Genomic DNA, 55,951 nt, shown 5'->3' with positions numbered 1-55,951 from the left:
ACAACCCATAAACTGGTCTCCTGTTTTTATATCTCTAGCACATTGACTAGCTTTAAGTTTTCTTTTTCATAACTTATAAGGCTGACTAATTTAGCAGGTTGGTCTGCTATTGAAAAAGTTTTGATTAGAAGGGTAGAAGGTCCTTACATACTGTACTTAAGAGGGACCCAACATTTCCCTTTTATAGTAGCTTGTCTCTTGTCTTTGCCAATTTGTTTTCCTTCTTTCTCTAGACAAAAGCTAGGATTGTCAAATGCTAACACTAAAGAATCTTAACAGCAAGATCCAGTTACTCCGTTCACTTTTACTTTGTCATTATCTGAGTGAATGTTGACTGAAAATATTGCAAATATGCCAAAGTGAGGATAGCTAATCTAGTGGGCAACACCGTAGAAATATTCTCCTATCTTGCAGGCATTCAAATACAATGAACGCTGCCATCTTTCTAAATCTGAAAAACTCTTTTCATAAAGCTTCACTGCTAAGAATGAGATCACTGCATTAGCAAATAACTTTGTCAGATCCAGTAATAACATTTCCAGAGGTAGCACTTCAGTTTGTCTTGGCGCCATTGGTCAGAATTTTATTGGCTTCCTTAAAGTAATTACAACATTAATACAAAAGGAGTATTTTTCAAAAGTATACACAAGAGAGAAGGGAAGAAGTGAAAGGGTGGGCCTTTCCTTTTACTTGAATCTCACCTCTGTAGATTCATTTTATCTGGAGGTCAGCATGACAAGTAAAAGAAAAATTAGCATTATACAGTCGTTGTATTCTTTTTACAATATTAATTTATTTGATTGGGCAGAATAACTTACTGACCAGATATCCTGTTTTTTCTCTTGCCTCCAGCTTTCCCACCAGCCTCCATGTCTGCAGATCCTCTCAGGCACTCAATTCCTATTAAGGCTGTGAACAGCCTTGGTTGCCAATTTGATTCAGAGGAAATTCAACGGCCAAATCTCTGAATGTGAATCAAACCAGGAGACCCATTAATCTTTCTGAATCAATTTCATGATTCAACCACAGACACCACTTTATATGTTTTTTTCTACATACCTCAAGGCGTGTGCACTCATGAATGCTGAGATGGTGGGTCGGATGAAGCGTCCCACAGGAGCGTGGGGGGGGGGGGGTCCCTAGTGTGCTCGGTGGTGGACCCAGAAGTGGACCAGAGTACTCCCGGTTCAATTCTGGGTCCACCATGGAGCTCGTGGGGAGCACAACCCCCCAGCTCAGTTTGTGGCACCTCCTGAGTGTGGGAAGGAGCACCTGGGGTCCCCCCATGACTTATCACTGAGGTGGGGAGTTACGGGGGGGTCCCCCTGCATGCTCAGTGGTGGACCCAGAAGTGGACTAGAAGTACTTCCCCGCACTCCTGTGGGATGCTCCATCTGCCCCACCATTTCAGCATTCACGAGTCATGCCTGGTACCTCGAGGTATATAGAAAAAACATATAAAGATGTGTCTTAGGCCAAATATCCGAATGAGAATCAAATCTTCAGATTCAGATTTGGTTGAATTGAATTGGGACAGGGAATCAGCAAATTGAATCGCTGTCTCCTGAACTGGGTTGAAGCTGAATCAAATACGGCTTGCTTCGCAAACCCTAATTCCTATCCAATTTGGTGAAAGGAATGGAAGAATAGCTTCTGGATACAACAAAAGAAGTGGCAGTATGTGGCAGCAAGGATCATGCTGTCAGCTCAGAGAAGAGTAAAAACTGCTGGGGCAGGTGTCCCAAGCACGAGTAGTCACCAGGAAACCCAATGGACCCAAAAGAACCAGATGCACAGAAGACGGGAATAACCTGTGGCAGGGCACTGTTGATGCCTGCCACTTGAAGGGCTAAGTCAAGCAGCCAACAGGTGACTGATTGCGGCAGCCATTTTAGTTCCCTGGCTGCCTATATAAACTGGGCAGTTCACTGCTGGCAGGCCAGGCAGTAATATCATTTGGCTGCAAGGCTGCATGCAATGTTCTGGAGGTAAGGGCAGGAGCTACACGGGACAGTTTGGAGTCTCCTGGTCCTGGGCATGACCTAAAACTGCACTCTTCCAGGGCTGGGTGGCTTGGTGGGGCTCTCAGTGGTGTGGGAGTCTCCAGAAAATGCCAGGCCAGTTATCACCTCGGTGAAAGGCGGGTAAGGGCACCCTAAGTCCAGCCCTCACCTTCAGGTGGGTCATTTACCATCAGAGCAGGGTAGGCTAGGTGCACTTCACAAAGCACCTGAGTCTGCTGGGGGAGTGACCCCGCAGGGCCAGGCATACTTCCAGAAGAACCTGAGCTGGGAATGGGGGACCTCAATCCCTAAGTGCAGGCAGGAGGTAGAAACCCAACTGAGGGACTCGACTGGTCAGTTCTGGGGCCAGGACCGGAAGGGTCAAAAGGGCCAGGGACCCGTAATGAGCAAAGAAGCTTGGGGTCCCAACTGGCCTGAGATAGGGCCAGGGCTTATACAGAAGCTGAAAGTCCCATGGTCCCTTCCTAGAAGGGAGGAATAGGTTGCAATCAAACCTAGACAGGTTACAGGGGTGGGCGGATGAGAACAGGATGGGATTCAACACTGAGAAGTGCAAGGTGATGCACCTGGGGAGGAAGAACCAGCAGCATATCTACAGGCTGGGGAACTCCCTTCTTGTCAGTGTAGAGGCAGAAAAAGATCTTGGAGTTACTACTGATGCCAAAATGAACATGGGCAGTGTGGGGATGCAGTCAGGAAGGCCAACCGCACCTTGTCATGCATCCACAGATGTATCTCGAGCAGGTCCAAGGAAGTGATCCTCCCCCTCTATGCGACACTGGTCAGGCTGCAGTTGGAGTACTGTATCCAGTTCTGGGCGCTGCACTTCAGGAGGGATGTGGACTTCATGGAGAGGGTCCAGAGGAGGGCCACTTGCATGATCGGGGGAAGCAGGGCAGGCCCTACGAGGAGAGGCTACGGGACCTGAACCCGTTCAGCCTCCACAAGAGAAGGCTCAGGGGGGATCTAGTGGCCTGTTACAAAATAGTCAGGGGGGATCAGCAGGCATTGGGGGAGTCCCTGTTCCCCTGAGCACTACCAGGAGTGACCAGGAATAATAGTTACAAGCTGGCAGAGGGTAGATTTAGGCTAGACATCAGGAGGCGCTACTTCACTGTCAGGGCAGCTAGGATCTGCAGCCAACTTCTAAGAGAAGTGGTGCTGGCTCCTACCCTGGGGGTCTTTAAGAGGAGGCTAGACGAACACCTTGCTGGGGTCATTTGACCCCAGTACTTTTTCCTGCCCATGGCAGGGGGTTAGACTAGGTGATCTGCTCAGGTCCCTTCTGACCCTACCAACTATGAAACTATGATTGGGGTCACACCTAATGGGTGAAGGGGTCAGTTGAGCCAACTGCCTGAGATGCCATCTGCGAGCTCTGTGTAGGAGTGGAATGGAGCTGCGGATAAACCCCCAATATTGGGGTGTAAAATGGGCAGCGTCCCACCTTAATTAACAATTTATTTGGTTACAACAAGGCATGGCAGGCCAGACAGGTGGGTGGTGTGTCCAGAGGCAGGTAGGCAAGTAGCTCTATGGCTAGTCACAGATCCCTCACTTTGCCACATGACCCAATTTATTAGCTTCTGCTGGTTTTGGTTGGCTGGGTGCGGGATGGGGAGAGCTCAAGAACCTTGTCCCAGAGAGAGAGAGAGAAAAGCTGGATGCAGAGGGAACTCTGCAAGAAAAAAACTTTTAAAGAGGAGGATCTAACCTCATTCTGGGAGGGATGAAAGCATGACACTCTATCCCTTTGAAACTCGGAGGAGTCTCCATACTCACCTGAGGAAGGGAAGCCAGGAAGGATGACTGCCAGGATCTGGATCCACGATCTTTCACTAATCAATCAGAGTGCTCCAAGAGAGTTATGGACAGAACTAAGCCCTCTATTATATAAGGATGTTAATATAATAATTGTAACTCCTAAATAAACAATATGTGTACCTCACTTTAATGTCTCTGTACAGTTGTTTGCCCCCCACAGGAATGTGAGAACTTAATTTAGAGAAAAGGTGAATCTACAGAGCTGAGATTCAAGTTTAAAGAAGTATATGCAGTGAGTACTGCAGATTTAGAAGCTGCCGGGAATATATAAGCACCACTATAAGCTGTAGTCAAATTCTTACTTATTACAGGAGCCTCATGGTTGTACATACATAACTAACTTCATAAAAAAGAAAATGTCCAAGTTGGCTTTTTACAGGTTTAAGCCTGTACACCATTTTCCCATCTTACTATGCCTGGAATATTTATTAAGGATTATTCCATTAGACTTCTCTCAAGAATGCTTGGAGCTCACTTTGTGCCTCTCTCACTATCCAGTATTTACTGCCACTTCATTAATAAAGACAAAATACCACAACATTTGGTTCTGTTGTTTGAAAATGAAGATGCTCCAAGGTAATACAAACTTCTTTTATATGGCCAGGAACAGCAATTTCTCTGTAGGAAAATTTTATACTGTAGCATATGGGAAATATACATCTAAGAGGATTTCCTTAATTTATGATCCACCCTTTCACATATGGGATATACAAGTCTAAGAAGACTTCCTCAATTTATGATCCACACTGTATAAATAATGATTTAGCAAAAGCAGATGACTCAAGGTGTATCACCTATTGGAGTATATATTTATTACCATGACCATGTGAAATGCAAATTGCAAGAATAGGAATAGAAAAGAACAAGACTGAGAAAACAAAAGGAAATTAGGACAGTAAAGCAAAATGAGATGGAATACTATTAGAGAGTCCAGTTACTTTAGATAAATATTAGCAGTGAAGCATTATCAAAAGAACTTATGTGGTCTGCAATCTTTCCTGGTACTGGGAAAGCAAGGTGAGGCTGTCACATGAAGTGGGTTACTTATTTGACAATTTCTGCACAGATTAAAAGGAAATCACCCTGTTTATTCCAATCCAAAATTAGTAAATGTCAAGTCTGTAAATGTAAGAATTCCAACAACGCAAAAACAATCTCAGAAGAAACCCATGGAACCCATGCCAGGATTTTAGAGCCCATCTTACAAACTTGTAAACTAAAATTAAACATAGCATTTGAATCATCAGATCACACAATGATAGCCATATTGCATTTAAGCACGGTGTATTTTTTACTTTTGATTTTGATGCAATAAAAAGGCAGTCTAATATATAGGGCACAAGGGGATGAAATAACAAGGAAATAGTTGAGATTATGTCAATACAGCCAGTCCTTGGACTTGCGACACAATTGGTTCCTGAAAACCGCATCTTAAGTCAAAATATTGTAACTAGGAACCAATTTTCCCATAGGAAATAATGTTATAAATGGGGAAATGGTTTCTGAACCAAGGCTTGATATCCTATTTTCACCAACAATAACCCAGAATTTTGTACTTAATCAATTATAGATGAGTAACATAGCTACATTGATGTCTTTATATTGTAAAAAGCAATTATATTGATTTGGAAGGACTTCTTTGAGGTGACTTTGCTGGACTTTTTGAAGGGCTCTTGGTTGGACTTTTTGAAGGGTTCTTGGCTGGAGTCTTCTCAGGAGTCTTGGCAGCAGGTTTTTCTGGAGTCTCATCTGCTTTCTCAAAGAAAGTGTACAAAGAAGTTTGGACACATGTTTGCCTGTGAGATGGGCAATGCAGCGAGCATGTTCGCTGGTATGGCGTTGCATTGGATCAAGTGTTGTAAAGTCAAAACTGACGTCAGAAAGTTGAAACAGGGTGTCAATTTATAAATGCTGTAAATGTGAAATGTGTTAACTCAAAATGTTGCTAAGTCAAGGACTGCCTGTACTGGATGGCATCCTGATCCATAGCAGTTTTTTCCTTTTTAAGGATGTTTGATTTGCATTAAAAATGTTTTTATAAAATCCCATTATTAATAGAAATGAGTAAATTATTTCTTAAAACATTTTAATGGAAACAGTTGGCTGTGTAGTTTAAAGCATTTTTCTGCAACAGTTGATATATAGCAAATACAGAACTAAGCGGAAAGAAAAGTAAAACTATTTATGATGTTTTCCTTGGCCAAGCTAAGTTAAATAAAATAAAAGTGAAATGTATTACATTCTATCAGGACCAGTAAAATGAATTATTGCCAACAATAAAACTATTTTTTTCAATTGTTGATTTGTAAAGAGGTAGCATGTCCTCACAATCATAATTCCATTCCATTCTTTCTTAAATCATCTAGGACAATCCACTATGAGCTAGTCTGACAAAAAAGACTTTTTTCTTAAAAAAAACCAAACAGACTATATTATTGCTTAAATTTGAAAACTGATATCAATAATCTAAGCCACAAAATCCTACTTTCTAGTTTATCTTCACTTACATACTACCAATCAAAATTGCTCAAATCACAGCCTAAATTTTCAAATCTTGGTGTTGATTTTAAGCTTTTAAAATCATATTTAAGTCCCAATTCTCAAATCACTTTCTTCTGTGAAGCATCACATGCACGTCATGCTCACACACTTAGTTATTCATTTGTCTAACTGTGGGCATGTGTTGGGCTTTCAGCTGCTAAATGTTCTTGTTCAGAGGTACTGAACAAGAACAAGGCTCCAATTTTCAATTTCTGTAATTACATGAAGTTCTTCTACCAGTCAAGAGCCACTTGTTTAATGATTAAAAATGACAGTACAGCTACATGCAATTTTGGGATTGCCCTAGAGTTAATGAGAACCAAATCCTACTGAAGTCCTTTGGTTGTCTAAGAATAACAGTTCTGAGCACAATTTGGAATAGTACATGAGCTCCACTTGAGTGAGGTGTTAGAAGGAGAACATGCCTACATTAACTCTTATCCTCTGACTGTGGTTTTATTATCCAGCCACAGCCAAGGTTATATTCCAAAAGAGAAATCTACTTTGCTTTCTCTTCAGCCCTTTGTGAATGAAGATCTAATAGCTGTGGCTAGTGCTCTCCAAAGTCAGATACTCTAAACAGCTTCTGGATGCGTGCTTTTTATAGCATCTCTGCTGTCTTTGCCCTGGACCTCTCTTCAGCACAGACTTCCAATTATTTTCAAATTTAATAGTGCTTTCATGATGGTAACCAGTGGGAACATCTACATGTGGGTCCCACTGTGCTGTTGGTACTATTCAGTCATCTAGTACTTGCTTTAGCACAGTACTACACAGTCCCGGAAGCACACAGGACGTTTCCAACCCTACTGCGCATTAGCAACAAGCTACTAAACAATAGCTCATTGCTAATGTGCAGTAGCAGCGGCGTCATGATTAGTGCTCACTGACACTATCACAATGAGCTACAGCAATGTAACATCTCATGTACATGCACTCACTATCCAGTATAGTTTAAGTGAAACCCTATATATGAATTCCGTTTCCTTGATTGAAGAATCTCTCTTTATTTTATGCATTAGCTCATTAGAATTATTTATACCTACATGGCTCAGAACTGCTGGTAGCTACTTTGTCTTATTGAGAGAGTCAGTATCAAAAGGCCTTGATGCTGTTATGAGAGGCTTACATGCAATGGAAGTCATGCCATTATATGTAGAAACTTTCATGAGGCATGCATTAAGAAGCTAGTAACATGATTTTTTTACCAATGACCTTAACGCCCAACAGATTATAAAGCTTTCTACTAAACTGATGCTTATATTATGTAATTGCTTATATTCATCATTAAATCACCTGCATTTTTAGACCCTACCTGCAAAAGCTGCAGCCAGTATAATAAAGAATTAAGATCTTTGGAAAAGGGTCTTCCACAGATCCTTTCCATTAATGGGGAAATAGTGGGAAATAATACATCTCAAATATACAAAAAAGCTATTTCCTTTGCAGATGAATGATGTAACAGTTCAATAGTGCAATAGTGATGTTATGGCTGTGATGGTCCAAAAATTATGTGAAAGGAAAGTATTTCTTAGGGTGATATCTTTTATTGGATAACTGTAGTTGGGATAAAGTTATACAGGTGTTTAAATGCAAGACATTCTTTATCAAGTCTCTTAAAAATACCTTGCATTCAAAAGCTTCTCTAACTTTATCCCAGCTACACAGTTGGTCCAATAAAACATACTGCCCTAAGAAATCCCTGTCTCTTGTGACAGCGTGGGGCATATGTCTGTTCAACAATGAATTCCATTTCATTTTATGAACACTAAGTGTGTTTGCAGGAGCTATTGGGGATTACCTACATTTAGTGGCAGGAACCTTGTGTGTATGGAGATTCTGTATCTGGAAAGGTGTGACAAAGCAACCAACAGGTATCAACACAGAATGGCTTTCACCTTCTTGAACACCGGGGCGCCAACCGACGTGCAAGTCCCTGGTTTAACTCATCGTGCTTTGATGGTGGGTCCATGCAGCCCCACCCCTGCTCCCAGCTCCAGTGCTGTCCAGTGCTGTCCACAGAAAGGAGGGAGGAGGGGGAGCTGCAGGCTGGGGTTTGCTTGGCCTGAACTGAAGGAGGAGGGGTAGGGGTAGGGGCGGGGGTGGGCCATGAGCACCTGTGTGGCACTTCCAGTCTTGGGTTGCCAGGCTTCCTGGACTCTCCAGTCTAACGGAGCTTGGGGGGCACAGACCAAAGTGCTGTGTTTTCAGGGGAAGCTTAAAACATCTGACAGCATGTTACAATTTCCTAAAAGTATTTAAATTACTTCCCAATCCTAAATATTTACTAATAAAAGTCAATCTGTTCTTCTGTCATTCTCATTTGGAAGCAGATTTAGATTTTGATAACAGGTTTGGAACAGAGAATGTAGGAAAACTCCCTGAAGTTATGGTTATAGACCTTACTCTCTTCCCTGCTGTGGGGATTTCCCCACTCGGCCGGGGGCTGTCCCAGAAGCAGGACAGCTCTGGGGCAGCCCCTGGCTGCTCTGGCTTCTCCACTCAGCCAGGAGGTAGAACAGCTCCCAGCCAGCCCCCAGCTGGGTGGGGAAGCAGAGCACTTAGCTCAGCTCCTGGGGAGAGGGTAGCTGGTGTGGGGGAGGCAAAGAGCTACCCTGTCCTGGTGCTGCTCAGCTCCTGGCTCCTAGGGGAAGCCAGAAGCTAAGCAGTGCCAGGACCAGGGGAGTTCTCATTCCTTGTGACCCACCTTGTATTGGGGCTGACTGGGAGCAAATTTGCTCCCAGTCAGCATCTACACATGCATTACTTACTGAACAGTATCTACTGCACAGTTAGTTTACTACCTGTATTTACAGGTAGTAGCTAACTGCACAGTAGACTAATTTACTATGTAGTAAATGGTGCGCACATGTAGACAGTGATGCTTTACTGCAGATTAGTTTACAGCACAGTAAGGTGTTTCGTATAGACACACCAAATAAGTACAAAGTAGCTACTTCTATGAACAGTGGCAGTAAAGTACTGTCTAAAACTCATGGAGGTTGTAGCATAAATGTGCTTGAGAAGTATTCAACACAGATTATTTAAAATAATGGTCCTGATTAGATTTATACTGTTTGCTTGTTTTAAAGAAGACCATGTGAACACTTCACAGGAAATTTTTCATTAATAGACTGTACACAATGTTTCAGCTATTTCATTCTTTGAAAAGTATTAAAGATGTACCTCTTTTAGGGGGACAAAATTTCTCTGTGGTAGGGACTAATTTTCTGAAAGTTTAAATGCACAGTGTCTAGCTACAAGACCCTACCAAGGGTGCCATGGTGCTGGCACCAGAGTTGCTGTCACAGCTAGATGAAACAAAATATAATATACAAGGGTAGCTTGGAAAAAACATTTCCTATTATATTTTCCAAACTTCTTTACCAGTTTGTCCTACTAGAAATCTTTATGTGCATCAAGGTGCAGAACACAGAGAAATATTTTAAGATGTGTTTACTTTTCAAACATTTTCTCCCTACATTTATTCTTCCCGGTTCTTCATCTTGCCAACTAATTATCATTAGTGTTGGCACTGGATTTATGACCCGAGGTCCAGCAGCTAAGAATGACAAATGTGCATTCCTATTTATGGCTGCTGTCTTGTAAGTAGCACTTCCTCCCCCCCCACAGAAGTGAAAATATGAATGAAATAATATCACATAAGCTTTATTTTATTTTTGACAGCCAGTTTCATAGATTTAGGTGCAACTATCACTGTAAAGAATACCTAGCAGCTACTTCATTTCTATTCTAAAATAATACCTTTTCTTTTCTTAATGAAAATTTGTCCCAATGATAGTGAAAATCGAATAGTGGTCATTTCACTAAATGAAACATTGCTAAGAAAGAAATAACAAGCCCTTTAAACTGTTTATTTAACTGAACATTGCTAGTTGGTTGATAATGCAGCAGAACCTGCTTTATTGATGTAGCAGTGAACAATGATAAACACTAGTAAAGCTGTCACTTCAGTAATCATCAGTACACAAACTCATTGCATTTGTACATATTTAACTAACCCATAGGCCAGTTATTCCCAGGCATGCCAGGGCACACTAGGGTACCACAAAAGTGATGCTACACTGTAACATGTTGCCATCCCTAGCAGGTTTCTAGCAGCCTGCGAGAGGCACCCTTGAAGTCCTTTAATTCTTCACTCCTGTGTTTTGTCTTGTATCCCACCTTAACTCACTTGCCACATCTTGAAGTAGCTCTCACTGCTGCACGCACCTGGGGCGGGCATGGGGGCATGTGCCCTGGATATGCACATGGGGTGAGGGCAGGCTGCTGCTGTAGGCTGGGTTTGGGGGGGCTGCACTGGACTCTTCCCTGAGGGGGACTGCACTGTGCTGCACTCAGGGCAGGTGGTGGCAGTGTTGAGAGGGGAGAAGGGGGGGCTACGGTGAATTTTGGGGTAGCTGCAGCCTCCCCGGTAGCCCCGCTTTCTTGAATTAACCAAGACAAAGAGCAAGGCCATACAGCAAGCCAGAGCTAGGCAGGATTAGATTCATGACTGCCTGATTCCCAAACTTTCACAAATTACTCTGAAGGATATTACCTTTCCAATTTCAGCATTTCACAAAGCCTCAGTAACAGTTAATTAAAAGCCTTACCAGCTATACACCTGCTCCTAAGCAAAAGGTTTAGTATTTGAACAGGTCCAATTGAAGGCACTGGGATTATTCATTGCAGAGAAAACTGTGGCAATTATTAAATTGTCTGGAGTACAGCTATCATTGTGCCTTTTTAAAAAACTCCAATTTTTTATCGTAACTAAACTAAAAAGAGCATGTAGTAGCTTTAACATATCATATTTGCACCTTCATTTGCAACACTCACTAAACCAGTTTTCCATCCATTAGAGTATTTCTATTCTAATTTGGTCTATCAGATCATTGGATGGAATGAAAACTTAAACTGCAAGAATGAACCATAAGCAGCCTGTTCCTGCTTCTAGTACATTTAGAACTGCAGCCTGGAGTCAAGGACACATGTGGGTCCCGGGAACAGCACGAAGAACAAATACAAAAGTATTGTAAGGCTTTGATTATATTGCATGTGTAAAGAACAGACAAGAACTTCTGGTCAGCGTCAAAGTCAGTGAAGCCCTTTGACCACGCCAAAAGGCTCTAGCACAGTTGACATTTGCAAGAAATGATCACTCGCTGCACTTTTCATTCTGATTTCATTGAGCTCTGAAGACTTGGTATCATATTACTTATTATGATTTATTCCCCCCGCCCCCCGCTTGCCTTTTCCTGCTGTGCACTTTCCTTTGCAAACTAAGCAGGCAAATGATCCCATGAGCAACACGTTTCTCCCTACAGTGCCGACAACTCATCCAGGGTCTCCGTTCAGGGAGAAGGGAGTTGTTGACGCCTTGACATCTTCTCAGTCCTATCCAAAGTCCTTGTGGGATCCAGTAAGAACCTCTCCTATCTCTTCATCTAGGAAAAAATATCTGTAGTTTGCCGAAGAGCTCAGTGGCTGCGAGGAGTGAGGCTGGCGGGGCAGCGACCCTGACAGGGGGAGCAGGAGGTGCTTTACCGCGGAGCTGTGCGCGGCTCGCGAGCCGGACCAGGCGGGGCCCGTCCCCTGCCCGCGGCCAGGCTTTCTGCTCCTCCGCCCTCCGCGCCCGGCGGAGCAGGTGGCGCCTGGGAAAGCTCCCGCGGCCTCCCACGTGCGGCCCTCGCGACGCGAGTGGGGGCCGCCCCGCGAGGGGAAGCCGGAGCGCAGCTGGCTCCGCGGGCCGCCCGGCCCCAGCCAGCCCAGAAGGGCCGGGCGTCGGGCGCCGGGCGGGGCGGCCCCGCGGCCCCCTGGAAGCGCGCCGGGCTCCACACCCGCGCCTCTGACATCATCCCCGCCCGCGGCGGGAGGCGGCCGGAGCCCGAGCTTCAAAACAAGCCGAGCGCGGCCTCGTCCCCCGGCTCCGCTCCGCTCCGCTCCGCTCCCCGGGCCCTGCACCCCCGTGAGTAGCCGCGGCGCGGGGCGGGCGCGGGTTATGTGCCCACGAGGGGGTGTCGGGTGCCAGACGGGAAGGCAGCTGGGGAAAGCGCCGGGCTCTGCGGAGTATGGCAAACGCACGGCTTGGGTTTGCTGAGGGGGCAGCCCGGCCCCGGGGGCTTCTCCTCGGGCTCCCGCTCCTGCGCCGCTCGGGGGGGCGGCGGCTTTGGCGCTCGCGCGCCCCGGCCGGGGGGGGGCAGGGCCCGGGAAGCGCTTCCCCGCTCCCTCCCGGCCGGCCGGGATCCGACGGACTACCGCCAGGAGAGCTGCCCACGCCCCAAGACGCGGCTGAATCCCTGCCAAGCCCCGAGAGATGTTGAGGGAAGGAAGGGGTCAAGGCGAAGCGTCAGACCCACCTCATGTCAAGCGTGGACGAAGCGATCAACGCTTGTTTGGTTTTTTTTAAAGTCCTGATTTTGAAATAATCTTTCTGTGTGTGATTTGTTCTGAAGTTGTTCGGACTGGAGTAGGACTTCAGGCCGGTTTTTAACTCCTGTAACCCCCCCTGGTGGAAGGACACCTGTATAATGTAGCACAGATTTTTGGTTTACAACATCTGGGGGCATTCAACTTTCCTCCTCTTGAACTGTTCAGCAGTTTTAAACTTCTGCCGAGAGCCGCCTGCTGCTGCCTTTTTCGGATATGCTGCAGGACTTGCAAGGGTTTACTCGAGAGATTCAGACACAACACTTTCACTAACGCTACCTGTATTGTAGAGGCCTTCTCCGTGTTTGGAGATACCCAGTAAGACTACTGCACAGCCCTCTCTAATTCGGATGGCTGCCCCATACTAAAGACATTTTTCTCTTAGCACAGTCAGTAATAGATGATCGACAGAAACGGTTTAGTCACTGGGTTTCTTAAGAGCTCTTCCTCAAAACTTATTCAATGTGCATTGCTTTAAAAACAGATGCATATGAGTCTAAGTTCGAAGGAAGCTCCTACTGCATTTTGTAAGTCCTCAGTTATCCTGATTGCAGCCTAGGATCCCTGCATTGTCTTAGGTCGTCGGTTTAGATACTGTTTAAGGATATAGTGGAATGGTCACAATCTTTTACTTACAAGCTCCACAAAAATGGAAAGCAGCAGATTTTATTCACTTTCATGCACATCAAACCCCATTAGTCTGTTACGTACCAAGCAGGCCTGATCATCTTCCTAATGAAGCACCTTTTAGTTTGCCATATGAAGTATTTATAATGCATCTTCAAGTCCAGTCTGATCTCAGTTTCTAGGTTCAGAGGTTTTCTGTCAGTTATGCTAGACCAGTGCTGAAGTTGAAAAAAGGACGCTGTGAACTTGTATCTCTCGTAACAGCCCCTCATCAGGGACATCTTCACAGACAGAATGTGGCATTAATCCGTGCAGTGTGGGAGTGGCTTTGACTTTATTCGGAAAGAAAAATGGGTTTAGTGGACCATATAGTCCTATCCCTAGGTTGGCTGTACGACTGCCTTTCAAAATACACTTGCATGGCAGCGTAAATGCCAAAATAAGGAGTGTAGCGTGTATTTGGATATTCCTTATCTATATCAAAAGAAACAAAGTGTATACAAGATACATGTTAAAACCTCCAAAGCATTCACTATGATACAGTTTATGCAAAGACTTGAGCTGTCACTAGGGTGGCACTTTGACTGGCGAACTGCTGATATGGTTGTATCAACATTTTCACTTGAATTTTTTAAGTTGGAGTGTAAATGCTATTGTGGATACCAAATTGCTGAAGGGGGAGGGTTCACTACTCACTGTGATCAGTGGCATTTTTACAGATTTCTCTGTCAGCTGTGTGCTAAGTTGAGGTTGTTTCAGAAGAACCATGAACCAGCATGCTAACTAGATAACCACAAAAAAGCCCAGGGTGAAACACAGGAGTGCAATGGATATACGTAGAGGATGATTAATTTTGAGAAAGAACACTGACTGATGATAGTATTTTTTTTATTGGAAATGGCAAACTGTTCCTGACCTGCAGCCCCATAAAGCACTTGTTATTGGCAACTAAACAATTATACGTAGTGACTTAGGTCACTGTTGAAAGCAGTTGCACAGTGTTGGGAAACCAGAATTCTGCAGCTAAACTCTCAGTATACTTCACTCATTTTTTCCTTCAGTATTACTTACCGCAATGACTGAAAATTCTGTCTATGGCTATATCAGCTTTTACTAAGTCCCCTTTTTAGTCCCCTTTCTCTGTCACTGTAGTACCATACTTAAAAGTATGACAATGCAGAGAATGTGGAGCTTTGCTATAGAATCATATGGCTCTCAGAGAAAAAAGGGGAAAACTTAGATCACTGCATAAGGGAACTCCCACCCATGGATAACTTCTAATCTGCATGGTTTTGTTGGTGTTTTACTAAATTATGTGGTTTCAATAGTATGGTCTCAATCCTACTATATTACTTTTGTTGAAAGCTTGAATGTCTGGAGGGGAGAGAGAGAGATGATTCATGAGAAAATAAGTGTCTGCATTCTGAGAAAATAGATCTTGTTGGCTGGGATTCAAGGGACAGCCTGATAGCACTCCTTCTAATGAATGAATTCAAGCTACTTCAGTGACTGGGAAAAACATGTCATTATGCCTCACAAATCTGCCTGTTGAGTTTCATGGTCAGGTGAGACCCCACATTCTGGGTCTGACATTAAAATACAATCCTCTGGCAGAGTAGAGGTAGTGCTCGCAGAAATCTTCAGGGGAGGCTAATAGAACACCGACTAAATATTAAGCAGATGAGTCATATATAATATAAACATGTATATAACTTTTAGGTGCATTTAACATACTGGGTTTTTTGCACAGTAAAAGGTCACAGATGGTAAGCGTCAACAGTCTTAAACTTTACTAGCTTCTCATACAAATACTCCCAGTCTACTTTAAGAAAATTGAAGGACATGAAAACGTGGGACCTTGGCCCCATACAAAAAGTAATCTTCCAGATGAAGACAGCTCCAATATACATAATTTTGGACTCATGTGCCTCTGCTGTTCTCAGTATTCGAACAAAAGAATGAGACAGTGGGTGCATCTACACATTCATTAATGCGCTGTAGTTAACCAAGTACTAAATCAATGTGCAGTAACTTGCACTACCGCTCAGTAGCACCAGTGCATGCTTTTTAGTGATGCTTACTGTGCAGTAGCCTAATATTACTGCACAGTAGTGTATTAGCCCAGTTTTTGCCTGGCACGCTACTGCACAGTGTTATTAGGTTGCTGAGCAGTTAGCATCTCATGTAGATGCACACCCAGTCTCTCTGTACATCCGTAAGGAGATTGTTAAAGAGGGATAGGCACAATTTGGATTGAACATAAAATACAAGCGAAAGCCACAGCAACTTCTGGAACAAAAGAGCCTAGAATGAGCCTAACTGAAGATTGCCAGGTGGGCCCGTCCACTGCTTGTGACAACTCCCTTAGCATACATCCGAAGTGGATTTATGCCAGTCCAGGGAAGTTTATGCCCTAATACAGTATTGGCCTTCATTTCACCAACACAATTAAAAAGTTGTCTTGGGATGAGAGAATGTCATAAATTACTTTTAAAGTGTGTGTGTGAGTGTCTAACATACTGCATATATAGCTATATTTGTTTAGGAAAACATGAGAATAGGGAAACATGGGACTAGGAAAAAACATGGCTCTTTATTTAGGGTATGCAACCTTTTAACTAGGTACTTCCAAGACTGAAAATGCAATATTGAGCATATTCTCAATATGAGAAGGACTGCAAAAAAATCTTTGTGGGGAAGCTTGCAGGGTGCCTGGCAGCTGTAACAAGTAGGATTTATTTGAACTAGGAATTAAGTTAAGAGAGTCCTCTTTCAACACACTTCTCATATGGAAAAGTCCATTGGAATTCAGAGATTTTGAGATTCTGTTGTGTTTTTCAGTTAACCTATAAACTCTTTTGTTCTATTAAAAAAAATTATAACTTGTACCATCATGCCAGCATCAAAACAGCTTTACTGTAACAGATGTGGTAGAAAAAGCTGGAGCTGTTACAAATTGGAGAAAAAAAGCTGGACACTTGCATCTTTTATGTGGTGTCAGAATCTTTCCTTAAGGGCTCGAAATCAAGATTCTCATGAATATTGAGTACCTACTCAGTATGACAGCAGGTGTAGGAAAACCACTAGGAGGCAAGTGGGAAACAGAAATACTGAATACCATCAAATGCAGAAAAGAGCTAATACCGATAAGGCAACTAACCCACATGACATTGAGGCTAAGTCTGTACTGCCTCACTGCTGAGCATGGACCCATTGCTGAGACACAAGCTGCACTGTGTATGTGTCTACCATAGCTTAGAGGGGGCCTGAGCATGCATCCCAGTTTCTCTAAGACAGAGAACCTGAGAGCAGCACTGGAGCATGCTAGTGACTGTTCTTGAACTGATAACGGGAGGGTCAGGTGTGGAACAGAGAAGAGCAGAAAGCAATTTTATAACTATAGTTCAAAAGAAATTTAGAAGAAGGGATGCTAAGTTAACAGGCCTTGTGTGTCCATCATACGGTAATGGAAAATTCAGTAATTGCAAATTGACATCTGGACTAAAGACTACCAGCAGATGGCTTCTGTCAACATAAGATATTTACGCTTTAAAAACCAAACCAAACCAAAAAAGCTTACAGGCTTGGCTGCAAGTTTAATGGTCTTGCTCTACCCTGTTACAAACAAGGCATGGGGTAAATTCAGCACTGGAGTGTGTAGGATGGAACAAAGTAGCCACAGTTAGTAATAGGAAAAGCAAAGTGCTGTCTGGACTATTCAATTTCCCATCTGGAGTCATGTGTGAAGCACAAGTGCCCCTTCTTCGGTGAAGTCACTGTGGCCTCTTGTTCAGACAGGAGATAGTAAAAGGAAATGAGAGTCCATCTGATATAAACCTAATTTAATAAATTCCTCGTGTCAGTTGTACCAGTTCAGAATCAAGATGTGACAGAACAGATCATCCACAATAGGCTACTTGTCCTCGGTTAAGTTTTAGGTCCAGTCATATGCTACAAGTAATTCCCAGCCCTGAAAGAATTATGGAATAAAATATTTGTAGTGGAAAAATTTGGTCCTTTTAATTCATGGCTGGCTATTTTGCAGTTAGAGATTTTTTTTACTCGTGTTCTTGACAGTTGATATGTAAACTTTAGCCAAATTGAAGCTATCAGTTTGAAAATTTTAAAGCTGTGAACATAATGTATTAGATTCCTTACAATCTACAAGAGCATGTGCCAAAATTAGAACAATATCAGCTTTCATTTTTACTGCATTAAATGCATTTCTTTCAATAGAGACTTTTTCTACTGTTGTTTGCTGGCTGCTTAGGTGGAACAACAAAAGTCATGCTAGCTGTTCCAGCACATTTGGAATAATAGTTTGAATAGACTGTAGTCTGTGTTGCATTGAGATCATTTGTTGACTTAAGCTGGGAGAATTGTATGACTGTGTCTAAAAGCAGTGCAACAAATGTCTTTTGCTTAGACTTTTCAGTAATATTGTACACAGGATTAATTGGATGAGATTCACTTCGGTTTTCTGTCACCAGAGACCCTGTTAGAGCAGTTTAGGCATTCAAAATCTGGTTCCCGTCTTACACTGGGAAAGGAAACACCACTCCATCAAAATGCGGCAGAATACAACTGAGAAAGGGGGTGTCAAGGACATGCAAGAATTCAGTTGCTGGTTTCATGTGAACACCCAAAAGCCTCCTTTGAAGATTTTTTTGAATTACATTTATCCCCTGCAATTTCCCTGCCCCACCTGCATGAAACTGGCATTAATCTGTTCCTCAATGTTACTGTACCTATGCTAGTGGGCTCTAAATTCAGTCCCATATAATTCTTAACTGGCACTAAAGACCAATGTACAAAATGTTGTGGGCAAAAGGGATCCAGATTGCTTATGAAAATGCTGTTCCCAGAAGAACTGTTCCCCCTTAAGAAACTTTAGTTCCTCTTAACCATTTGTTTTGTCAGTGATCAGTAGGGGTGCATCAATAGAAATTTTGGGGGCTGATACCGATAGCCGAATTTAAGGAAGCATATCGGCCAATAATGATCCAATTTTTGATACAGCTGCGTGCAGCTGGTAAGTCTGGTGTGGTAGAAGGGGGGAGGGGAGGGAAGGGGCATGGGGGTGCAGATCAAGGCCACGTGGTGAAGGACGGTGTGAGGCTGGGGCAGGTGCTGCCCAGCTGAGGTGGGGCAGAGTGTGGGACGGAGCTGCAGTTTGTCTGGAGGGTTGTGGGGGGAGGTGCAGCTCTTGCTGCTGCACGCAACCTAGGAGAGCACGGGAGGGGGGGTGTGCTCTTGATCTGCACAGCACAGGGTGGGCTGCAGCTGTGGGCTGGGGCTGGTGCCAGGAAGAGGCTATAGGTAAAGGCTGCAGCCATCCCCCCCCCCCAAAAAAAGTCGTTGTAGCCACCCCATAGCCCTCCTCCATAGCCCCACACTGTCTTCTGCCCCATGCAGATCCAGGGGCACATGCCCCCCCATGCCCTCCCAGACAAGCGGTGGGAGCAGCGGCCAGAATCACTGGATGAGTGGACAAGCCGCTGAACAAGCTGCGTGCAGTGGCAGGAGCTGCCCACCCTCCCTTCCCATGCCCCCAGACAAGGCGCAGCTCCATCACACACCCTGCCATGCCCCAGCTGGGCAGTACCTACCCCAGCCCTGCTCCCTCCCTCACTGTGCGGGCCTTGATCTGCCCCCCCATGCTCCTCCCCTTCCACCACACAAGACTTACCAGCTGCTTGAAGCTTTTCACACTGTACTCCTCACTGCCTATATGTTGCACTGCATGTACAGGCCATTTATCAGCCAAATTATTGGCCACTTCAGGCTGATTTCTGATATAGACAATTTTCTTAATAGTGGTGCTGATCCAATATTGGACCAATGCATTGGTGCACCTCTAATGATCAGTCTAGAGATTACTGCCTGTGTTGTTACTCTCCTGTACAAACCAGAAATGTGAGGAGCAGAAATAACTTGATTTCTTTCAAAGACAGGAAGGAATTTGAAAGAGTCCTGAGGATCACTTGAATACCAGAAAAGAATGTTACAACACGTAGGGGTACTACTTAGAGCAAATTGTTAGTATAACCTGACTGACCTGCCATGGAACTCAAATGCCTAGTAGAACTTGTTCTGTTCTTGCAAACATTTTATTCAATGCACACAGTCTGTTAAGGAAAAGTAAGCAAATCAGTATTTTAACAAGTAAATGACTACCTTAATCGCTGCATATACTGAAATAGTAGAAGGTATCTGGACTGGTATCCACTTAAAACGGTAATATGAATTTGACCAGAAAACTACATATTGAAAGAATACAGAATATACACTAAGGATATAATTTAACTCTCTCATATAGCATTTAAAAGTGCATGTGACAAATGTTTTGCCGGAGATGAAAAATTACTGAGAAAATTACTAGGCTACAATAATAGCTTGTGAAAAAAAATCAAACCCAACGGAACAGCTCATTAATTCTTTCATATCACTTTACTTCTAGATGTTCTTGAACAACATTTGTCTTTTAAATTTAAGCATTCTATTTGACCTTTTTCTATGTGGTATCCTTTGTTCCTGTTAGTAATTTTGTAAAGGCATGTGGTTCCTTTTCTGAATATAAATTTAAGAGGCATGTGCTGGTGGTGTCATGGCTGAGTTGTGATATGTGGAAATTCTAGGATTGATTTAAAGACAGAATTCTTAAGTTTCATGAGGGTGCAGGTACTCCATCTTTATTGTTGACTGAAGTTGAAGGTAAACAACATCTTATGGGAATAAGCCTAAAATAATTACCTTTTCCCTACCTAGTTTTTATTCCTTTCAGTGCACATACAAAATAAAGCAACTCCAGTAGAGTTCCAGTAGAGTGCTACAATCCTTGCACTAGCTCTGCATTCTGGATGGCCCTCATAGAAACCATGTTAGATGTTACTAAAGATGGATAATCCATTTGGAGCTACATCCTGGCTGATTGTACTTGTGCAAATCATGTGTAGCCAGCTGGTTCTTTAAATGATATTTTTGCATGTTACATTTGACACTATATTTGGTATGAGAAACTATAATGAACTCCTCCCCCCCACTTTTTAAAAATCAAGATCCTCTCAGAGGTCTTGGAATACTATATTTTTTTGCATACAACACCCTCCTCGCCCTCTGCAAATAAGTCATGCACCTTGTTTTGGGGAAGGCAGAATGAAGCAGAGAAGATTTTTCCAGAGTTAGGTTGCATAGACAGACCCTGATGTTCAGCTGACTCACCCTTCCTTTCCTACTTAACTGAAAGCTGAAAACCTAGATGCTGCTGAAGACTAGTTGCCATGGGTAGATCTCTGATTTTGAAAAGAAGTAAAGAGTCTGCAGAGCTGTGAAACAGGAGGAGAGAGACCAAAAGCATCTAAGCAGACAGCAACATTTCCCTAAGTTTAGTGAAACATCAAGACTGTTAGGAAGGAAATATGATCTTTACTTGTGGAATGAAGAACAATGAGCCATTAAGTCAGTTGACTCTCTCAGTTGCCTGAATAATGATGCCACTGCTGCTCCGTTGTGGAGCCAGAATCAAGCAGGGTGATTCTGTTTTGGGCAGGCAAGTAGCTTCCTGGTTTAAGATAGGCATCCCAGTGTTGGGTGTCTTATTTTTGGGGAAAAAGGTATGTGTGGTGTATGAGTAAATACAGTATTAGAAATCAAAGGTATACATTTTTTTTAAATTGGAAAAATGTTTGAGGTAATGTATACAGAATTACTCACAATTTTTTATATAATGATATGAAGCACCTGCCTTTACCTTCTGATAGCTAAATTGTTATCTTTGCCCCCAAATTTTGGTTGGGTACTTAATTGCATTTTAAATCCTAGCAGCAAAGGAATATCATTTAGTGTTCATTAGGCTCACTTTAGCTTTTATATTTTAGCTTCATTCATTAAGTATATGCCTGACAATAAAGGAACTCCAGTAGAGATCCTCCAGAAGAGTAGAACTGACATCTACTTCCCTCCCTGACAGGGTACTAGCTTATGATTTTCTAATAGTGTGCACTGGTATTTTTTCTAATGACTTGATCCTTAATAACTGTTACAGAGGCACATGAGGGGAGGTATGGAGCAGGTTTAAGCTCAATTCTAAATTTATTCATACAGTAACAACTTACAGAGAAATCCTCAAAGTGGAGGGTAAAACAAACAATTAACTACAGGGATTTCAGTGTTCTGCATTATTTTATTTTGCAAAATTGCTCCCCAGGAATAACTGGGACCTTGCTTTGACCCTGCCTTCCTGAACTCAGGTTCCTGCAAATGCAAAACCTGTTTCTATTCAAGGGAGCAAAATGCAAAACCTATTTCTATTCTGTATTTTTTGTTAAGGGTGTTAGAAAGCGGTAAGACTGTATAATTCCTGAGTTTACCTGTCTGTAGTCAGCCTCCTGTTTTCATTTGTTCAACCTGCAAATCTGGATCAGCTGTCCTGCTCATTCTCTGGTGCGGATTTCCCTGTCTGAGCACGACTCTTTCAATACACTTGCTGACTCCTTTCTCCTCTGCTATTTAGTCTTTAAAAACCTTATATTCTCACTGTTAATTTGTTTTTCCCTATGTGTTTGCTGTAGTCTTCTTTCACTACATGCTAAATTGTAGGTCAGAGAAAGTCTTTTAAATTGTGTGTGTGGGTGCATGTATGCATAATACAAATCTGAACTCTGATTGGGACCCTGTACGCTACAATGATGTAAAAATAAAAGTAATGTTAATACCCTTCCTGGTGTGTGGTATAAGAGGGAGAAAAACAGTAGTTAAAATAGAAGCTGCAAAAACCAAACTACTTGTTTAGTCAAGACCAACCCTGCAAATGGGAACTAAATGGGGAGGAAGAAAAAAGGAGGGGGGAGGGCTAGGAGCCTGATTAATGGGTCCAGGCAACCACCCTGGCAGCCAGACAGCGTGAATGATTTCACACTTACACCTCAATATAAAGCTAGGTTGAACCAATAAGGGGAACTTAAGGGCATCGGCTTCCAATATGAGCATTATCTACTGTCTGCACTGGTGGGACAGAATATGAACTACTGTATTTTGTTTTTCGGCCACAGAAGCCCACAACACTCAAAAGTCAAGTACAGGCACTAGCATAACTGAGGAAGGCAATCTGGAGAGCAGCACAGAGCTGCCTTTGGGATAGGGGGCACAAAAATACGCTGGCAATGCCACTGGAAAGCAGCGCAGCAGCCAGTACTGCCCCATGCACCAGAGCTGCCCAGGGTGTTCAGCTGCCCTGTCATTACTCTGAATGCAGGCCAGAGTAAAGCAGGGTATTTCGGATGGGATAAAACACCTTTTTTAGAAAAAACAAACACCGCCCCCAACCAGAAATGGATGATTCAAGGGTTGTATTTTTCAAGTGACTTATCTCTTAGGATTTGAAACTCTGCAGGAGTTCTGACAGATGAAGTTCTTGTGAGAAGGATGGAATAGAGGGACTCCTCCACAGTGCTCAAGCAGTGCGCTCTCACAAGCAGGCTCAGAGTAGTTTGATTCTTGCAAATGTTTTAATGAAATGCTCCACTTTGAAGCTGCGTGCTTCAGGTCAGGTGTACTTGTTGCACTCTTGGGCCAGGCTGTTATTTTAACAGCCACCATCCTTCTGTTGGCTTGCTGCCAGATGCCTATGGGAAGAGAAGCCAGTTCCAAAACAAGTAGTCCCAAGCTAGAGCCAACAGGCAAAAGGGGAGCTGGCCTGGACAGAGAAACAAAGCATCTCCAGACTCTGTTTGTCAGTTGGACTAAAAATTTGTTCACAACACTTGCCTTGCATCAGGAATTGAGCAGATGCAAGATCTGCTCCATTCTGCTGTCTGCAAGGAAGGAGGATAATGGTCTGTACAAGGAGTGGCCAAACTGGCTTGTGCGCTGCAAACACTTTTAAATGTGGCTTCTGAAGAAAGAGTGGTGATCTGACTGTGGACTATGAGCAGTTTAATGTCCTGTAGCTTTCAGCTGGGTCAAGCTTTTGGTCTATAGTTAGAAGAGTTTGAAAGTTTGACCACCCTTGGTCAAACTCTGAGGCAGAACTAGATTTTGTTGCTGATAAGTGAAAGTTCATCTGAAAGATGTGCTAATGAAACTGCACTGGGATGATAGGCCAATGAATATGGTAATTTACCTTTCCCTAGTCACTCCTATGCAGTTCCAACATAAATAATAGTATGCACACACCCAACCACCCCAGTCATAACAAAAGGCTTGCTTTATTGAGTTATACAATACACATTTAGACTTCCTAAGGTGCATGTGAAATGCAAGTTTCAGGGTTTTGCTTTTTAATGATACAAGCTATGTTTCCTTGACAGCCTACATATAAGGATCTCCAGTTCTCTATACAGCTGAATCATAAACACATCTAGTTATTTCAGCTGTATCAACAAGGTCCTCAGACCATGATACAGCCTGGAACGGGAGCACCAAAACACAAATCTAGCACCAGGAGCCAGTTGTCCTTTTGGAGTTCCGAAACTGAAAATCAAGAGTTTTGCGCCTCAAACAAGTTGAAACACTTGGTGACTTTATACTTGCTGTGTTATTGGAGGACTTTGAAAAGTCTATGAAGGACTTTGAAAAGTCAGTAGAAGTGAGTGAACAGCTCTCTCCCCTCTCTTGTAAGACTGTTGATACAAAATAGACTCACACCTCCAAATCTTTGGTCTCAGTTCTGGCATGGCTGGTTCAAAGCTCAGCACTTCTCTTGTAACAAGTGCTGCTTAGCAATGGAAGTGAAGGTTCCAGTTATTTCTAAAAGCCTGAGCACCCAGGGCTGTAATACATCCAGCCTATTTGTATATTGTAAGCTGCACTAAATTACCCTTCATTTAGCAACTCTGAGTTCAATTCAGTAAGACCAGACTTGCAAGTGAAAACAAAAAGGACTTTTAGTCTGCTGACAGATGTGAGTGGGTGGGTGTGTTGGGAGGTGCATCCCTCTCCCCCCCCCAAATCTAGGAGCCTTTTGACTTCCTGCAGGTCAGCTAATTATGCTCTGCAGCTTGTCCACTTTTCCCAGGCAGCCTGTGATCAGTGCCTACTGCCTTCAGCTGGGACTATATAGTCCCTGTCAACCTGCAGGCTCCTATAGAAGGGTGTGTTCAGGCTGCTGCAAGCTTCTGCACCAGAGCTTATTCTCATGGCAGCAGCCAAGCACCCACAGTGTCAGGCTCCCTCCTGCAGTGCTGCTGGGGCTCCAGTGTTGCAGCTCTCACCCAGGCCCTTGGCTGCCACCGGCGGAAGAAGCGAGGAAGTTACTAACTCCAGTGCCACTGCCCTAACCTGGGTTCTTAGTTGCAGTCATGGGAAGAAGTTGTGGTACTGCTGCAGCTCTAGTAATGTAGTTCTCACCCAGAGATATAGAAAAACAATAGCACAATTTCTTTATCACAGAGAACTCAAAGACCACAACAGGTCAGAATACTTTTGACACTATGGATTCCTGTGTGAAGTTTCTGGGTTCATCTTATGAATCACATGTACTGTTCGCACATCTAACAGTGGAGGAAACTAAAACCAAATAGAAGTGCATCTCATTGTGTGTTTATTAAAACTGATTCTCTGCTTGAGTGATTCTCATCTGGGGCTTTACAAGATCCTTTCAAAAGTGCTGCTGAGTTCTTTGATGCTTACTTTAATAGGATACTTTGATTGAAAATATATCAGAAAGTCATGCTAATATAAATATATGGATAGCTTAAGCTTGACCCCTCTCATTTCAAAGAATAACACCCTATATTACATCCTGCAATTTGGTGCCCCCTCTTTTATTTCATTCCCCTCTCCATCCCCCCCGTGCAATAGAAGGAGTAGTAAAACTGAAGCAAGTTGTTTTTTATAGAAGGAGTTATTAAGGCTGTGTGAGGCTTCGGACAGAGCTTCGGATCTGGAGAATCTTTGGATGCTTCAGCGTCCAAAGCAGCATGTCCAGATCAAATCACTGACTTTATTAGGCTTTCCAAAGCGGTTCAGACTTCTGAAGCACTTCAGAAAAGCTTTGGAGCCACTTCGGAGATCCAGCCATAGGGTATAATGGGGAAAAAATGAAATATAAGTTTGTTGTTTTTTGTCTGATTTGGCTTAAATTTGAAAGAGTTGTAGCCTCTGCAGAGAGCATGATGCCTGACAAGTTTTAGGAAGATTGGTGCAAGGGTTCAGGGGGAACTGCACCCCAAATTCTTGAAAGCAAAACTGATGTCACATGTATGTGTTACATCACAGTGGGGGGAGGTGAAAACTGCAGGGGTTGTGGCCCCTGATGAGGCCACAAAGCCTGCCAAGTTTCAAGAAGATTGGTGCAGGGGCTCTGGGGGAACTGCACCCCAAATTCTTGAAAGCAAAACTCATGTCATGTCTATGTGTTACACCACAGCAGGGTCAAAACTGCAGGGGTGGTGGCCTTTGGTAAGGCCACAAGGTCTGCCAAGTTTCAAGAAGATTAGTGCAGGGGTTGGGGAGAACGGCACTGCAGGCTGCAAACAAGCAAAACTCGTCACATGGGTGACACTGTGTGTGTTAAGGCGCAGCAGGATGAAAGCTGCAGGGATGGTAGCCCCTGCTGAGGCCACAATGCCTCCCAGCTGTCCAGGAGATAGGTGTAGGGGTTCTGGCTTCTGGGGCCCTGCACCCCTAGCTGCTCACAGACAAACCTTGTGACATTGTGCAACTGTGTCTGTCTTGGGGTGTGGGAAACACTACTGCAGGCCTGGCTGCTACGCTACTGTGTTATAAGTTACCAATCAATCATGATACACTCAGGGACCAGCTCAATACACAGTGGCTAGCTAATGTAACCAGTTATTTACCATCAAGTTAACACCTACAAAGCCAGGGACTAAGGAGAGGAAATAATCAATACAGACAATCAACTGCTGCAAGACAGAGACAGTCAGTTGCACAAACACCCATATCACGAGTTTTGTCTGTCAGCAGCTAGGGGTGAAGGGCCCAGAACCCCCCTGCACTTATCTCCTTGACAGCTGGCATGCTTTGTGGCTGCAACAGGGGCTACCATCCCTGCAGCTTTCACTCTGCTGTGCCTTAATACACATGATGTCACCCATGTCATGAGTTTTGCTTGTCTGCAGCTTGAGGTGTAGTTCCCCCCAAACCCCTGCACCAATCTTCTTGAAACTCTGCAGGCGTTGTGGCCTGAGCAGCGTGCACCAACCCTGCAGTTTTCAGTCCACTGCGCCTTAACACACACAGGGTCATCTATGTCACGCATTTTGCCTGTCAGCAGTTTGAGGTGCAGTTCCTCCCGAACTCCTGCACTGATCTTCTTGAAACTTGGCAGACTTTAGGGCCTTATCAGGGACTACCACTCCTGCAGTTTCCACCCCCCTGTGGTTTAACACATAGACATGACATGAGTTTTGCTTTCAAGAATTTGGGGTGCAGTTCTCCCTGAACCCCTTCACTGATCTTGAAACTTGGCAGGCTTCATGCTCTCAGCAGAGGCTACCACCCCTGCACACTTCATCCAAATCGGACAAAAAACAAGAAAGTTATAGATACTTCATTGGTTCCCATTATACCCTATGTCTGCATCTCTAAGGTGGCTCCGAAGCTTCAGAGCCGCTTTGGCCGGATCGAAGCAGAAACCTGGTCTGGAGCTCCAGATTGGATCCCTGGCATCCGAAGTGGCCAGATCTGAAGCCAGATCGGATTGCTGCTGACTTGCACAGGCCTAGGACTTACTCCGCCGCATTAAATTTCCTGAATCCTTTGTCTTATGTGCTATTGACAATTTAGGCTCTAGCAGACTAGGAAATGTGATGAAAGCTTTTGCTAGCTTGGAAAAAATTCATTCAACTGAACAAATTTATTTTATTTTTTTTGTGGAAAATATAGCCCTAACTTCAGTGCATGAAAAATAGAAGGAAAACTTGTTTCAGTTTCTTACAAACCAATGAGCTTTATGCAAATCAAGGTACAAAGGTACAACATCAATATGAGCTGGATTCTGAATTTCTCTGTGATGTATCACAAGACACCATGAGCTGTTGCACAAGAGCACTGAGTAAAATGAAGCTATTGTCATATAGATCAAGAAATCCTGTGATGTTATCACAAGGTAGCAGACCTTTCATGCCACCAGTGTGTTTTTCTTTTAACTTCAAAGCATGTAGTCTTAGTTACAGTTTTGGGTAGTTACAGTGTTGTTCTGCTTTAGTCTCATGCTACCACTGACTTCTAGAAAGTTCAGCCTAATTGTGCCTGAAAGACTTGCTGTTTGGCCTGCCTTCTAAAATCTCAAATGTTTGGGGCAGCTGTTTCCTACAAGTATTCTGACTGGTTTGGCAGGATCCTTTAACAGTCTTTTCTGGCACGACTTCACTGCTCAGTTAACAACAGCAGTCGGCTTTATGGCCTGTGCATCAGGATTAACTTCATCCAGATCTGGGCATTCCTTCAGCCTTCCCCACCTTAGTGTGTTCTCATAGTTCCAGTACTTGTTCATGTCTGCGGACATATCCCATGCTTCCTTGTGCTGGTACTTTCTCGGATTCTCTCTCAGTGCCTTATGGGCAAATAGATAATGTTCAGCACTTGTGATTTTTGTCTGTATCCGCAATGCAAAGTTCTCAGCCTGAGTTAGAGACATCCTGGATTCTACCCTGTGCCCCAGCTGGGTAAGTTAATCAGTGCTTGGTGCACTTCAACATCATGACTTCTGTGTAGACAGTAGGGCTAGAGACAGACATTCATAAAGCCTGAGCCTGAATTGATTCAATCTTTTCAGATTATTTTAAACTGCACAGATTGAGCTGATTTGCCAGTGGATAGACATTCACTTTTGATTCAGGAAATACAGGCACATGCCTGCAGTGGCTCCGGTCAGAAGCTGGGGGGCACTAGAGCAGCCTTCCCTTCCCTTTTACAGTGCTGAGCTGAGGCGGGGACGTAGCCAGGCCCAGGCAGGATGCCATGATTAGGGCGGGGTTTAAACCTCCATTCTGGCCTGCATAGTCCTCAGCTAGGGTGTGCCTGGAGGGGGAGGGGGAAACAATCCTTACCAGGCTTTTCCGCCCAGCTTTCCCCTCAAGGGGTGGGGAGCGTTGCCAGAGCCTGGCCCCTGGCTAGCACTCTAAGGCAAGTGGGTGGGGGTGGGGAGGAGGACTACATGTATGCAGTGCATGCATCTGTTGGTAATACTGAGATTTTCAACCTTCCTCTCCCTGTTTCTACATACTGTCTGCAGCAAACTAAGGCACTCACTGGTTGCATTCATTGCAAATGAGGTCATTTTTCACGCCTCACTCTATCCCTTGTTGAACACGGACAGCAGGCCAGCAGCCAGCAGGGAGCTTATAAGAACACAAAGCTTACGAGATCATCAAGACCTATAAAAGAAAACAAATGCATTTCTCTCATTAGTTTCAAGATTTTATTTATCTGCAGGGTGCATTTATATTTGCAAGCCACTGGCTTCTAGTCCTAAGCTGACACTGTTCTGTTTGCCTTTGTTCCAGTGAAATTGGAGACACACACACAGACAACTCTCAGCATTAGGAAGCACGAGGTGGAGGGGAAGGGCGACATGGCCAGATGCTGGCTGGGGTCTGTGCCTTTGGGTCCCTGCCATGGGAGAGGGGTGGGAGAGGGGGATCCCTGCTTGAGCAGCTGGGGGGTGGGCAGGGGGAACCCTGGCAGACACTGCAGTCCCTCACCTCGTTCTCAGCCAGTCGGATCTCTGTCTAGGGAGGAGAGAGCCAGGCCAGCCCTGCTCTCAGGGCTGAAAAGCATGCTGGGATACTCTGATTTAACTTAAATCAGGAAGAGGTCTGGGACAGAACTTTCATAAACCAGTTTGACCCAAATCAGTCAACCAGGTTTATTTTAAACTGGTTTTGGCCATTTTGAAACTGGTTTATGTGCACTCAGTTTATGTTCTGTTACAGGTTTAAACCAGTTTCTGATCACTTAAGCCAGTTTATGTGTAACTTCTGTCCCTAGTCCAAGGGTCTTTGGATCAAAATTAGGTACAGAGTCTGGGTTAACTCTTTAGTGAAGGACACACCCTGACTTCGAAAGTTTTTTCAATTAGTCCCACTTACTTAGTGTCCCTGTAAAATATGGTTAATAACGTCTTACTGTATCTCTAAGGCAGGCAAAGGTTTCAAACATATGGCTCATGGGATTGTGTGCCAGTGGGGGTGGAGTGTGGAGGGCAGGGTTGAGTGACGGTTACCCGATTGCTCACCCTGCTGCTGGTGGTGGGTCTGGATCTGACCTGTGGGGAGCCCCATAGTTTAGACTTGGTTCAGGGGGCCAAACCAGTTTGACACTGATTGATTGTACTTTATATATAATCTATCCTCTATCGTACAGAAGGAACACTAGAGAGTTTTAAGACCCCCTTACAACTGCTTGTGGGGAAGGAACTGAATCAAGCAGCAGACTGCAAAGAGATCCTGTGTCCGTGAGTTTTGGACTGTGTTTATTCCAAAAAAGCAAGTTCCTGCTTCTCCTGAGTACGTGCCCTAGTGGAGACAGTATAAAGAACTAAAAGCCAAGAGACAGTAGTTAAAACTGCAGAATAAATTGCAGTTATCAAAATACAGTAAGCATGGAATAAAGTATATACACTTTTTTCCTTAGTAAAACTTTCTTTGTCTCAAGGAATTAACATACAGGCAATGAAAAAATTTGAGACAGACAATGAAAAATTGAATCAGTTTCTAGAATTGCAGCTTATGTGGATTAAGGGGAACAAGGTAGGTATATCCAATGTTTAGTAAAAAAATAAAAAATGTGTGGTGCAAAGGAAGAAAAATTGGTACTGAAGAACAGAAAATTGATACACATCATGGAGTAAGAAAAGTTACAAATAGAAGTAATAGGATAAAATTAAGAGGAGAAATTTAGGGAGAATTATCAGGAAACTGCCCAAAAGGGATACATTTCTTAGGAAAATAAATGGAAATACTAGTTTCTAAAGTCATATTTAGATTGCAAGGCAGTGACCGGTATAGATTCCCTTCTACTAGGTCTTTTTGAATTCACGCAGAATTCAAATTTACAGTTTTTATATTGTCATATGGTTCAAAAATGCAAAATGAATTAGCAAGCTGATGCTGTTTTATTTTCGTAGTAAGAGTAAGGACTAGCATTAATACTTTTAGCATATTACTTCATAGTCTATCAGTGGCAATTTGGCATGCAGATTTGCTACAAGTCACTTACCCTCTCTGTGAATTTAACCATGATGGGGGAGATGATATAAAGCACAGCACTTTCAGTTAATAAGCACCAGGTGAAAAGGTGCTTATCAACAGGAGAACAAAGCAGGTCTGCCCCCTGAGCGGGAGCAGCCCACAAAGCAGTGGCAGCAATGGAGTGGCTTTTTTTTTTGGCCCCCTGCTCCAACTCTTCCCTTAGTTATGCTACTAAATAGGAGGTAGCACTGAAAATATCAAAGGCAAGTGAACACTACATGTAACATTCTTCCCCAAAGTAGAAAACTAAGGTGGTATTTATGTATATACATGGAATAAAGAAGGAATATCTCTAATCTTAAACAGAAAATATTTGCTATTACTGTAATATAAATAAGCTTATTTAAGTATCTAGCAAGTTCAGGAAATGAATATTTGATAGGAAATGCTCATGTCTAGGAAAGCTTATAGCCTAGACAAATCTGGGTGTATTCAGTAGGATTTTAGTAACTTATTCTTTCATGATTAACTTGAAATTATACTAATAAACTATGAGATTATAGTATGAACATTGCTCAGACATGGTATTGAGTTATACAGTCTGCAACACTATTACAGCACATGTAGACTGATATTAAATTCTGGGGTTTAGCTCCATAATTCAACATGCCATTTCTATTGCAGGACAGAACCCTTCAAGTTAAGGAACAGGTTTACAGAAAAGTTAGGCACTTGCTTGGCATTGGGTTTTACCATACAGACTTTAAGAGCAAAGAGGCAAATATATAGTTTTGTGAAGCTGTATGTTTTAAAACGTGACTTCCAGTTCTTTCAGGCTTTCCTGATTCTTTCATAGAAATTAAATAAACAGAAAATAAAAATACAACTTTTCAAGCATATCATCACTCCTGCCATTCTGCAGTATAATCATATTTGACTTCTTTTTAGCAGCAGATATGATGGCAGCAAGTCAAACTTCACTTGGTATTCTTTTCTTTGAAGTTTTGTTAAATACGGTGGGGACTACCAATAATACTAGCATCATATTAATACGTGATATAAGTTCAAAGTAAGGTCCTAATCACGCAAATATCTACATATAAGTGGGTTTATGAATATGGCCTAAAACTGGCTTATTTCAGTTATTCTTAGTCTAAAACTAGTATATGCTGGTTTTAAACAATGAGATGCTCTGATCTGAAAGCAGAACAAGTACTCTTTCAAGTGATAGACTGTTTTACTGCAGCTCTGCTCCATGAGGTCTTTTGATCAGTGGAGTAAACCTTCTGTTCACCCAAGAACCTAAAACACCAAATGAGATGGGAACAGCCACTTCATTCAGGAGTCACAGATCTTTACTAATCTTTTGATATCATCAGAAATGAATGCTGACAGAGAGGGTAGATATCACAGTGCAGCACTCATACTGACATTTTAGTTTTAAAAGTTCGAACATTTCTGGACATTTATTGATTAATATCTGTGTGTGTGCACATTAATGTGCACATTGCACCAGAAAAAATTCTGGGATTTATTAAAATCAACTATTAATAGCCACTAAATTTTTGAAATCAACAACTGTTTCTTCTCTATCACAATACAAATTAAACAGGAGAGCAAAGTTTTTAATCTAATCTTAGTTTTGGTGGCTCTATAAAATAGAACCTACTCCATGTGTTTAGCTAGCTGTCTGTTCTTGCCCTTGTCTATTTTGAGAGAGCAAGAAGAGAGCCAACATCAGCTACCACAATGTGTAAACACCATTGGGTAGACTAATCTGTACAAAATTGGCCAGAAAACATCATTCAGGTAAGAAGATCATCAGGTTTATATAAGAGTCAAGTTGGACTTTACTGTGACTCTGGAGTAGGGTCTGAGTGTAGTGCAGGAAAAGTTAACTTAAAATGCACAAACTCTGAAAGCATGTGGCCCTAAGTCTAATCTCGAAATCCTGTTAAAAGCAGCTTTCTTCAATGACAAGTAGCCCTTTCTGACCATCACTGTTCTCTTTGTTCTTCAGTGCCCCAGAACTGTTCTCTGTGAAGTTTTCATTCTTTTATTTTCCTCAGCTCAGAGAGGAACTGGACCTGCCTGAGCTACAAGAGGTAGCCAGGATCCAGCATAGGAACTTGAAAGGGAGAATATTTCATTTTAAGAGGCTTCTTGCTATTAATGGTCACAGGACTCCACATCCCTAGAATGAGTGAGTGTTTAAAATGCTGCACTGTCTAGGTTAAACTAGGCCTACCAGACTGGGAGGGGAGGGAGCTGGGGCTCTTTTCAGCTTCATGAATGGAGGGAAGAAGCAGCTATCTCCTACTTCAGGAGATTCTATGCCGCCGTTGCTGACTGGCACAGGAGAAGGTAGTTACCTGTCTTCTGGCACCTGGGTTGTACACTGTTTAACTGCAGCGTTCTCCCTGACCATTCCTGTTGCTTTGAGGAGAGTCAAGGGGGCTGCTACCCTTCTTGGGGAGCAGAATTAACAATTAACGTTTGAGCTATAGAGGTCTCTTTATGCTCTTCCTGAACCCCACGCTTGCCCTGTTTAGGTGTAATGGGGTAGCAGGTTTATTCTTTCTCCTGCCGTGACAGTTTCTCAGAGCATGGCGAGATGTTTCTCCCATGCACTCCCTTCTGGTGCTTGCTTCTGAGCATCAGTTATATCCTTGCGTCACAATAATGCAAGTGTAGTCATGGCTGTTGCCTTCATGTCAGGAGCGGAAGTTGAGGGATGTTTTCTTCTTTCTTGTTGAAACTCTCTGGCCTCAAGTCTTGTACATTTTGAAGGAAGTTTAATCCCCACATTACTGTATACAGATTGCTGTCACCAATACCTCCTAAACTAACTACACTAGAAATGAAGAATTGGGAAGTCCAGGCTACAGAAAATTAGTTGTATTAAAGTTATCAAGCATCCTGTATTAATCCCCACCCCCAAAAAAACCCAAACAAACCAAAAAAGTCTCTCAATTGCAGCCTTTGACTTTTGTCATGAATGGGTGTTGGCTGTTTTATGATGATAGGAAAGCCCCCAAACTGAGTATTGTTTGATGACTAGATCCATCCTTGAATGTAATAAGGATGTGGTGAACTTCCTGGGAGGACAGGGCGGTGTCAGCCTTAAGTGGTTAGGAACTAACTGTAAATACCCTCTAACCAGTACATCTTCAATCAAGGTGTAGTTTGAGTGACTTGGAAAATGACAAGAAAGTGAAAAAAAATGTGGAAAAATTGTTTGGACTGGTAATGCGCTTATATGAAAGAGAAAGGAGGTAATATCTAGCTGTGTGTATCCATATGTTAGCATGTGATTGGAGTTCCAAGAATAATGTATAAAGATATGTGTTTTCAAGAGACCTTTTGATTTGTGTACTTTGGCCTGTATCTCCTCTCTCAGTTTATACTGACCAGTTAGCTGAGAGTGAATAATGACTATTTGGTTTCTATTCACTGGCAAACCTTTAGCAACAGTATAGCTGTACCTGGAAATTGCAACATCTTCCTCATTGCCCATTCAGCAAACAAGCAGGATGTTTTTCATTTTTAATTGCTTGAATTTGGGGCAGAAAGCTGTAAATCCAAAATATTAACTTGGTTAAAGGATGAACAGGTTTTTGGGTGCTGGTAAATCTCAATTTCACAAGTTTGGTTTTAATTAGATTAAAACTTGTTAGTTTGTGGACCTTCATGTAGTAGAAGACAAAGATGTGCCATTATCCTTTAAAATAGTTCCCTGCAATGCAATTTGCTTCTGTCCTTATGCAACATGGTACCTGAAGTTGTTTAATTGGTTGCATTTTGTTCCACAAATTAAACCCACAGAAAAAAGCGAGGTGGGAGAGTATCCTCATGCTGTGTGAAAAGAGGTATATTTACAGTGAAAATTCTTTAAGTGGCATGGGTAGCCTTAGTCTATCATTATACAAACCACAGTATTTTTTTCTTTTCATTCATTCAAGGAAAAATCCTTATACATCACTGGATAACATTTACATGAATAAAACGTGATTGTTGACTTTGAGAGTCTTGAGTCATATAGCAGTATAGATTTGTAGGGGGCCCAATTACCATGACTAAATGTGGCCAAGAAAGTTTAGCAGTGAGTAATTGGGTAGGTATAAATAGTAGAATAGTTTCTTTTAATTCAGGACTCAGAGTTTACCTTGCAGTATTCTAGTAGGCTCATTCCAACTGGCTATGAAAAAGAATGATTAGTCATCCTTTTCCAAAACATGCTTTAATGTTACATTATTCTTGTTAGGCTGCTCTGTTGCACTGAAATGTTATACTTCGCAGTAGACAAGTGATTAGTCTGGAACTTCTAGTTTCTATTCAGTATGTTTATATACTATCTGTTAGCTTTTGTTAAACTTTTGCAGAGTAGTTGCATTTTGGACTGGAGGGAATACCAATAGATCCACTGCTGTCTTTAAAATTGCTGTCAATGTAGTCCTTTTATTTGGTTAAACTGCCCACAATGCTTACTGTGCATGTAGTTCAGGAGTCCAACAGTACTGACAGGGTTGAAAAGATTTGAGATAACAGCTACGTGGCTGTTTGAAAAAAGGACTTGTAACAGAATGAGCATTAGTCCTTTTTATATGAATTTGGTCATTCCTACTTTAAAAAATCTAATGAAGTAAAGGTAATAAAGAAATGTAAATTAGTGTAACAGTTTGAATGTAATATAACAGTGCACACGTAGCTTTATGTTTCAGGGATGTATTTGGTAACCATGTTGGTCTGAGACAAAAAGAAAAGCAAAACTCTAGAACTCTTGGTTTAGAGATGATACCTTTTATTAGACCAACTAAGAAAGCGCAAAATAAAAAAAAAATCTTTTTCTGCAAGCTTTCAGGCACGTGTGCCCTTTGCCAGGCTCAGGGAGAGTTAAAGATGGTAAAAAGTCACCAGAGGTAGAAAATAAACTTCATTTTTGCACAGAGGAAGCTGAAGGTGGAAGTCTGTTCCTCCGGGTCCATGAAAGTATCTTTGTGAGTTGCTCTTTGACATGCAGATAAGGCAGGATTCCTTCCCAGATGGCAAACAGGCAGGGAGGTGTAGAAATCTTTCTTGTTGTTCAGAAATGAAGTTTAAATCCAAAATCGGGAAAAATTTGGCCTGCCTCTGCCCACCCTGAGCATAGTCCAGGCTCAGACCCCTGCCTGGAAGAGCCCAGCACAGCTCCTAGCCCCAAGCCCAAAGTGGACAGTCTGCCCTCGCCCCCTGCCCCCTATGCCTCCCCTGGGGGGATCCACCCCCCCATGCCTCCCAGATGAGCTGCCTGCAGCTTCATCCTGCATCCTCCCCTGTCCCTGCCCCAGCCCCACACCTTCCCTCACCATAGGGGCCTCGATCTGCCCCTCCCACCCCTTTCCTCTTCCATGCCCCTTCTCCCCCACTTACCAGCTGGACACTACTCGCCATGCTGCCAGGTTGCACTCCTGGCTGCATGTATGCTGCAGCTGTGCTCATGCACATGGCATTTATCAGTGACATTATCAGCCACATCAGCCCAAAGAAGCCAATTGCCAATAATGTAAATAGTGCCAATACGATAAGGACCAATGTATTGGTCCATCTCTGCTTGTAGATATTTCATCAAAGAAGATTTAAGACATTGGGTATACCATGATCCTTAAAGTACTTCTCAGATATACGAATCTTGGTTAATCTCATCCCAGTTCTATTGGCAAGTCTGTTCTTGTGAGTCCATGATGATTTTGTTCTTGAAGACTTTGGACTATTCTTACCCTACTGAAACTAGGGGGAATCCCGCTATGACTTGTCATGGAGTCAGGATTTCACTCTCAGCTGTTATAACACTGATTTGCAGGGAGTAAAAACTTCTTGAAAAGGCAAGATGTATTCAGCTAATTTAATCAGTAGAGAGAAACTTGTCCTTCTCTAGGAAAGTCTGTACTATAGTCTGTTGCCCAACAAAAAGACACAATGCATGTCTGATTAGTTTATTACAAAATACAAGACTTCAAGATGAAATTCATTGAACAGCAGTGGTCAAGAGGAACACACTTACCAGTCTCTTATTTTTATATATATATAAATATATAGAGAGAGAGACAATGGAAATATCCTATTCTAAAAAAAAGACTAAATTAAGCTACAAATAAGGTCTTTTATTTTTTTTAGAAGAGTCTCTGAGTGTCAAGCTCAAAATATATATAATTAAAACAAAACATCAAACACAGTATTTCCTTACTCAGAAATATTTTAAACTTAAAATCTTCTCATCTCATAGAGGCAGTTGTGATACTATATCCATATTTTACAATGCATCAGCTACTTAACTCATCATTGCACAAAATAATGATGTATAGTTTTGTTTTTAAACAGCTTCATCTCAGACTAAAACCTTCACGGAACAAAGATGTTGATTCTTCTGGCTTTCATTATTGTGTTTCACATAACCTCAGCAGCGCTACTGTTCATCTCGACCATTGATAATGTAAGTTTCATTACTTGCCTAGAAATTCCAGTTTAGAACCACTGGTTTGTCCTTGTTGTGTTTATCAGCTGAGTTTCTACTTCATTGTATTTTCTACAATACAGAACTTGATGGATCTTCCAAACTTAAGATCTAGGTTCAGTCGTAACACAGCATTTATATTTTGATTATATAATGTATGAAGAAAAACATTTTTACTGTGTTGAAGGGTCTTTGTTGAACTCAGAAACTATAGTCAGATTAGAAACAGCCAAACCAACCCAAACAATAGCCAGTTCAGCCTAAACAATATCCTTCTCCCCACAAGTAATGCTCTTTAATCATAGATGTCTTTTCAAAAGCCTGTGTAGACCACCTCTTCCTAAGTGTAGATAAAAACATTGACCGTTAGTTTCTTCCCAGTGCTTCTTCTTCATTGCCTTTAATTCATATACTTCTGTCTTAGGGTTTGTGTTTAAACTCTTAGAAGCAATCGACAGTATTGGGGTTTAGGTGCACTTCATTTAATTTAGGGGGAAATTGTAGGCTGCTTGCACTCACTCATAAGACGTAAAACATCCTTAAACGTCATGCTCATTCTTTGCTTTGCTTGGAAGTTAGTTTTCTTATTACCAAGTTAGCCTATGACGTGCTATGCTGCCTAACCATCTTTCCTTCAGCTGTCATTTAAAAGAATTTTTCTGTGCTTCTTCCTTTATCTAATCTTTCCCTTTTTGAAGAACCTTCCCATTCTGAAGTACCCACAGCTTTTTATTTAGCAAAGTGTTAGATATTCAGATCTTTTATTTCAGTCATGCAATTGATTATTCACATTTATAGTAACACAAGAAATATTTACACTTTAAGTGGGCGATCACCTCCTAAGCCACATCCAGACGTGCAGGCATGTGCAGTTTGTGGCACTGCAAAACTCTTTGTGGCACCATAAACCACATACCTGGAATGTTAAAATGTGCCCTGCACTGCAAATTTTACTACCAGGAAATCCTGGTAGCAAAAGAAAATGGTGTGGAACAATGTGGTGTGGTGTACACAAGAGAAATTTGTGTCAGTAGACGTGGGGGCTTGGTCCTCCTAGGAGACACTCTGGCTGCTGGCTATAATGTCTCCATTCCTTTAGTTGTCCCCTGACTTTTCTGGGAACTAGGAGGAGCAGGGAAAGAACAGTTTCCCCTAAGTGGGGTAGTTTGCCCAACACTAAAGCGCATGTGCAGTGGCATGCACTGCAACAAAAAGTAGAGGCATAAATGTGTGCCACTATTTTTGCTGCTGCAAGTGCAGGCCCCTGCATGTGAGGATACACCCCTAGTGAAGATTATCAGAAACTTCAAGTTTGTAAATTAAGAAATTTCAGTTTTTTAAATTCTGTCAATTGTCTCCCTTATAAATACTTTAGGGAGCTATTGACTAAGAAATAAGTTTCCTCCAATGCAAATTACATAAATTAGGATCCCAACAAATCAAGTAACCTAGCTGTGCAAAAGTATGTGCCCTGCATTATTCAGGTGAAGATGTTAAAATAAAGAATATAAACCTGTAATTTTATAAGCACCCGATTTAGTATTTTATCATGGGTTTGACTGGTTTGTGATCTTCCGTATGGTAACTATTAAAAGGAGAAAGTAATTTAACATGCTGGTTTTGAAAATTGGCATTTTGAACACAGATGCTAGGATACAATGTCCTATATGAGTGACTAAGTAAAGATCATCACAAATAATCTGATTCTTTTACTGAATTATATCCATATTCCTTGAGTTTAAAAATCATAGTTTTTAGAGCATTAAAACATTATACGTGGTGAATTCTGCAAATATAACTAATTCCAGAGTGCTTATCAAACAAGTATATCTTTCAAGTCTAGTATCTCACAGGTTACTTAAATGTATATCCCAGTAGCAGTACAGGTAATATTTAACTGCTATATGTGTTCTAAGGCTAGTCAGAACAAAGGGCTCGGTAACTACTGCAACTGGGTTGGATTTCCTGAGGAAATACCACTTGGCCACAGAGCTTGCAGCACTTACAGTGTTACAAAAAAAATCTGTTCAGTCACTGCAAAGCTATTTTATGTTAAATGGTAAACTAACAAAAAGCAACATCCCAGTGGGACCTTAATGAGTCACTAGTTCCTTCCAGTCCAATATCCTACTGTGTGTGTACACCATGATTATAGTTTATAGATATATTATGTAAAATAGGCATTTGCTTCTGCCACTAAATTAAGATTCAAGTTCATGTCTCCCATTTCGTAGACCTGTCACTTCACTCATGTGTTGATGTATATTGAGATTACAGGAGACTGTGCCTTAAGGGCTGAACCTTCTGGCAAGATCCTGTGACACTCGGTTACACATAGCCAGGTTAAAATAATCCAAAAGTATAAAGCAGAAACTTCAAAGTACCTTTAACAAAGAGTGATCACCAGGGACCCAAGTTTTCCGTTTCTTTCAGAAAAACATTAATTTTCCCTTTTAAAGGACAAAAACATGGATTTTCCCCTTTGAAGCAGAAAATCGCAGGTTTCCCCTTGCAGGCTGGCAGAGTTCCAGCCTTCAAGAGGTTGGGAGGTATGGGGGAGGGCAATCAGAGGCTGGGGGTACCACATGTGTGTGCACATGCACATATATGTGGTTGGCAATACAGTCAGGCAGGGTGATGGGAGCAGCCCCAGCAGCTGGATAAAGGTAAGTCTATGGGACACGATGGGAGAGGGGGCAGGATTGGAGGGTATGGGCTTGGTGACCATCTAAACATGGTCTGGGCACACCCATTGGTGATGTGTTTGGGGGGGGCCATGTGCCCCCTCCCCATTTCTGCATGGACAGCAGGGCCCAGGACTGCAGCCTGGCTGGATTGGCATCAGGCAGGAGACACCTCCACAGCCAAGCAGGAAGCACTGGCACAGGAAGGTGGAGTGCTGCTGCTCTCAGGATCCCTGTGCCAGACATGCTGCCAAGGTGAGGTGCCCCCTGCCCACCCAGAAACATCGGGGGGGACACAACTCCATAGTGCTTCCCCTCCTGCTGCTGCTGGGTGGGCAGGGGGTGCCTCACTATGGCAGCTCAGCTGGTGTGGGGCTCCCAGTAGCAGTGGTGGTAGCAGCACTGAGTCTCCCTGCTGTGCTCTACCCTCCCACACTGGCAGCCCTCATCCTCCCTCCACCTCCTCCATGGGCTTCACTCAGCTCTGCTGTCCATGGGTGGGGGGGCGGGGCCAAGCTCCACACTTCTTGCACTCTGGCATAGCAGCCAGGGATTGGGTGCTGCTGGCCATCTGTGGCTGGCACCCATGGAGCAGGGAGTAGGCAAGATGCAGCCACCAGGTCCCATAGCTGTGGCAGGTGGGACCACCTCTGGCAGAGCTGGGATGGGTACAGGGGGCTGCAGGTCAGGAGTGAGTGGCACCAGCAGGACACAGGCTGTGGGTAGGGAGTGGGTAGGGAGTGAGGGGCACCAGCGGGGGTGGGGGATGCAGGTCAGGAGTGAGGGGCCTCAGTTGGAACAGGGGGGATATGGGTCAGGAGTGAAGAGCACCATGAGGGCTGCTGGGGCTATAGCTTGGGAGTGAGGGGCACCAGCACATCAGGGTTGCTTAGCACCACAAAGAAGCAGAGGGGGCAGCTGAAGCTGGACCTGCATCCTGATGAGTGAAGGGGGCAGGGGAGATTTTGAGTTTCCATGTTAAAAAAAACTAAAATCAAACACCAACACATATAAGTATTTAAAATTTATTTTATTATAATTATTGAAGCACTGGCAGGCTTCCAAATTGCTTTAAAATTGTAAATATATCAATAAAACATTGTGTTCAACTGATACATACATACATACATACATATATATATGTGAGCACACATACACACACATATGTATTTAAAAGGGCCAGCCAATGGCAGAAACCGCACTTTGGGGTTTGGCTCCAGCATGAGATACATGGGCGGAAGCCTGTTGCACCCCCACAAGCCCAGGACACCCAGTGACCCCCAGCAGGCACAGCAGAGCCCAACTTTGGCCCTCAGCGCAGCTGGGAGGTAAGTGCGGCCTGTGGTGGGTGGGTGTTAGACAGCTGCATGAGGCAGCTGACTGGAGCCAAGGAGGATCATGCCACCCCAGCTTCTATTTGGCCCAGCCCCCCCAGGGAGCCACGTGACTGGAGCCTCATGAATACAGCATGCAAAGAGGTGCACTCTGGGCCAGGTGCACAAGTTAGCGTGGGAATTCATGCAAGAGGGTGAGCAGGAGGGGCATGAGGCTCTAGGCGGTGAGCCTGAAGAAAAGGGTCAGCATAGCAGTAGCCCAGACTACTACTTGTGTGATGGTGGTGATGTGCCACACCCCAAAGATCCCCTCTGCCCCACAGCTGGAGCCTCCCTCTCTGAGGCCTCTATCCAGATGGAGCCCATGGCTCCAGTCTCCACTCAAATGGAGCGGGGAATGCCTAGCATGAATGCAGGCATCTGGGATTGGGAGCAAGGACACCCTGCTTTGTGGGGTATGCTCCACATTAGAGTCCCTGCAGTGCCCCAGAGCTCCAGGCTGTGGCACAGAGGCTGCATGGCATCAGGGATGACAAAGAGGAAATTGATGCCTACCACCAGGCTCTTCACCTGAAGAATGAGGAGGGAAGAGCAAGGAAGGCTAGCAGGACAAGGGCGTACAAGAGGAGCCCCTGTGAAGTCCAGCCGGGGGTCGCTTGGACAAAGGTAGTGTCCGGCCCCAAGGCACCCTGCACCAGGGTCACCACGCCTCTGGAACTTCACAACAGATGCAAACCCCTCACAGCAACATCAGCAGAACCAGCATAGTTGCCGGCTCCAGCACTTGAGGAAGGAAGGCAACCAGTAACCATACCTAAGAAGAGGTGCAGAGTGGTTGTTGTGGGAGACTCCCTCTTGAGGGGGACAGAGCATGCAATCTGCTGCCCCTACTCCTTAGCCTGTGAGGTCTGCTGCCTTCCAGGGGCCCATATCCAGGATGTAGCTGAGAGGATTCCGAAACTTATCTGACCCTCCAACCACTACCCCATGCTGCTCATCTGTGGGGGCACCTTGAAAGGCTCAGAGAAACTCTCGGCTGGTCATGAGTGACCACAGGTCTCTGGGGGCTGGGTTTAGAGGGGTGGGGACACAGGTGGCTTTTTCCTCAATCCTCCCAGTTATGGGCCATGGGCACAGGAGAAAGAGTTGTATTGAAGAGGCAAACAGAAGACTGAGGCATTGGTGCCAATGTGAAGGTTTTGGCTTCTTCAATCACAGTCCACACTTCAGGGAGAGAGGAAGTGGTCTGCAGAGAAGATGGCCTCCACCTCACCCCAATAGGAAAGAAGATCTTTTCAACCAAATTGGCTGACCTGCTTGACAGAGAATTAAACTAAGATCCCCGGGGCACTGGTGGACAACCATCAGAACAAGTCCAGGAAGAGACAAGGACATAACCAGTAGGTCAGGAAATTCAGTCGAACTTACTCCTACCCCAAGCCATGGATGGGACTCTCCTAAATGTACAAAGAAGGCTAGGGCTTCCAATGGCAGGCTCAGCTGCCTGTACACTAATGCCAGGAGCATGGGGAACAAACAGGAGGAAATGGCCCTCCTACTAAGCAATAGCAAATATCTCATAGGGATAACGGAGACCTGGTGGGACTCCACCCTATGACTGGACTACAGGTATAGATGACTATACTTTGTACAGGAGGGATCGTGCTGGGGGGAAGGGTGTAGCTCTCTATCAAGGACCAGTACACTTCCCTACTAGCTGACATAGCCACCCAAGAAGGACAACTTGAGATCCTCTGGGTTAGAATATGGGGAAAACGTGGTGAAGGGGATATTACTGTACTATTACAGACCTCCTAACCAGAAAGGAAGAGCTTGACCACAAATTCTCTAGGGAACTAACAGAAGCTGCACACTCTCAGTGTGTGGTTGTCATGGGTGATTTCAACCATCCTGACATCTAATGGGAGGACCATTCAGCCAAATCTGATTGGTTGCATAGCTTTCTTGCCAGCATTGATGAGCTCTATCTGACTCAAGAAGTCCACAGGCCAACACGAGGCGAGGTGATGCTAGATCTGGTTCTGGCCAAAGGGGATGATCTAGTGGATGACCCGAGGACTGAAGGGCAGCTTCAATGATAACGAGTCGATCACCTTCGTTTATTCATCGCAAAGCTGGCAAATCAGTCAGCAATGCAGAAATCCTTGACTTCAAGAAAGATGACTTTCACAAACTCAGAAGGTTGGTTGTCAAGGCCCTGAAAGATCATGATCTCACAGGAAAGGGAGTCCAAGATGAGTGGTCGGTCCTTAAGAACATGATCCTAGAAGCAGAAGAGAAGTCCATTCCAGCCCACAGGAAAGGTAGTAAAAGGGCTGGGAAACCCTTTTGGCTAAATAGGGAACTTATGGACCTCCTCAATCTTGAAAGAGAAGCCTATAAGGGTTGGAAGATGGGAAATACCTCTAAGGAGGATTATGCATCACTGGATTATGCATCACATCCCCACACCTGTAGGGAGTGGACCAGAAAAGCCAAGGCCAACACTGAGCTTAAGATGGCTATGGGAATCAAGGACAATAAAAAGTCCTTCAGATATATAGGAAGTCAAAAGAAAAATAAGGGCAACATTGGCCCGCTAGTGAATCAAATGGGACAGCTGACAACTGACACCCAGGAAAAAGCTAATCTCAGTGATTACTTTGCATTGGTTTTTCACCAGCCCAGGGGGATCACCCTGCCTGACAGGACACTGGACTATGAAGGTATGGGTGACCATATGTCTACATTTGGTGAAGACCTTGAAAGGCTGGACATAAGTCAGTGGACTCTGATGGAATGCATCCAAGAGTGCTAAAAGAGTTGGCTGACATCATAGCTTGACCATTGGCGTGGATATTTGAGAATGCATGGTGCCCAGGAGAGGTTCCTGAAGACTGGAAGAGGGCCAATGTGGTGTCTATCTTCAAGAAAGGAAGAAAGAAAGATCCAGGACAGAAGAAAGGGAGAAAGAAAGATCCAGGACAGGCCAATCAGTTTGACCTCAATCCCTGAGAAGATCTTGGAAACAATTGTCAAAGAATCCATCAACAACAGGCTGAGAGAAGGCACCATTTTTAGAGACAGCTTTGTTACGGGTAGGTCAAAACAGCTTCATTATGGGTAGGTCATGCCTGACCAACCTCATCACCTTCTATGACCAGGTGATGCATCACCTGGACAGGGGGGAGAGGTTGATGTCATTTACTTGGATTTCAAAAAGTCTTTGACTTGGTCTCCCGGTATGTCCTCATGGCAAAACTGGGGAACTGTGACCTTGACAACCTTACAGTCTGATGGCTGGGGAACTGGCTCTGTGGTTGGACCCAGAAAATGATAATTGGTGGAACTGAGTCAGCATGGCGTATGATGACCAGTGGTGTCCCTCAGGGTTCAGTACTCAGACCAGTACTCTAATATACTCATTACCGATCTGGATTCAAGTGTCAGAAGTAGACTGGCTAAGGTTACACATGACACCAAACTATGGAGAAGTATGGTTATATTAGAGGATAGGCTGGGGATACAGGCTAACCTGAATAGGCTCACAAGCTGGGCAGATATAAACCTGATGACCTTCAACACTGAGAAATACAAGGTGCTCCACCTCAGGAGAAAAAACCCACATCATACTATAGGCTCAGCAATGCTTCCCTCAGTACTATGTCTGAAAGAGACTTTGGGGTCATGATTAACCACAAGATGAATATGAGCCACCAATGCAATGCTGCAGCTGGGAAAGCAAATAAAACCCTGGCTTGCATTTACCAGTACATCTCAAATAAGACCCAAGATGTCATTCTACTGCTTTATTTGGCCTTGGTGAGGCCACAGTTGGAGTATTGCATCTAATTCTGGGCTCCACACTTTAAAAAGGATGTGGAGAAGCTTGAAAGAGATTAAAGGAAAGCCATATGCATGATCAGAGGTCAAAAGAGCAGGCCTTATGAGGAGAGGCTGACAGGCATGGGACTCTTCAGCTTGGAAAAGCATAGGTTCAGAGGGACTTGGTGGCAGCCTGTAAGTATATAAGGGGTATGCATCAGGATCTGGGGGAATGTCTGTTCACCAGGACACCCCAAGGGAAGACAAGGTCCAACAGTCAAACTGCTGGAAGACCATTTTAGACTGGACATAAGGAAGAACTTCTTCACTGTCTAAGTCTCCAGAGACTGGAATAGGCTGCCCGCAGAAGTGGTGCAAACACCTATTCTGGACACATTCAAGATGCGTTTGGATGATTATCTTGCTGGGTTCATCTGACTTTTTAAAACAGAAAAGTAGGATACCTGGGGGTACTTGGAAAGGTGATACGGGGTACATGTGGATGGGTAGGGACAGACCAAGGTGTGGGGTGAGGGCAGTGGTACCCCTTTGCAGACTGATGTGGGGTGGGGGGCTCGCAACCGCCGCCACCCACCACCCTGTGCTGCCACCCATGACCCCATGCCGCCGTCCCCCAGGAGCGGGGGGGGGGAGGGTGAGGGCAGTGGCACCCCTTTGCGGTCCACACAGGCATCGTGTTCCCAGTGGCTCTGCGGGCTGCCAATGGGCGGTGTATGATTGGCCAGGCCCAAGGTCCATCAGCAGCCTGCAGAGTTGCACATGCTACCAGCCATGGGAAAGCAGCGTGGAGGTGGTGGCGTGGGGTGATGGGTGGTGGCAGTGGTGGCTGTGTACAAGCCTCCCCTCTGTATGAGCACCCCCATCTACACCCTGTGTCCAGCTGCCACCATCACAAGGGGTACTTGTTAAAAAAGGTTGAAAACCCCTGTCCTAGTGGATGGTGTCAGACTTGCCATTCAGTTCCTTGGTCCCTACATAAGTGCAAACAAGATTCTGGTCTTTTGGATAGAACCTTTGCTTCTCCAAACTTTTTTAGACCCAAGGCATCCCTTCGTAACTTCTCTGAATTGAACAGCAACCTATTTCAAAATTGAATGTATTTATTATAGCGCTAACCTGCTTGAAGAGCCAGGAAGGAGGAGGAACAGCTGACAGGAAAGAACCTGCATTGTAGTAAGGGAGGCAGGGGAGAAGAAGTTACTAGCACCCTGGCTGAGAATCACTGCTGCAGGCTGAGACTAAGCATAGTTAAATTTCAGTGCAGCTTAAGTGGTTAAAATGGAGCTGCCACCTTATTAACATGAACTTCACTGTATATTGGAAGCAGTGATTGGTAGCACACAAATTCAAACATGCATGAATAGCTATTAGATGAATCGGTGCAGCTTTTGGAAACAATGTATTATTCTTTATAGAACAATTTAACAGTTGGCCTAAATTACCTGTTTGGAGTTTTTAATATTTTTTTTACTATTATATTTTATTTATTTTGCAGGCCTGGTGGGTAGGAAAAGACTTTTCTACAGATGTCTGGAAAATCTGTACCAACATTACTAACTGTACAGTTATTAATGAAAACCTGGCAGGTGAGTATTAATATTCTTAAGGTTCTAGAAGCTGCTTTGAGGAAGTATCCTATGCAAAATATTGCAGTGCGATAGAGGTCATAATGTATGTGTTCAATGTATAGTATAAATGCTAACTGCTCTAATCTTTTAAGAACTATACTATTCATCTTACTCCTTTCGAAAAAAACAATTGCTGCCTTAGTTTTTTTCTGTCAATGGGTATATTATATTTTCATTACAGAAGAAATTATGGGAAGTAGCATTTATTAAATACCTTACAGATGGCACTTGAAAAGTCTAAAATATACTTATTTTCTGGCATTAAAAAAACCACAGTAAACTAGTGAGATTTAAATTATCGTGAGTGAAAAGATTATGATTTCCTGTGATTGCAGAAGGTGAACCTGTTGGCCACTAAATGCAAAAGTTAAATTCTGGCTTTCAAACTAAAGTGAAAAGAACTTCTCTGTGAATGAGCAATTCTATCCATCCAATGCTGGTCCCAAACCTGGTTAAAAGGAGGAGTGTTAGTGTCAGGAAGGGCATCTGGCTGTAAAAACCTCTGCCAAATCATCATAATGTGGATCCAAGGAACAAACCTAGCAATTTCCAGCATCCACAATAGCAACCCCATTTAGACAGGACAAATGAGGGCTGAAGAAGGAAGACAAAAGAAGAAAAAACAAACTTATGTGAAAAGAACCCTCTAAGTAGCTTAAATTATTAACTATGAGTAATAGGAGTACTTCTGACAAAACCCATTAAAAAAGATTAACCCAAAATCTTGCCCAAGAGAACACAGTGAACAACATGGATTAATGTATCACATTGGACTATAAATAACATTTAACTGAAAATAAAGAATGTTAGTCCTCTGAACTGATAAATTAGTTACTGATAAATTACAGTTATGTTCTTTATACCACCATATCAATCTTAGTCTATTTCAAATGGGTGGGCAGTATGAAGGAGATAGCTTAAGACCATTTTGTTATCTGACCATTACGTCAGTTTAGGTATCTCTGGTGTAATTGAAATCTGTGATTTCAGAAATATATCCAAACTACTTTTAAATTATCCAGGATACCAAGTAGGCTTATAGGGCGCATGTACACATGACGCCATTACCAATGAACACATGACGAAAATGTCACTTTGTGTGGCTTAATGGCGTCACAGTGTACACGTGTGAGAGTTTTGGGGGTTTTAAAGGAATTTGAATCATTGCAAGCTAGACTATATCCCAATGTAGTTTAGTTTGCAACATTGCAAATTGCAACGATACAGCTGTCAGCTTGTCCCCCAGCTGTGGGAAAGGTGGGCAGGCTCTGCAGAAAAAAGGATTGGGCCCCTCACTTTCTGCTTTCAACAGGCTCCTGTAGCTGGCAGGATGCCTGGTGTCCAACCAGGAATGGATTGCCTTGCCCCTGGGGCAGTGGGGGAAGGTGGCAGGAGGGCAGCTGGGTTTGCTGGTGACTGGAGAAGGTGGTGGGGACAGTTCATGGGGTGATGGAAGCCTGGGTCGACTCAGGGAAGCGTTGGATTGGGCACCTCCAACTGAGGCATCACCTGGTCAATTAGCAGCCTACCTGGGCTCCCATCACGTTGTACACCATCCCTGCTGCCTTCTCGGGCCATCAGCAAATCCAGCTTCCCTCCTGCCACCTTTCTGTGCTGCCCCACGGGCAAGCCAGACTGTTCCCAGGTGTACGAATGCATCCTGCTGGCTGCAGAAGCCTGCTGAAGGCAGAAGAGGTGAGGGGCCCAATCCTATTTTTTTTCTTGGAGCCTGCCTATCACTCCCATGGCCAGGGGGTGAGCTGCTGGCAGGTTGAGTGGCTTCTGAGCTGGAGGGGACTCCGGTCCTTCCCACTGTGGTGGTGGTACCCCCCCAGGGCTGCCTGGGCAGGCTACTAAGAGGCTGGATGCTGTCCAAGCTCTGGGTTGGGGAAGCACTGGATTGGACTGGGTGCTGCCTCTGAGCTGGGGCAGCACCCAGCATGCTAGCAGCCTGTCTGGGTAGTCCAGGGGGCACTGTGTCCATGGAGGGAAGGACCAGGGTTCCCCACAGCTCAGGGGCTTCTCAGCCTGCTGGCAGCTCTCCCCCTGGCTGTAGGCAGGATCCAGCTCTGAAAAAAAAAAGAATCGAGCTCCTTGCCATAATGTGTTGGAAAAACTGAAATGGTGGGGTTCAATCAAATACCCACCGTTTCAATTTAGGGGGCATAGAATAAAACCCTGAGGACTAAACCCCCATCGTGTGTACAAGTGTCCATACAGACTGTACCAAAATATGTACCTCTGACTTCCCTGCTATTGGTGTCTGAGTTGGCTAGATTAAAGCTAGTTCAGGTATACCTACATGTCTCATAATCACCCCTACTGATTGCAACTTGGATGTGGGGTTTAGAAGAGCAGTGCCTCTCCAGATAATGTAAGGCCTCCATCTTCTTTATGTAATTAAAAAGAAAAAGAAATACCAATCCTTTTCCTTGTCAGTTCATGAGAGAAAGACATGGACTGATTTATAATGGAAAAGCTAAAATGAAGGCATGGTTTGTACTGAGTTGAGGAAGCATGTTCACTTACCTATGTTAGATAAAAGTTCCACAGCCTAACATCAAAATATAGTAAAATCCTCTCTTCTGCATTACAAGCCATATTAAAAAAAGCTGAGCAGCACACATGGGGGGCAGTGTGGACCACCCCAAACCAGAGCCTGGCTGAATGGAGCCAGGCTTTGGCTGCTGACCAGGCTCTGAGCAGCGGGATTGCCACTGCTGCAGTCCCGGAGCATTGGCGATGCATAGGGGGTGCATGTGGGTGTACCAGCCATGAAACTGGAAGTGCCAGCAGAAGTGGACTTCTGGTTTCACTGCTGGCTTGGCGATCAGCCTCTAGGGGACCCTCTCCCCCCCGCTCCCCACATCAGTGATCTGGTACCCCCCAAGACTTGGGAAGCACCAATTGTCCATGCCCAGGAGGCCCTCAGGACCCCAGGTAAGGGTGCTGGCCCCAGCCTCCCCAAGTAACCTGCCACTTGTCAGAGGGCATGGCACTTGTCCCCGGGGACATGTAGCACTGCTGCTTCTTGACCCTGGAGAAACAAAAGTCCATGCTTGCGTGGATGCGGCCCTACAGTTTCACACTGCTGATGGAGCAGAGCTGACACTGGAGGATGCTTGTGGACAGAGTCACTCCCATGGAAAGTTCTGAATATCAGAAGGCTTTAAAACTTAAAATACAGGCAGAGAGCAGAACACTGGGTGCTTGCTGTATGCACGCTTATCTCTGTTGCAGTAACTCATTTCCCTAGTACTGTCTAACAGAGCTGAGATCACTTGACCCACAATTCCCTTTTTCAGAAGAGCCAGTGAGGGAAAATTAAGTCCATAGGTCCTGAAATGTTTGACCTTTGGTGTCTTCTGGCAGCGCTTCTAGAGTCCATGTTGTAACCAAACCTGAATACTGTACATACATATGTGAACACTGGTTTGTTCTTTCACTACTTTTACATAATAGATCAGGAGTATTTTGAAGAAAAAGGGAGGCCTGGAACTGGGAGAGTTCAAATTATCTGTCTGGGGAAGTTCCACTGAAAGTTATTTTGTAGTACTGTCAAACTGTTAAAGTCTTTTATGGTGGAGGCAGCACTGGATATTCAGCAGGGAAGAACATATGTGACAAATAAGGAGGCAGGTGTTTGGCAAAACACATCCTTAAACAAGACAGGAAAGATGTAGAAAGATGAAAGCAAGCTTTAATTAAGCATATGGATAACTGACTATAACTACTAGTGGCTGTTAGTGGGAGCTGCTGCGGGGAAACTGTTTGATATAAAATGTTTCTGTTTTGACAGAATATCAATCAATACAAGCTGTTCAGGCTACTATGATCCTGTCTACCATTTTCTGTTGTGTTGCATTTCTGGTTTTCATTCTTCAACTCTTCCGCCTAAAGCAAGGAGAGAGATTTGTGATAACTTCTATTATCCAGCTGCTGTCATGTGAGTATTTGTGACGCATCACTTCTATCATGCTTATACAGGGGAAAAAAGTTCACAAGGGAACAATGGCTCCACACAAAGTACAGACAGAAAAAAGTAGTTGGATCATAGAATCATAGAAGTAGGGTCGGAAGGGACCTTGTAGATCTTCAAGTCCGACCCCCCGCCTGGGCGGGAGAAAAACTGGACTCAAATGAGTCCACCCAGGTAGGCATCAAGCCTCTTCTTAAAGACCCCCAGGGTAGGAGCCAGCACCACTTCCCTTGGAAGTTGGTTCCAGATCCTAGCCGCCCTAACTGAAGTAGTTCTTGCGGATGTCTAATCTAAACCTGCTGTCCAATAATTTGTGTCCATTATTCCTTGTTATGCCAGGGGGCGCTAGGGGAAAGAGTGTCTCCCCTAAACCCTTCTGGTCCCCCCTAGTGAGTTTATAGACAGTCACCAGGTCCCCCCTCAGCCTTCTCTTGTGAAGGCTGAACAGGTTTAGGTCCCGCAGTCTTTCATTGTAGGGTCTGCCCTGTTGTCCCCGGATCATGCGGGTAGCCCTCCTCTGGACCCTCTCCATGCTGTCCACATCCCTACTGAAGTGCGGCACCCAGAACTGGACGCAGTACTCCAGCTGCGGCCTGACCAGCATTGCATAGAGGGGGAGGATCACCTCGCTGGCTCTACTTGAGATGCACCTGTGGATGCATGACAAGGTGCAGTTAGCCCTGCCAAGCGTGACCTCACATTGTTGGCCCATGTTCATCTTGGAGTCAATAATGACTCCAAGATCCCTTTCTGCCTCCGTGCTCTCAAGAAGGGAGTTTCCCATTCTATAAGTGTGCTGTTGGTTTCTACTGCCTAAATGCAGCACCCTGCACTTGTCAGTGTTGAAACGCATCCTATTTGAAATTATGAAATTCATTCATCCTGGATGAAATTATCTAGTTTTTAATTTACTGTTTTATTAACATTAAACGTTTAAAGGAAATACCCAGATAATAAACATTTTGAAAGTACCAATTTAAGAACAGACTTTAACAGCTTTTTGAACTTAATAGGCAGATGCATCTTGAACTTTTACCACATAAAACCTTAAAACTGTCTGGATTCCCAAAGGTTACTTCCAATCAACATTGGTACCGATAGTATTTTAGAAGCTGCTTGACTTTGTTTAAGCCTCATTTAAACTGAACTGAGTTCTGTGAAATATTTTCAATATAATTGGAGTATGAGCAGTGATTTTCTAAGAAAAGCAGATGCTGTGAAGAGAAACAGAATGCACACTCCAGCTGCTTGTCACTGCTATATATAATTGTTTTTTAAGATGCTGAGTTTTAATACTTTCTGTCTCTTTCAGGCCTCTGTGTAATGATTGCAGCCTCCATTTATACAGATAGGCATGAAGACCTGCACAAGGCTGATGAATATCTTCGGTTTAATGCTGCTAGTGGCGAATATGGGTATTCCTTCATCTTAGCCTGGATTGCGTTTGCTTTTACTCTGATCAGTGGTGTGATGTACCTAATATTAAGAAAACGTAAATAAATGTCAGCAGCTAGTTATTTCTGTCACTTCAGTACAAAACCAAAAAACATCCAGTAACCATTTTGTATATAATCGTTTATGTGGTTTTGTAGTAAAGGTATTGTTTCTCTAAAATTGTACTGTGTTCTTGGTATGAAAAAGACCAGCAAACAAAAAGTTTACTGGAAAACTTGACTGTCTAGGATAAAGGGTCTGGCTTTGGCCAGATTAGATTTCTTTGTATAGTTCACCACTTTAAATTGCTGTCACTTTAACTAGACATTAACAAACATGTTTGGACTTGTCCTCTCATAGATAGGTTTACATCATGCTTAGTGTCAGAGACACAGCACATGCTATTAAGTCGTTAGCAATCTTTCCCTTTAGGGATAAGTGTGGAGAAATATGAGACCCAATTCACAAAGCCTAAAACCATTTTGGAAGTTCCAAAATAGTGGGGGCCTACCGTTCTGGCAGACCACAAATTAACTTTGCATCTTTTGAGTGCCACTCTGATCTCCTTCTCTGCTTTCTGCTTCTTACTGTATGCTCCCTGCCCAAGTCTCCTGTTTTCTGCTTCCTGTCCTGGGCTCCTTGCCTGATCTGCTCTAGCTTCAACTTCCTGCCCCACCTGTTGCTATGCTGCCTGTCCCTTCCCTGATCTGCCACATGCCACACGTGCAGGCTGCCCATGTCACTGGTTGACTCCCCCTGTTTAAAACATCCAGAATATTTAAATTACAATGGGACTTTCATACCATTTCAAATGAATAGTAAAAAGGCAAATGAAAAACTTTTCAAAAAACTAATTTTAAAAAAATGACATTTACTTTTTGTACTCTAAAACTTGGGTTGTCCTTCTTACATTCAGGCATTCAAAGCCTTAAATAGTGTAAGTTACCAGTAAATTTTACTGCACAGTTTGGGTCTGGGATCTCAAACTAGTAGAAATATAGGCAAATTTTGCAAATGCAAAAAAACTGCTTTTAAATCTCATTCATGTCTAGTTTTATCTAACAAGTAACTCTTGCTTTACCATAACATTTACTTCTCAATATTTAAGGATTTACCATTTTAAAAAAATGAAATTTGTGGCTAACCAATAGCAAATTTAGATTTTGTTGGACAAATCTGCCTGAAGTATTTCCCACCCTTAAAATCTGATATAAAATGACTTAATGACAAGGCAAAATGTCATTTGTCTTCAAAAACTAGCTTTTTGGTATTACTCTTTGCAAATGATTTATACTGGCATTTTATAGTCCTTTGTGAATGTTTACATGAACCTAAAATACTCCTACTCATTAAGTGAGGGTAGCATTTACCTAAGCCATTTAGTTCTGTTTAGCTAATGACTTGGTTGACAGAATTCCTCAAATAATTACTTAGGGATTTTCTGATATTTAAATACATTTGTGGTATCAAATTTTATACTATGATAATAGGCTTACATGCTAAAAATGGATTTGGCTAGGAGTGATTTAGAGGATGATAGATTAGTCTGTATAGAGTGTTGTGGCTTTTAGAGGTCTGTCCACAAAAACATGGGAACTGCTGTAGTATTGTTATAGGCCAGGGAAAAAACCTACTTGCTTGGTAGATAGGAGGTATTTAGATGGAAAAAGTAGTCAACGTGGAATGCCTTCCTGCCATTGTAACATGACTTTACTGGTTCTTTTATCAAATTTTCCCCCCTTGGAAATATGTTCTAAATTTCTGAAGTTACCACTTGGTTTTATAATGTAACATTTTTTTAATTTCAAAGACATATATTTCAGTTCCAAAATCTTAATTTTAATAATGGAATAATTAAGTACAAAAGAACAGATTTTGTTTTGAAAAAGCGACACGCTATAAGGCAAGGTTTAAAGTAGATTGTCTACCAGTCATTTGCTATTCTGGCTTGCATATTACATGAAACACAATGAAATGAGCTAACAGAATGATAAACCAAATCCTTGGTCAAAAGTATTTAAGTGTTTTATAGATAAAAGTCCAATATTTTTCTAAAGTTCTCAAGACAAAAAAATTGCCATTGACTGACTATTTGCAGGATAGACATACTACTAGAATTAATGATCATAAAGTAGTTTGCCTGGGTCATTTTATAGTTTGAATATTTAATATACATTATGCATATGTGTCCTCACACATGTACACACAATCCTATGTCCAGAAGGAAATCTTTTTCCTCTTAATTAAAGCAGTAGAGTATATTATACATACATACATAATATACTCTACTGCTTTAATTAAGAGGGAAAAGATTTCCTTCTGGACATAGGATTGTGTGTACATGTGTGAGGACACATGCATAATGTTTATACACACACACACTTACATATATATATATATATACACACACATACATATATTTGTGTGTGTGTGTATGCATATACACACACACACAAATATCTTATGTGTGTCATTCTAAACACAAAGAGCAGTGTATACATAATGCTATATTATAGAGTAAGTGTGAACCTTTTGTATACTCAGAAGGAAATGCCAAGAAAAGTTTGATCTAGGAAAACAGAACAACCACGATTTTAGAATATTCTTTCTACCTAATGTGCCTTTAAAATATTTTGTTTTCTATGCTTTATATATTCTGAAACTGTACATGAAAATAAAGTTAAAACAAAATTATTGTACTGTAACAGCGGACTTGATGCATTTGACAGTCCCACACTGTCCTAAAGGTCTGGATTCATTTATACAACACTGAGACAAACACTTAAGTAATTCTACATGAAGTGTAATTAATCACTCTCAAGTTCCTCTGAGAGATCTTCATTAGGATAGGAAGAATGTTGGTTGGTAATTTGATATGTGCAGAATCAGAAAGTTTTAGCTTACTGAATAACTAAGCCAGTGATTCTCAACCAGAAAGCCACGATGTGTATGGAGATAAACAGGTAAGCTAAGCAGTAAGCCAGGTTTAGGCTTGTCCCTGCCTGAAGAATCACCCACTCTTACTGCCCAGCCCCTCTGCAAGGAGGTAGGCATTGTAATATGCAAATTAGTTTTTGTAATCGAGTGCCACTCAATTAGTAAAAGTTTTGGAGGATTGCCTTGAGTCCAGAATTGTTGAGTGTCACTGTCTGATGTACAGGTCCCACAGCAGTTGCTATTGAATGGTTTAAGCTCCTCAAGATTTGAGCTAAGTAGAATGTTATCTGTCAGGTTTTTCATGCTTTTGAGGGGTACTGTGTAGTTAGAAAGCCATTTTTGAATTCCTAAAATTAGAGGCCTATCTGAGCATGAATAAGTGTTTTCCCTACAAAAATGGAGGGATGATCACCCGCAGCTCCCCCATTTTTGACTTATGATAGTTAACATTGAGAATCTATCCCATGCTTTGATCACTCTTCACAGTCTATTTAAAACCCAAGAATATTTTCCACAAGTGCTCATAAAGTTTCAATTTTGGTTGCTTGGGTATTCTCTGAATGATTTCAGTGTCAGCATAGCCAAAACAAATGCACCTTCTCATTATACATCCCAAAGACCAAAGTTTGGGCCATACAAGACCAAGATAGTAACATTTTCAAAAGCAGGGATTCTACCAGAAAACCGTCTACAGACAATTCCTTTTTACATGAAATAGACTCCGGTTCAAGTCTCTCTAGAGTAGCAGGAGCCTGTAGAAAAGAAGCAGCCTCTCATAGGTAAACGCTAAACCATATTGGGATGAATAGATCAGTCATCATCATAAAATTAGGTTGGAAACAAATTGGCAACCAGAGGAGATCAAAGCATTGGATGACCTTCCAGCCCTACTTTCCTACAATCCTATTAGTATGCATATAGAACTAGTGCTAATTTATGGTCAAACTTCATATACAGGACAAATCTGGTGACAAATACATGGAGAAATAACAGAATGCATAATATGCTTATTATA

At 43.2% G+C, this 55,951-nt stretch overlaps 1 protein-coding gene across 2 annotated transcripts; it reads left to right on the top strand.

The window, feature by feature from the left end:
- Positions 1–11,659: 11,659 nt before the first annotated feature.
- Positions 11,660–54,693, top strand: EMP2 (epithelial membrane protein 2). Of its 2 annotated transcripts, none has more exons than XM_090024140.1 (5): positions 11,660–11,814; positions 36,962–37,073; positions 46,454–46,544; positions 50,386–50,532; positions 51,878–54,693. In XM_090024140.1, the coding sequence occupies exons 2-5, from the start codon at positions 36,996–36,998 to the stop codon at positions 52,063–52,065; spliced, it is 504 nt and encodes a 167-aa protein (XP_089880266.1). In that variant the 5' UTR covers positions 11,660–11,814; positions 36,962–36,995; the 3' UTR covers positions 52,066–54,693. The 2 variants fall into 2 exon arrangements, with proteins under 2 accessions (XP_089880266.1, XP_089880265.1); XM_090024139.1 differs by lacking the exon at positions 11,660–11,814 and adding an exon at positions 11,937–12,360.
- Positions 54,694–55,951: the final 1,258 nt, after the last annotated feature.

This window comes from Crocodylus siamensis, chromosome 12 (genome assembly GCF_052110815.1).
Source record: "Crocodylus siamensis isolate JL-2025a chromosome 12, ASM5211081v1, whole genome shotgun sequence".
NCBI lineage: Eukaryota > Metazoa > Chordata > Crocodylia > Crocodylidae > Crocodylus > Crocodylus siamensis.
This window is presented reverse-complemented; position numbering and strand designations above follow the sequence as displayed.

Bases quoted from the DNA above. Each gene is read 5' to 3' on its own strand.
- EMP2 (XM_090024140.1), top strand. From the start codon at position 36,996: ATGTTGATTCTTCTGGCTTTCATTATTGTGTTTCACATAACCTCAGCA. The intron at 46,545-50,385 runs GTGAGTATTAAT...CTGTTTTGACAG, and splicing joins TATTAATGAAAACCTGGCAG to AATATCAATCAATACAAGCT. The intron at 50,533-51,877 runs GTGAGTATTTGT...TGTCTCTTTCAG, and splicing joins TATTATCCAGCTGCTGTCAT to GCCTCTGTGTAATGATTGCA.